We start from the raw sequence: 72,089 nt of genomic DNA on the forward strand, positions 1-72,089 counted from the left end.
TAGATACACTTCTACATATACATCGAGGACGGTGATTAATTGTAAGGAGGTGCGCTTTGTCGGGAGGTCCCCTGCCTACCAAAAGGTTAGGAGGGACACTACCTTGCCAGGCTTGGAGGGTGGCCGGTGGCATTGAGAGTGGTGGTGGCAGTTTGAGGAGGGGTCCGGTGAGGGGGTTAGGGGCTGAAGGAAGTATTTTGTAGGCAAATGTGCAGTTATGAGAATGTGCTGAAGAATGAAATGAATAAAAAGAAACTTTTTTTTACACTGTCACTGCCAAAGTAAGATGGAGCGTCATATTAATTCCGTGTCTTGGGCTGCCGGGCTGGGCGGAGGCGGGTTGATTCATATGTATTTAAAATAAACTCGGTGGCCAGCCAGCTCCCTGTATTGTTCTGGGAGTGAGCTACAAATACGCAGCCTTTACCGCTTGCTGTTGGCTTAAATTTTGTTGTAGGGAGGTTAAAATGCTACCAAACTTCTCCCCTCAAATTCAAGAGAACCCCCAAACTACCCAGAAGAGTTTGGGAGTCTCCTCCACACTTCACCTCACCAATCCGGGGTTTTGACTGTGATAGCGGCAGAAAAAAGGTTTAGGATTTCTGGACTAAATCATGTATTGGTTCCCATACCCCATCTATCCTTTTGTTTATTCGCTCCCCGTGGCTCCTGGCTGGGAGAGGAGAGGACAACCCATCCCGGGTCTTTCCCGGGCCAAGGGCAGAGTGAGCGGCTCCATGAGCTCCACACTCATGGGAATGCGACAGGGCCTGATAAGACGACTCCATGGAGAGAGAACCCCCAAAGCAAGGAGCACTCTCTTAGCTTAGAGATGGGCTAAGAGATGGGATGGGTCCCAGCAGGAGAGTACAGACTTCCAGGGGTGTTGCCATCAAATGAGAGGAGTAATGCTGTTTTATCAATCGCCTGCGTTTGCTTCCATCAGAACTTAAAGTCGCTGGACATTTTTCTTTGCTCGCTGCCTTGGAGCTGCGCGCCTGCCAGCTTAGTCAGCTGAATCCAATTACTGAGAGCAGCATTTCATTTGGCCCCATGGAGCACTCACTTATAACTTCCCCGAAAATTTCAATAATCCTCACCAAGGCTCCGCGCTGGCCCTTTCCTAAAGAGTTTTCCCGGGGTGCTGCTGGGGGGTGGGGTGTAGGGCCGGGGCTGCCTGGTGCCAGCTCTTCGTTGACAGCTCCCGGAAGGGGCTTTCCCCCATCGCCCCCAGTTTCTACCTGCGGAAAGGATACTAGAGCTGGTGGCCCAGAGCCAGCGGGGTTAAGCCTGTGATTCTGGGCAAGCAGGAGGACAGAGTTGGGCCCGTACTGGATGGTGGGTGGGCTGCGTGGGAGAAGGGGCTGGGGCTCTTCTGGTGACCCAACTTTCGCCAGCTAGGAGTTCTCTTTCCTTTCCCCTTCCCAAGCCTCTTGCACGCAGAGCTCAGAGCGCACTGCGCACTTCGGAGTGCCCAGGCGCTAACTTACCCTCTTTCTGCGCGGCTGGAAAGCAAAATCTAGCTAGAGGCGTCGGAGGATCACGGCCCTACGTGGCCTCCCAACTTAGCTTTTCTTCTGAGGGGACTTTCCTACTTCTAAAGAATCCCTTTTCAAAAAATAAAAAATAATCAAGCGGCGAAAGTTGACGTCCGCCCACGTGAATATATTATATAAAGCGGCATCGGGACCTGCCGGCTTAAGAGGCCCGCGGTACCTCGTGCCTTCGCCGCCCCGCCCTCAGGGCCTGGCCCAGCCGAGCAGGCTGAAGAGGGGAAGCGCAAATGGCGTGCCCCACCCTGGGCCCGGCCTGGCTGGGAAGCTGATGCTGGGATGCGAAGTTAGGAGTCCTACCGGGCTGGGATCTCTCCGCGGCGCTTCCGTTGGGTGTTCATTAAGGGGTGAGTTATTGCGGCGCGAGCCAAAGGTCACTTCAAAGGCTTATGGCTTTGCGCTCTGGTCTTTAGAAGCGCCTGGAACGCTTTGTGTGGGGCTTTCCCGGGCGCGGTTTAGTGTTTGCAAACTACTGAGTCGACAAATTGCACAAGGGCAGATACAAGAGGTGGACTGTGTCTCTCTCATTTCACCTGACCGGATTGGGCACTGGCTGAGCGGTGGCAGTAGTGGGCAGCTTGGTCTGTGTTTGGGGGTGAGGGTGGAAAGGATGTTTGTTTCTTAGCCGGTTTTCAGGCTGATCCTGACCCAGGAGTGGGCAGCCCGGGCCAAGAGTGTGGTGGGTTCTTACTGGTATAAACTCAAGGAAACCGCCCGAGATAGAGATACAATGTACAAGCCAGGAAATAGCACACAGCTCCCTTTTCACTGGGGCTCTGTGGGGGCAACCCCTGACTAGGATCTTCCCAAGTCAGCCTGTGTAGGCTTCTTTCCACCTCAATTCCGCACAGTCCCTCTCTTCTGCTCCTTGGAGGGCGGGCTCAGCCTCCAGGATTGGGACTTGGAGTATTTAGAGCTTGGTGGCGGCAGGAGAAGAGTGGACTGGTTTCCCTGAACCTCTGACCCACTTGGCTCACCCCCTGGCCAGAGTGTCTGGGCTTCCCTCAGGTCTGAAGCTCTCCCCTCCCCCATCCTGCCAAGGATTTTTGTGTTAAAGGCCTCCCTCCTCTTGCTCCCCAGGAGCCAACTGAATCTCCTTTCTGCTAGGGAGAAGGCATCTGGATGGCTGCGGGCACCATATACAATAGTCACATTGATTATGAAACCCTTAAATAGGGTAAAGCCTCTCGACATTAAGTGTTTGTAAGAAAGAACCAGCTGCAACTCAGAGTTTTCCGTTTTGTTCTAGATCCACCTCCACAGAATATCAAAAGAAACCCGAGGAGCCTACAAAAAGAGAGACAAAATTCAAGAAAACACACACATACATAACTGTGGTGAGTGGGTGTGATTTAAAAAAGAAAAAAAAAAATTCCACTGTATTCTGTCCTGCAACTCAAGGTAGCCATCTCAGTATTCATACACCAAGACATAAAACAAAAGGCAGCTTTGAAGTGGATCACCTCAGTGTGAACTGCCGCCCGTTACATGATAACCGATCATCGGCCTTAGAATTTATGGCGCTTTAATGGGGTGAGCCCAGTGCCTTACAGTATTGAGTTATCTGGGCTAAATAAGAGTGATTTAGAAGACGCGTCCAGAGCTTCCCCTAGGGCCTTAGAAGCTCAGGTTGGGAGATCAGGAGAACTTGGGTAGAACGTAAATAAATCCCCTTCCGAGCAAACCCGAAAAGAAGTGGCTTCAAAATCCCCAAGTAGCAAAACCACAGGGAAGGGAGAATCGTTGCTCCGTTCCAGCAATAGTCTTGGCCAGCAAAAGCCTTGGCCACCAGAAGGAGATCACCGGGCTTCTGAGGCTCTGGTTTAGGCAAACCAAGGAGAGGAGCCGCAGCCAACCCGAACATTAGAGAATTTTGAGAGAAACTGACGCAACGAGATTCCATCGCCTCCCCCTTCTCTTTCAACTTGCACGGACTGACTACCGTCCGTGATTTACTAGGATTGCAGCTCTAGTCACAGCCCGGCGACTGTTGCCCCCTCCCTCCCCAAGCCCCCGGACTTTCCACAGCCACAGTGGGCGAGCGAGCGCCAGGCGGGCCTCCGAGCGTCCGGGCGAGTCTTCCGGCGTCTGTGGCCACGGCGGGCAGCAGGTCTTTGGTCCCCGGCGAGGCTGAGCGCGTCCCGTCCGGCCTCCTGCTGCCGAACAGAGCTGCTCGCAGAGGCGAGTGCCTGCCACTTTATATCATCTCCGTTGCTTGCCGGGTGCGCAAGCGGGAAAAGTGCGGAGTAGGGAATTCTTTTGCTGCGCTGCCTCCTACGCGGTGCCTGCTTTCCACTTCTGAAAAGTGCCGGGCCTTGGGAAGTGTTTTTCTTTTCATTCCTTACTGAAGCGTTTACTGCCACCGTGGTCGCAGTCATAAATTTTGTTACAAACCACAATGACAGGTGCATTGATATGCACCGTGAGAGCTCCAGCTGCTTAATAACCCCGTCCCTTGGCCGCTATGTGCGCCTTTTATTTATTCGGTATCATATTAGGTATTGATCCTGGGCAGAATTAAGTGCAGTGAGCTATCCGGGCTCGGCTGCTTCGGAGGCGTGGCGGGCCGGTGCGGCCTGCAAGCAGGCGATGGTCGCTTCCAGGGCGCCTTCCTCCAGGCTGGAGACTTATTCCCAGTCTGTGGATGGGTCTCGGAGCTGAGTCGGTCAGCTTCCCGGGACCATGAGAAAGGAGAAGCCAGACCCCAGTTAGTGCCCCTTCCCCAGGAAGGGCAGGGGTGGCGCTAGCGGGGTTTGGGGAGGCTGCTCTGGCCGGTTCACCGAGCTGGAGGGCGGAGGGGAGATATTGGGAGAGAAAAGGGAGGCTGAGGACTTCGAAGAAATGCCGAGCCCTGCAGGACTGCCCCTCCCCCTACACGGCTTGGTCTATGCCCCAAGGCATTTGGGTCTTGGAACCCAAATGAGCAAAGGTACCAAAGGGCGAGAAAAGAAAGCTTTAAAAAAGAGGGGGGGGGGGTGGTGATCGAAAAGATGAGCCACTGAACAGTTGACCATTGTCCAAGTGATTTATGACCTGTTCCAGCTTTTTAGGTTCAAGCAGAGTTCACAAGGAGTGGGGATTTCTGGAAAAAAATAAGCCTTCTTACCAGTTTTGTAACAATATTCTCAGGGTTTTTTTTGTTTTGTTTTTTGTTTTTAGGAGAGGTGGCTTCTTTGGGATGCTGTATTGGGAAGGGGGGGGGGCTGCAAAGTCCTTCACAGTGAGGACAGCACCACTGCCCTTACTTTTGAGGAAATAGACATTAAGATAGTGAATCATCATTGAGGGGGCCTGGAAATTCCTTAAGACAATGTAAGCAGGCAGGAGACCAGATTCTGTGGTTACTCAAGAAGCTGCCCAGTATTTGTACTTTTGAGGTGTGTACACAGAGCTCTTTCTAGAAATATGCTATAGGAATAAATATGTAAAGCCATCTGTCCCAAAGACCTGGTCAGTTCCTAAAGAAGCTATTTTCATGTGACTGTTCCACCTATCAAGATAAACTTTGTCAAACTGGGAGGCAGGAAGGGGCTGTTTTGCTTCCACAGTTGTAAATGGAGTGACAGAAGCAACAGCAAGTTCTGCTGGTCTGAGCATCTGATGTGACCGTTTAGACATCCAGAGAGTTAAGACTGGAAGCAGGATCCCAGAAAAGCCCTGAAACTTAACCAAACCCAGAGTGCCTGATACTTTGGCCTGGGGACAAACGTATGTAAATATTAGACACAGGATGAGGATTAAGCTGTTCATTTGATAGTTAGTAGCTTTAACAGTCAGAATGACATAGAAAAGTTATGGAAAGAAATATCAAGTCCAGTTTTGTTAGGAAGATACTTTAACTGCATACATTTAAAAACACTAATAGAAGTAATTTCTACAACATAACATCTTAGTTTTATAATACCTTATTGAGAATGGCTTGTCTCTCATCAAGATAAATGGTGTATTTACTTATATTCTTTTAAAAAGTGGGCAACAATACTACCAAAAAAAGGCGAATGTGAATAATTTTTAAAATTGGGTTAGGCTCTTTGGTGAAAGTAGAGGGAAAATGAATGAGGGGGGAGAAGTGGTTTTGGGCCACATAAACTGTCTAGATAATGTGGTCCATCATGATGACCAGGATGGAAGGCTGGGAGTTTGCCTGAAAGACAAAATCAAGAATTAAGACCAGGGAGCTGACCTATGAGTTTTCTTTATCAAACAGACAACAGTGATTGAATGGTATTAGTTATATTTTAACTCCTTAGGAGCCTTTCAGAAAGGGGGGTGGGAGGGTGAGAAGGGAAACCCCCATCAAGAGTCAGAGGATACAAAAGGAGTAGAATTTTTTAGTGTTTTTTTTTTTTCTTCTTCTTCTAATTCTGGGTCCATTCATCATGTCATGAGAGATTCTCTCATTGGTTATGGGTTGGGTGGGAGGTGGGGTGGAAAAGATGATCCAGAGCAGAGGTCAATAATAACATCTATTTATACAATAGATCTAGGGTAAAAATAATAAAGTTATAATACAAAGTATTCTCCATTCACCCATGATATATGTATTTCAAATCCTAAATCTCCTCACACATTTCTAGTGGTGTCTATTTAAAAGTAGTGGGAGGACAAATTAAAGGGTCTAGAAAAACATAAATAAAAGAGAAGATATTTTCTAGTTTCAAAATAAGTCTGGGAGTCTCTAAGTTCTCTTCTTGGTTTTTAACTCCTAGTTTTCTACATTGTAGATTTCACAGTGCTGACCCACAGAGATAACTGGGCTGATTCTCACCTGGTCATTTCAAATTGGACTATCTAGGTCTTCATGAAAGATGCTGTGATTTTGTAACCAGGTACCTTTTTTTTTTTTTTTTTTTTTTTTTTTTGAGAATTCTGGCTCTTCTCAGTGTGTTAGAGGGCTTTCTTTTAAAAGCCCATCAAAACGCTAGGATGACCTTATGATTGGCTGATTGATCCATTCATTCACTTACTTATTCAATAAGCATTTGTTGCAATTATTACACACAGGACACTGCACTGGATGTTAGGAATATATAGATAAATAAGACACAGTTCCTGCCAAGGAGCTCACAGTTCAGTGAGAGAACCAGCCAGTAAAATATATGAGACCATAGTGTTTTTCCATGAAGTTTCAAAGGCTAAATTGACAATCTTGGAGAAAGAAAATTGTATCTGGGGATGGGAGGAAGCCCTTTCCCTTGGCTAGAGTTGAGCTAAAGATAAGGAAAGGTGTTTTCTTACATTTAGGAGAAATTTCTTCTGACTTTTTAAAGAATTCAAATAAGTCAAACTTCATCAAATCCCAGATCCAGCATCTTGCCCATCCCCACCCCCCACCACGAAGTGGGTAAGAAGCAGAGAGCCTTGGCTAGTCCTTCTATACTGACTGGTCTTGCCAATGACAGCCCTTCTGGGGCCTCTCACTTTTCTTCTCTGCAGGTCACCTGGAGCCTGGAGGCTGGCCCACCTCTCAGAATTCAGCAGATATTGGAAGCAATGGTGAAGGAGACAGTGGTAGTCAATGTTATTTGAGCAGGGTCAGCAGGCCTTGGAGCTTCCTGAGTGCAAGATGCAGAAGGCTACTTACTATGAAAACCCAGGACTCTTCGGAGGCTATGGCTACAGCAAAGCCACTGACACTTATGGCTATAGCACCCCCCATCAGCCCTACCCACCCCCTGCAGCTGCCAACTCCCTGGACACCGATTACCCAGGTTCGGCCTGCTCCATCCAGAGCTCTACACCTCTTCGAGCCCCAGCCCACAAAGGAGCCGAACTCAATGGCAGCTGCATGCGATCGGGTACTGGGAACAGCCAGGGTGGGGGTGGTGGCAGCCAGCCTCCTGGTCTGAACTCAGAGCAACAGCCACCACAACCCCCTCCTCCACCACCGACCCTTCCCCCATCCTCACCAACCAATCCTGGAGGTGGAATGCCTGCAAAGAAGGCCAAGGGTGGGTCCAATACTTCTAGCTCCTCAGCCACCATCAGCAAGCAGATCTTCCCCTGGATGAAAGAGTCCCGACAGAACTCCAAGCAGAAAAACAGCTGTGCCACTGCAGGTAGCTCTCTGAGGGGGCTCACCCCTGGATCACATCCCCTCCAGACTGACCCAGGAAGCCTCAATTACCTAGGAACCAAGAGACTCTGGGCTGGAAGTACAACCATGGAGGCCATATGTCTAAACTACTCATGCCAAAATGTCCTTCCATTTTAGTGTCCCTGATGGGGGTCATACCGTTGCAGTGACAGGGTGCTCACTTCTACTTCAGGCTATGGTGCTTTTGTTGGACAGGTCTCATAGTTATTAATAGAGAGCTCTTTCTTACAATGACATAATATCTGTTTTTCTGGGCTCTTTGTCATAACTCAGCTCTCTCTTCCACCCAACAAATCTTCAAGATTTAAAGACAGGTATTATAATCCCCAAGCCCAAGTGGTTATATAACCAATATCACATGAATCCCACTTTCTTAAATTAATAAGAACTAGGGGCTGGCCAGTTAGCTCAGTTGGTTAGAGCATGGTGCTGATAACACCAAGGTCTACGGTTCAATCCCTGTAGTGGCTAGCCACCAAAACAAACAAACAAACAAACAAAAAATCCTATAGTCTAATGAGTCTTATGTTAAAAAACCATGCTAAGTACTTTATAGGCATTATCTAATTTAATTTTCCAAAGACCCCTTTGAGGTAGGTATAAGATAACATCCCCATTTTACAGATAAGGAAACTGTTAGAAATGATAAGCAACTTGCCTGAGATCACAAAACTGCAAAGTGGTGGATCTGAACCCAAGTAGTGTGACTCCAGGGCCTGCAAAGGCATAAGCATGGGACTCTACTTGGCCCACCTCAGCCCAGTTCTCCCCACTCCAGCAAACCCATAATTGGGAGGTACATGTCCCGGGGGGAGAGGATGTTCTGGGAGACAGAAGCAACCTTGGATTTCTGTCCTTGGAAGGGAAGACCTTAGAGCTAAGACATCTTCTCTAGATCAATCCAGGATGTATGAAAGAAGATGGGTATGGCCAGGGGCTCTGAGGCCTGCTCCTTTTCTCTGCTCAGACTGCTTGGTTCCTGAAATTTTCTGGCCTTGTGTTCTCTGATGTGGTTTATCTTAGGTAGATGAAATTGTTTTCAGGTCCAGGGCTAGTTTGAGGCCTGGAATGTGGTTTGTTATCAGGTCTCTGGTTTGTCTGATGCTCTCTGGGGCTGCTGCTCCAAGGGGGAAAGTGTCTTCCTGCCTGCAAGCTCCTTCTCTTGCCCCTCCCTCCTCTGCTGCAAGCTCAGGCCCTCCCTCCCAGGAGAAATCCATTTGTCTTCCCAGGGAGGGAGTGGACAAGCAGCTGAGAGGTGGCAGGGGTGGTGGAAGCCAGTGTTGAGGCTGCTGCTCCTAGCACTGCAATACTCAAAATGCTTCCAACCTGGTCTTGGTCCCCCTAAAACTCCAGGGCAGTATTTTTTTTTTTTTTTTTTTTTTTTTGGCTTATCACCTTCTCGCTTTGGGTGCAGTTGGGCTGGAGTAAGGTGCCAAGATCCCCACTTCCATTCTTTGTTCACTGGGGGTGTTTTGCCCAGAAGCCAGTCCCCTAAGCAAGGCAGGCTGGAGCTTCCTTCTCCCTCCCTCTCTCCTCCAACAGAGGCTGGGAGGAGTGTTCAAAGAAGTCTGACCCTTCTTGGAGGGTGCGGGGAAAGACTTACCAGTTGATCCTAGTCTCATTAAACTTCTTCATCGCTTTTGAGTCGAGATGAGATGATGGGCTAGGCTGGAGGAGAGAGGGTAGGCAGAGTAAATTGAATCTCAGAAGGCAGATGGAGGTTTCAGGTGCGACTTATAGGTAGGCCTGGGGCCGATGTGAGTTCCCCTTTGGAATTTCACCTCTCAAACGCCCCTTCCCTACCCCAGCCGGGACTGAAGGTGGAGGGAGGGATGGAGGAAAACGGAACCAGGGAAGCACCCCTCTCCGGTCCTGGGGATCCTCACCCCGTTCACTCAGCCCTCCTTTTCTCTCCCTCCCTGCCCAGGAGAGAGCTGCGAGGACAAGAGCCCGCCGGGCCCGGCGTCCAAGCGGGTGCGCACCGCGTACACCAGTGCGCAGCTGGTGGAGCTGGAAAAGGAGTTCCACTTCAACCGCTACCTGTGCCGGCCGCGCCGCGTGGAGATGGCCAACCTGCTGAACCTCACCGAGCGCCAGATCAAGATCTGGTTCCAGAACCGGCGCATGAAGTACAAGAAGGACCAGAAGGCCAAGGGCATCCTACACTCGCCGGCCGGCCAGTCCCCTGAGCGCAGCCCACCCCTCGGCGGCGCCGCCGGCCACGTGGCCTACTCCGGCCAGCTGCCGCCGGTGCCGGGTCTGGCCTACGACGCGCCCTCGCCGCCCGCTTTCGCCAAGTCGCAGCCCAACATGTACGGGCTGGCCGCCTACACGGCGCCGCTCAGCAGCTGCCTGCCACAGCAGAAGCGCTACGCGGCGCCGGAGTTCGAGCCCCACCCCATGGCGAGCAACGGCGGGGGCTTCGCCAGCGCCAACCTGCAGGGCAGCCCCGTGTACGTGGGCGGCAACTTCGTCGACTCCATGGCTCCCGCCTCCGGGCCGGTCTTCAACCTGGGCCACCTCTCGCACCCGTCGTCGGCCAGCGTGGACTACAGTTGCGCCGCGCAGATTCCCGGCAACCACCATCATGGACCGTGCGACCCTCATCCCACCTACACAGACCTCTCGGCCCACCACTCGTCTCAGGGACGCCTGCCCGAGGCCCCCAAACTGACACATCTGTAGCCGCCGCCGGCCCGGACTCGCGGCGCAATTACCTCTCTTGCTTTGGTGATGAGGGTGGCGGGCGGGGCCTGCGGGGCAGCCCGGGGACCCCTTCCCCCGCTCTGGCCGAGCTGCTGTCTTCAGGGTCTCGGGCCTCCAGCGGCGGAGGCGCAGGCGACCCGGCCTCCCCTCCAGGCGCGTCCTCCTTTGGGTGACTCGCCATAAATCAGCAGCAAGGATCCTCCCCTGTAAGCCTGACAGTGCCATGTACTGCGGACGAGGGACTCAGATAATCTGGTAATGATGTCCCGAAGGTAAGTCCGAGACCCATCGGCGGCGCGCCCTGCAGAGGGACGGGAGCCTGGAGAGTCCCGGGCCTGGCCCGCGTCTAGCTTAGTTTCTGAGACCTTAATTTATATGCTCCTTCCTGCCCCGTAAGGATTGCATCGGACTAAACGATCTGTATTTATTATTTGAAGCGAGTCATTTCGTTTCCCTGATTATTTATCCTCGTCTTAATGTATTTATATGTATATTTGTAGAATTCTCCAGCCGAGCTTAGGAACGCGCTCCCAGGCCATGGGGGCCACATTTCACCTCTTTAGTCCCCTTGGTCTGAACTAGTTGAGAGAGTAGTTTTGAACAGTTGTAACCGTGGCTGGTGTTTGTAGTTGATGTTAAGGATTAAGACCGCAAATTGTCCTTCATGGGTAGAGTCAGGCAGCCCAGTGGCGTGGCACGACACACTTTAGTCATTTCTCAACGGCCGCAGCCCTCGCCACTCCACACAGTTTATTGATTTCAAATTGTCTGGTACTATTTGAACAAATATTTAGAATAAAAAAATTTCTCAGTCGGAAATGTATCTGTGTTAATCACGCACACTTGCAAGCAGATCACTCTGCCTTTATCTTTTGCACAATCACGATGGAAGGCCCGAAATAGACTGAACCTTTGGGAAAAAATTATTTTATTTATTTGGAATCTTGCGCACAAATTGGTTCTGGGGATACCTGATTACATTACAGTTATCTAAATGGGGGGGGGGATCTGAGGATGCAAATCTAGGAATGTTCTGGGTGAGATAATTTGGACAGGGCATTGTGAAAGCAGGGCCTGCTTTGCTGTTTCTACAGCCCTCTTTCTAGACACAATCAACTTTCACATTGGGGATGCCAGAGCTTACTTTTCTGCATTCAGTAATAATAAAGAAAAAAAAAAAACTTTAAAAGAAAACTGACAATCAAAAAAAAAAAAAAAAAGACACAAGAGAAGTCATAAAAAGAATTGAGCTATGAAAAAGCTAAGGTGCAAGAAAAAAAAAAAAAAAACCACCTTGATTATTTGGTTGCACACCTAAGCTTTTTCTCTAGGAAATGCTGTCATGAATTTTTCCTTTGTAGTAGTGGGTAGTTCAATTCTCAAGAAAACAAACATTCCCCTGGATGTAAAGTAATAAAGTTTCATTAATGGAACATAAGTATAAACACCTTGTTTACTCCTGTTTCTTTGTACAAAACGGGCAAAAACGTCTTCAAGGATTTATAACCATTTTGTAAATATTAACTGGCTTTACCTGGGGCAGACAACTCACACCCGCTTCTGTGGGAGGGGGCACTTGGAAAACGTCTTCAGATAAGGTTCAATTCTTTTGTATTTCAGCAAAGGCAGCCCACGCATCTCTATTTGGTTTGACAAATAATGCAACTCCTACTACATCCCCAGTGACACGAGGTGAAATTCCTATTGTGTGGAAATAATTTAACTTCTAATATTCTGGTGGAACAACAATTGTTTCTTTTTGGATGTTTGTGTTTCGTTAAGTAATGATGACTCAAAATAATATTTAGTTTCCTTGTTCCTTTGTGCTGTTTTTAAAATGGCATGTTAGATTGGGGGCGGGAGGGAGATATCCTTTTGCTAAATTTCACTCTATCTGAGCAGGTTTAAAGTATATATGTTGTAGAAGTATATCAACAGAATAAATGACTTCAGTCAAAGGCATATTTTACCCACTTTCAAGGCTTAACATCGTTTTCTATGAAATTTGCATCCATAGGCAGAATTTCTAATTGTCTTGTTAAAAAATTATTTTTTAAGCTACTAGGGAAATCAAAGAAGAGCTCACTACCTTGCAGGGATTACAACCACCTTTCTTAACTGGCTAAATATTAAATAGATGAATTGTTAGACTGGTTACATTCGGCCTGGTTTCCCTCATCTCCTCTTCCTATCATAAATAATGATAAAATACATAATGCATCATGGCTCCGGGCGTTTTCCAGCGCGGCGTGTTACCGCAGGAGTATCTGCTGAGTCTGCGGGTGTCTGCAAAGCCCCAAGTGTCATTTGCGGCTTAGGGTTTCATGGATTAGACTTTAAACGGTGTCTAGCTTCCTCTCGCACTCAGGCTTCAAGGAAGTGCGGGGCTGGGGGTCCCCTCTCCAGGCAGCCGCAGCCTCCCCGAGGCCCTCCTCTCCAGCAGGGTGGAGGAGTTGGCTTGGACCAAACCTGCGGCTCTCTCTCTCCTCTGGAGGTTCCTGAGACTTGCGAGAATGGCTCAGATCTGTTCCTGCCACTGGCGTGAGAGTCCTCTGATGGGCAGATCCTGGCGCGGGTGGGGGCGGCGGTTGGTCCTGGGAGGGCGCGTTCCCGCGCGGCCGCCCGCCAGCCCGGGAGAGAGCTGGGGCCCGCGGCACAGCCATTTAAAACTTCATAAATTATAAACAAGCCGCCTTGGCCTTCGCCATAAATTCCGCTCCTCTTGAGCCTGCAATTAGTGTTAGGAAGCACCCGAGTCTAAACACAACCAAATGCCCTCCGAAGGGCCTAAGTGCCTGAGGTTGCAATCCTTTATTTATTCCCCAGTGCCACCCCCCTCCGCACCCGAGGTTTGCACACACAGTTGCCTCCTCCCCCGCCAAAGCCACCGCCGGCGGTACACACTCCGCTGGGTTCCCGCTCTGCGAGGGAAGGTCACAATAGCTGCTCTATCGGCGGAGGCGCCTGCCCCTCCCTCCCGGGTCTCAGAGAAGCAGAGAAAGAAGAGAGTGGGGGAAGGGAGCGTGGCTCCGGCAATGGCGCCGTGGGCCCAGGCCTCCCCTCTCGGGAGGAGCCGCAGCGGGAAGGGGAGTTAGCAGAAGAAAGAAACCTTCACCCTAGCTAGCATCTCAACGGGTGCTGGGTTGAGGGTGCCCGGAGCAGCCGTGCCATTGTGCTTACAGCTTCCTCAAGGGGAGTTCCGTGGCAGGGAGGCCATACAAAGGCAGCGCAGGGCCCACACCTGGAAGTGGGGAAGGACCAGGCCTCGCTTGGGGCATTGGTCTCTGGGAGGTCTACCTCGTTTGCCCAAGGGTAGGAAAGGGCTCTTTAGCTCAGGCCCTGGCCGGCTCTTCCTTTTTCCTATAAAGACTGCTTTGGGGGAGGCGGGGTCAGGGAGGTTGGGAGGTTTGAAGAAAGGGGTCAGGGCCTCCAGCCCAGGCTCACGGAAAGGAATGGCAGTCCTTTGGGCATCCCTGGTTGTTCTTTCCAGGCTATCAAATGTGAGTTAAGGCAGGGTAGCTAAGAGGCAGCTGAAATGGCCTGCTGCAAAATGGGAGGTGGAGGTGGGGAAAGAGATTTAGACAGTGGGATGGCTTTCGTTGCAACAAGGAAAAACTCAGAACACAGCTTGTAGTGGAGTGCTGAGACCCAACTGAGCTAGCCAGGAGAGTGGGGAAGTTGCAGAGGAAAGGCCTGGAGAGGCATCCTGGCCACTGCTAAGGAGGTTAAAAAAGGGCACTAAGTACATATTCTGCCTTCTGGCTTTCAGACCTCAGCCTCATCCAGGGACCTGACAGAGAAAAATCTGCCTCTGAAGGAATCATTAAGTTAACCATCCATTTGTACCATTTCTTTGTACAGGCTATCAAATGAGAGAGGAGAGAATGTAGAGCAAGTGCATTCCTGTTGGTGCAGCCCCAAGCCTAGACACATCAGCCTATCAGAGACAAATCAGCCAAATTGGTTTCTGAGGCTCCAGAGGCTACTAACTTTGCTGAACAAGATTTTTCAAATTTCTATCAGTAAGGAGTGTTAAAAGATAGTGATTACCTATACTAGTTACTTGTCCCTTCCTCCCTTCTCTATTCTGTACCAGTTGACTGGCCCTTGAGTGAAGTACATCTCAGCCAGCAGGCTCTGGAGTCCAGGCTGTCCATCTGTTGAGGTTTTTCATTAGGGATGGTGAAGAGGATGTGTGTGGGTGTATGTTTGAATAACAAAGAAGTAACCCTTCATTCTAATAAAAAGTATTCCTCTGGTTGGCCTGGGGGAACCACAGGCTTGACTACATCTTCAGTATTCAAGGGGCAGTCACAGGCCTGTTTTGACTTTACCCTGGTAATCAGTTGAAACTTCCTTCTGAAGTCAAGAAGTGGTTAATCCCAGTTGCAGGTCTAGGAAGTTCCTCTTCATCTGGGAGTTTTTGATATTACTTTGATCCTTCTCAGAAACTGTTAGAAAAGAACAAAAAAACAAAACAAAACAAAACAAAAAAAAACCAGAAGTGAGTAGGCAAGAAGCAGAAGGCTCCAGTCCCTACAAGCCTATAGCCTCATTACTTCAGGACATTGCAAATTCCCAAAGAGGGTATATTCAGGGCCTGGGTGTGCAGACCTATTCCTAGACAATTTGGACACAGGGAGTTAAGACTGGGTCATCATCAGCCACTTACCACCTTTGAGGGCTGGTTCTTACAGATTTTGCTTGCAGAAAGCCTGGATGGATAGATAAAAAGATTGGGTAGACAAATCTACACTTACTGCATTGGTGGGGCTGAAGAGGATGGTGAATGAAGAGGATCATTACAGAGCATGAAATCTTAGTTCTTATTGTCCCCTTGTTTTCTACTACAGCTACAAATGCCCTTATCTTTGGGGTCCAAGGTTGGTGTCATATGGATTTATATACCTGGCCTAAAGCCCATTCCTAAACACTTCCCTCAGGTCTCACACCCACCTTAGCAAGTTTGCAAAACAAAGAATCCAAAAGCCCATTTTCAGGCAAGTGTGAAGAGCAGTGAACAAAAGATTTCCACACGTGAAGGAAGAGCTAAGATGGATGTGTGTCCAATACTTGCAGTAGCAGAGGCAAGGTGAAGGATCCCCAAGAGATCTGAAAGGTAGGAGCGATTGTGTGAGCCTTCTTGTCCTAGATCTTGAGCTAAATACCTTGACTGGTTCCTACAGCTAGTCTGGATCATTTTCAAGGAAGAAGAATACCTTGAAAAGTAGAGTTTTAGCATTAGTAAGGACCAGAGGAGGAGAAATCTGGGAAGCGGGGCTTAAAACCAGGTCTGGAGGGCCTGTTGGGCCAGGACCTTTCCGAAGGAAGGGAGAAGAGTGTCTCTGACTTGTGAGGAGACCGGGAGAAGGCCTTCTGATGGCTCTATTGTTCACGGCGCTGCCCGACAAATACCACACTCCTCCCCGCCTCCTCCGCAAGGGCCAAGCAGGAAAGTGGGTCGGGTGAGCTGAGCTCTAGGAAGCTGGCACCAGCGTTCCTTACCCCTGTCTGCTACCCTTGGGGTAGCAAGGACGCCATCCCCTCCTCCGGCAGAGAACACACAAAGGAAGCCCTGCCCCGCCCTCGGACCTGGGGACACTCAGGGGAGGGGTCTGGCGTGCACCCCGAGTCTGAGCGCCTCTGTCTCCAGTGGGGGACAATAGTCGCCGCCCCCGGGGCGGCCAGGCGGGCGCGCCGCACAAAGGCCGGCTCGGGTCCGCGCCGCCACGTGACGCGCGCGCTGGCCGGAGGCTCTGGGCGCCCGCGGGAGCGGCCAGGCTGCGGGCGGAGGTGGGTGCATGTTCCTGACTCCACCTGGGACACTTTCGGAAAGACAAACGGTGAGTTAATCACCCTACCGGCTGGCGGCCGCGTCCCCTCTCGCCCGCGAGGAGGCCTGGGGAGGGGACGAGGGTGGGGGGTTTCTCTGTGTGTGTCTAGGGTGGGGGGCGGGAGAGGTTAGTCCTATTAAGAGTTCATCAATCACCCGGTATGCACTTTTCGCTCGACAGCAGTTCCTCCTACTTCGGAGCATGTCTGGGCCAGCTGGGATCCGACCAGAAACCGCAAGCCGAGGAGACGCAGGCGCGAGGGCTGAGCGCTAACGGAGGGCGCGACCCGCAGCCCTGCGCCCGCTGGAGAGCGGCGCAGCCGGGGCAGCACGAGGCCCGTCGCCAGCACTGCCGCCTGCCAGCCCCGCCCTCGGACTACCCAGGGCGCCAGGGCCTTCCCACCAGGCCTGCACCCACGCCCGCCCCTGACCCACAGTGACCCTGCAATCCCCAGTCCCCCCCCCCACATGACCCTGCTTGCCCAAGTGACACCCTGAAACGCTGCTTTACCCCGAGAAAGGGACGAATCCATCTCTGAAGGCAAGGCAAGAAAAATCCCAATGGGTCGGAAGATTTTTACAGACAGTTTTATTTGAGTCTCTGTTTACCTGCATGAGTATTTGTGTGGGAGAAAGCAGGGTAAGACGCTGTTGAGGGCTGGCCGGTTAGCTCGGTTGATTAGAGCATAGTGCTGATAACACCAAGGTCCAGGGTTCCATCCCTGCACTGGCCAGCTGCCAAAAACAAAACAAAAAAAGCCAAAACTACTGTTGAACTTGGAACTAAACTTGGTGCCATTTAAAATAACAATAAAAACAGAACACCAACCACAAAGATATACCTCTCTTCTCTTTTCTAGTGTGAGGGAAAGGCTTGAGTATTTTTACTTCAGCTCTTTTGGGTTCATTTTAGAAACACCATAAGGGAGAGACTGCAAGTTTCTGGGGGCAGTCATTAGCTTAGAACTGTTTACAGCAGGAGGGTTTGGGTGGGGTGAGTGGTGAAGCGTTTTTAAGTGGTATGTGCTGTTCTCTTTGTAAATCCTAAGGAAGTTCTGGCCTAGTTCCCCTTTTACCTTTTGGTAGGGTGACATCAGCTGACATGTTTCTGAAGTTAAAGTGTTGCCTCAGCCCTTAGGAAAGGGCACCTGAAGGATGCAAAGTCCCAGCTTTGTCTCCTCTCCCCTCAGCCACCTTCTCTTTCCTCATCTTCCTGGGTGGAAATAAACTTGCTTTGGAGAACTGTTCTATTATAATTTTGCTTCAGATAGATATTAGCTGAAGCATTAAGCCTCATACTGTCCTGAATTCACTGAGCAAATGAAAATACCAGACCTGTTGTCCTTGGTTCAGTCTGTTCCTCCCTCCTTGCCTTTCACCAATACCTGCTGAACAGCTCCCGTGTGCACTGTGCTGGGCTCTGGGATACAAAGATGAGTCACTAATGGCTTGTGCCCTTCAATCTAGTATGGGAGAGAAGTAATTAATCCTAAAACAATGTGACAGAAGTGTTGTCAAACTGTTCCTGGAAAAAAGAGAAGGAGCCACGAACAGTACTAATGTCAAGAAAGGATTCTCAGAGAAGGTGAACTTGGATTCCTGAAGTATGAGTTTTTCAGGCCAAGGAGGGAAAGACCAAGCAGACAGAGAAAGCACATCACACAAAAGCAAGGAGGGAAGGAAGAGCAAGGTCTGGACATCTGGACTTGGACCAGGGACAGTAGGTTGGACTGGGACATCCTGGCTGGAAAGAGAGGTTATACGGGGTTCATGAAAGGGAGCCTGGACCTACTCTCTAGGCAGTGGGGAGCCACTGAAGGTTTTAAGCTGGAATGTGAGGTTATCTATTTCGAAAGCTAAGTTTGGGGGGTATTGTGTCTGATTGGAGAAAGGAGAAATAGGAAGGAGGACAGAAAAGAAGGCTGTTGCAATACTCTATCATAGAGAGGAACTAACATAATAAGGATGAAGAGAAAAGACATTTAGGAGGTAGAATTCACATAACTTGTGATCAACTGGATGAGTGAAAGAGGAGTTGTGTATATAAATCCCTAGGTTTCTATTTTGAGGGCCTGATTGGGTAGTTAGGCTATTCACCAAAATGAATAGAGAAGGGGGATGAGAAGACTTTGCAGAGGAATCTAATGAGTTCAGTTACAGGTCTATATTGTATTTTCTGCTTTACTAATGATACATTGTGTGACCCTAAGCAATCCACTTCATCTTTCTGGGCTTCAGTTTCATCAGTGAAAGAGTCAATAAAGATATCTACCTCATAGGTTTATCATTAGAGCTGTGTGTGTGTGTAGGTGTGCACGTGTGTACATGTGTGTTAGGTATTATTTTCACCAGATCCAAGTGAGTGTCCTATATAAAGCTAAAACCTAGGAAAAACATACCCCCACCCCCACCATGCTCATCAATACTTAGAACCTGGGTGGCCCTGAGAAATAAATCTCAGGGAAATTGAAAACAACACCTTACTGCTTTCCAGATACTGAAGCCAAGCTAATGCTTAGGAGTAGGTCAAATTGGATTGCTAATCACAGTCCCTCTGCTTCCAGAGTGGTACTCTCTGGAGGATTCATGCAGAAATGCGGTCTTGGTATCAGACCACTATAGAGGAAGTCCCCCTAGCAGATGTCAGAAAGCTTCTGTGCTTTCTTATATCGTGTGTCTTTCAGGGCATGCTTGAAACCATCTGCTCTCTTTTGAACCTCCTTAAGCCCTGCGTGGAACAGTGTAGTATAGCAAAGAGGGTTGGAAATCCAGCCTTGGCCATTTACGTAGGGTATGACTACAGCAAGTTGTTTATCTTTTCTGTGTCGGTATTATCATTTGTAAAGTAGAATTATAAAAGGATCAAATATGATAAGAAGAGTGACATGTTGGGAGATGCTATAAGTGTGAGTAAAAGGTATTATTTTTCACTCATCATCTTGGCAAAAATCAAAAAGTTTAATCTCACCAACTTGGCAAGAGTGAGAAGAAACTGGAACTCTCATGTTTCTGGTAGAAGTGTGAATTGACTCACTTCTATGGAGAAGAGTTTGGCAATATGACCTGAAACTACCAGTGCTCATACCTTTTGACTAAGTAATTTTACTTCTAGAAATTTTTCTAATAGGTAAAATCTTGAACATGTGTTTGTAATAGCAAGAGGTTGAAAACAAGCTAAATGCCCATCAATAGGGACTAGCTAAATAAACAGTTGCAGTAAAACAGTATGAAGTAAAAATAAATCAGGAAGTTCTGTGTGCATTTATATGGAATGATCTTCAAGATACAACAGGGGGGAAAGCATGGTGCAACAGAGTTTGTCTAGTATGCTACCATTTGTGTAAAAAACTGTGCAGATTATATACATTATATATATTTATTTGTATTGTTCAGGTATAAAGTATCTCTGAAAAGATGTACAAGAAACTGATAAAACTGGTTGCCCATATAAAGGGGAAGTAGGTGCCTGGGGACAAGTGTGGGAGAAAGACTACTGCATACCTCTTTGTACCCTTTGAATCTTGAAATGCAAATTTAAATTTATTGCCTATTTTTAAAATAAAGGAACAAAAAATAAATGGTCAGTGCAAGTGTAACTGACCTGGGTGTGCCTTTGTATGTTCATAAATGTCCTTATTTGTATGTGCTCTAACCAGCAAATTTAATCCAAGGTCACCTCTTGTTTTGTCCCCCTCGGGCCCTGATGCTGATCAACCTTAACAAGAAGTGAGGGGATCCTTTACCCTTGTTTCTTGGAGGAGGGCTGAGGACCCAGGTCCATCTCATCCTTTCTTGTAAGAGTTGCTCAAGGTGGGGCTACACAAGTCTTGGACACAGGTTTAGCAAACATCCCAGAAGGAAGGCAGCAGTCAGGAAAGCCTTTCAGTCAGCCCCACTGATTGTGTGGTCTCCCAGAAATGAGGGTGCCTCCTTGAACCCTGCTCTGCTTGCTCAGGATTGAGCCTGCCACAGTGCAGAGGAGTGGATGCCTTACTTTTCTTTCTTTGCAGACTGTGGAGAGGCAATGGACTGTGGAGAGTCAGGAGACCTGAGTTGGTTCCCTCATTTTTTGCAGGATGGCCTTGCCTTTTAACCTCTGAGTAAAGTGGTTTCCTCTCTAAAATTAGGGGTTTGCTGTAACTTATCTCTAAAATGCCTTCTAGCTTTCACATCTTAGGCTGTGAAAGGTCAGCCTTAGCCAGAGGAAGAATTATAGCTTAGGCCAAGGGACATTTCATCCCATCTGGATCCCTGGGGCTTAAATGCACATTCCAGACAATTTGGGAGAGATGGAAGGAAAAGAGAGTTGAATCCTCTCTCTTGAGACCCCCATTCCCATTCCTTCCCTTCTCCCTTTGTCTCAGAACCACTCTAAGTTTTCTCCGAAGAGACAGGAAGAGACAAATCTTTTTCACTTCTCACCCCACTGGCATCATCAAAGTCAAACTAGGAAAGTGGCAGGGAGCAGCAGTGAGCCCAGTCTCTGCAAAGCACTAATTGGTCAGTGAAACTTAGGAAACTCCCACTGACCACTTCTTAAGGACATTTCCTGGAACTTCAGTGCAACTGGACTTAAGTTTGACCTTGACATTGACCTCTCCATCCTGCCACCCAACAGACTTCTGGACACTTTTCAGTTATACTCATGTGCCAGCTAGCCATGGTTTCTAATCATTCGTGGTCCCTCTGACAGAAACATCTCCTTTCTCCCCCACACTGCAGAAATTTTCAAAGCATGGTTCTGAAGAACCTTGCTTTAGGATCACCCAAGAGGCTTACTAAAAATAAAAATTCTTGAGACAGACCTATTGGATTAAAATCTCTTGGGGTGGGCCAAGGAACCTGGACTTTTCTTTTTTTATTTTATTTCTTATTTTTATTTTTATTTTTTTCTAAAAGATGACCGGTAAGGGGATCTTAACCATTGGCTTGGTGTTGTCAGCACCACGCTCAGCCAGTGAGCCAACCAGCCATCCCTACATAGAATCCGAACCCAAGGCCTTGGTGTTATCAGCACCACACTCTCCCGAGTGAACCACGGGCCGGCCCGGAACCTGGACTTTTAAACAAGCTTCTATGGTGATTCCTAACCTCATGAAGTGGTTTTACATGCCAATAATCTAAGGATTCCTTTAGACAATATTGGTCATAGTAAAGACACACCATTCTGTCCATTCTTTCTTTCTGTCCAACAAACATTTATTGAATGCCTACCATGTACCAAGCACTGGCTTGACCTGTGAGACTTGCATCCCTAAAGCTCCCAGGGAAAGGCACAGCACTATAAACTGCTTTCCTTAGAGAGGGCCATATTATCAGACTTCCAACAGGTTTAGAATTCCTGTCCTTGGGACCCCTTTCATCCCCACCTCCATCCTGGGATGACTGAAGGATGCTACTGAGAACTGCATCATAATCTGCACTTTCCCTTAATCTGGTTTAAGAGAAAAGACCCCCCCCCCCGCACCCCCAACAGGCAGGAGACTTTCTATGCTTCAGGGTTATGGAGCCAAGAGTATGAACGTACTCAAGTGTCTCCAAGGGGCGACACAGTCAGATTTGTGAAGGGGGGTTGCCAGGGGCTGCTTAGGAACAACTTTAAACACACAGAAGAGTAGACCCTCCATTACTTCTGTCTGCAGAAAAGAAGCTTGTTATTAGAATGGGAGGGAAAGGTAGTTGTCAGGGCTAGGGTGTGGGTCAGGGGTGGCTACTGTGGTGAGCAGGATGGGAGAGATTTCAAAGCATTCCTACATCAAACACAACCTGGCAAATCAGGCCCCTCTGCTGTTACCTCCCATGGAGAACTCACAGCACCAGAACCCAGCAGGGCAAGTGACCCTTGGGAATTCATGGCTTGAACAAGTAATAAAAATTAGTAAGACATTTCTTCCATATCCTGTGAACATCTAAGAAACAAACTAAAATTATTCAAAATATCCTATATTCACATCTTTCTACACACATTTTCCCCAGAATATCTTCTAATCTCTCCCTAGAGAATTACGTATTAAGAATCTTCTGGAGTAGATTTATAGTATAGCTAAGACCTGTCACGAATTAATCTTTTGTTTCTTTGGTTTGAGATGGTTTTTTCCCCAACCTAAGCTTCCCCTAAGAAAATGTCCTTACACAGTAGGTGGTTGGCAAATGTCTGTGACTCTGAGATAACCAGAGTCTTGACTTTCAACATGAGTAAATCAAAAATTAGCCCAGGAGTAAAGATGGCAACTCTGAGTCCCAAAGTGTGGGATATGCTAAGGACTTGGAGATTAAAAGAAGTGGACAGAGCATGAATAGAATGTAGCTCTCTGTATGCAATTATCAGGGAACTGCTATTGGATCTGAACAAATATTGGACCCCCCAACCCCTCAAACAGTTGTAAAAACAAAACAAAAATATTTTTAAAAAAACTCATTCTCTTCTGGTACATTTCCTTCTCTCAGCAAAGGTTAAATCTCCAAAATTTTGCTTCAGGGAAAGAGTGTGGATAGCTCATGGGTGCATCAAAGTCAAGGTTTAATTGTGTCAGGAAGGACCCAACCTTTGCCCCAAATGGTTGGCAGCAACAACCTAGCCTTTGTTGCCATGAAAACTGCTAAAGCACCTAGGTTGCCTGTTTTTCCTGAAACCTTAGAGAAAGGGCCTTAATTTGATAGGTTTTGGTCAGACTTACTAGACATCAACCTGGGTTTTCTGTCTTAAATCCTGGTTTGCAGCTAGCTGGGATGTCTTTCTCAAAATGGTTTACAAGGCCAACCTTCCTTTGGCCCTAGGAGTTGTGATAGGACAAGTACCATTTGAGAGAGGATTGTAAGAGCTGGGACAACTTGCAGGTAAAAACTGGTTATTAAAGTCTAGTCAGGGGTGGAGAGGGGAGTATTGTGAACTCAGCAGCTTCTTATTTGCTGATACTGTTGTACTGAAGTCACAGAAGGAGGGCAGTAAACAAACGTGTCACATTTTAAGGTTGAACTAGCTCTGAAGAGCTCTAACATTTCCTAACCAGGTTGAACCTTTGTTTTCTCTTCTTAAAAACTATCTAGGACCTTTGTCATATGATTGGCTACAGGACAAAACTGAAGTAGCAAAATCAAGGGTGAAGGGCCTTTCAGCACCATATTCCATTTCCCAATCAAATCCAAGAATTCCAGCAGTACAAGAATCCCAGACCCCCTTAGCTGGGTGCTCATTCCTAGGGGTACACATTCTACTGCCCCTCACCCCCACTCCATCTTGGCTCAACTTCAGTCTCACCAGCAGTCTACGGTTTCGGTGTGACTTTGTTTATTCACAAGTCCACAACCCTGTAAGGAACTGGCTCCCGGACTGTGATGGATCCAGACTTCCTCAGAGTGGAATTTTAGGCAAGGACTCAATCGCTCTTTCATGACAAGTGGATCAGTAAAACAATAATAAAACCTCGGTCACCATAACTCAGAGGCTGTAATAGATCAAGTTTTCAAGGGCACTTGAATAAACTAAAAGTAGACTCTCTAGAGTCTTCATTCACACAGGTTTTTAGGAAAAAGAAACGACCCTCCTTCATTACTACTGTGTGTAAATAACCTAATTATTTACTTATTTCATTTGTTACTTTCCTACAGCCCCAAAGAGGGAAACATTAAAAGAAATGCTTAAGGAAGTTGGAAAGTTTGTCAATGTAAAGCTTGTCTTTGTAACTCATACTCTTCATTTCCTGTGCCAATTGCACTTTTATTTCCCGTCTCTCTACACTCAGTAAACAAAACCGTATTATCAAGGGAAAGATGTGAGCCCATTAACATTGTGAGCCCTCAGATTTCACTCACAAGAGACGAAGCAGCACTTATCTGATGGAAAAGAAGCTTTAATTGCTTCGAGGTACAAGCCCGTCCAAGCCTCTGAGATCTGACTTGTCCCTGGGAAGCCTTTGCGCCCTCGAGCCAAGAGCCAAGCGCCTCGTCGAAAACGTGCGCAGCGCGGGTGCATGTGCCAGCCTCCCAAACAGGAGCACAACCAACGTTCCTCCACAAGAGTGGATTCTTTACTCTGACACCCTAGCCAGAGGGGGAAATCTGCTCAACTTCCCCACAAGGCAGAGACTTTAATTTCTGGGCAAATTAAAACACGGCACAAACACTTGCCCTCATCATACCGCAACAAATTGGAAAGGGTAGAAGAAACTAAAGGGAATGCTGCGAAGTAACATGAAAAGAAAACCTAGTGAAAAAGTGAAAATTCGTCCCGTCTTAGGTACACAGGCTTTACAGCGTAAAATGTAGTGCCGTTAAGTGCTAGGGAAGGGGGAAAGAGAGAAAACCAAACGTCTCCGGGTTTAGAAAAGGGATAACACCAGTGTCAAGAAAACCGAAAGCAGGTCTCAGAAAAAGGGAAGAGGAGTTAACTTTGCCTTCCCTGGAAAAGGGCTGGGAACAGTCCCCACAGGTCGAGTTCCGTGCTCCCATTTAACCCCTTCCGCCCTGCGGCGCCTACAATCCGCACCCGAAGGACTAGCCACCCGCGATCCAGAAGACACCCTCACCCGAGCGGCCAGTCCTGCCTTTCTCCCCCACCCACCTTGCCCAGTACCTGCCCGGGGTGCAGGCGTCCTGCGCTCTGGCCGCGCCCCTTCCCAGGCAGCCCCAGGGCCGTGCCGGCTGTTCCCGGGGTCGGGGGAAGCTGGGCGGCGGCCCCTGGCTGGTCTGACTAAGTTGGCGGCGGGGCAGGCGCGAGGAGCCGCGCGCCAGTCGGGACCCGGGCGTGGGGGGAAGGCGCCCATTGGGCGGTCTGCGCCACGTGGCCGCCCCCGCCGGTATATTAGGCCACTATTTACCTCCGTCCGGCTCGCTCGCCATGGCTCGGCGAGGGCAGCTCGGGTAGAGGCAAGGCGAGCGGCGCAGACGGCGGCGGTCCTACCCAGCCCCTGCCTGGTCCCGCACCCCGGCCCCGGCCTGCGCCCTCAGGAGCGTGCTCCGGAACCATGAGCTCCTACCTGGAGTACGTGTCCGGCGGCGGCGGCGGCGGAGGGGCCGGTGGCGACGTGGTCAGCTTCGCATCCAAGTTCTGTCGTGCGGACGCCCGACCTGTGGCCCTGCAGCCCGCCTTCCCTGTGGGTCGTGGCGACGGCGCCTTCCTCAGCTGCTTGCCCCTGGCCGCCGTCCGACCCGCGCCTTCGCCGCCGGCCACCCCCGCGCAGCCGCCGGCCGCGCCCCGGTACGCGCCGTGCACTCTGGAGGGGGCCTGCGAGTCGGGCGCCGCACCTGCGGTAGCGGCGGCGGCGGCGGCGGGGGGCGCGGACTACAGCTTCCTGGGGCCCGGGCCCGCGTACGACTTTCCGGGCGCTCTCGCGCGGCCGGCCGACGACAGTGGGGCGCACGTCCACTATGCCACCTCGGCCGTCTTCTCGGGCGGCGGCTCCTTCCTCCTCAGAGGCCAGGTGGATTACGCGGCCTTCGGCGAGCCCGGCCCCTTCCCGGCGTGTCTCAAAGAGCCAGCCGACAGCCACCCTGGGGCCTTCCAGACCGCGTCGCCGGCCCCGGGCGCCTACCCCGAATCCACGTCTCCCGCCTCCGGCCTCCCTGCCGCCTTCAGCACGTTCGAGTGGATGAAAGTGAAGAGGAACGCCCCTAAGAAAAGTAAGTACTTGGGCCGTGGATGGAGGCACCTGGGGATGGGGACGGGGCCTCCTCCGCGGATTCACGCTGGGAGCGCGTGTAGCTGTCCCTTTAGACAGCGGTTTAGGTTTTACGGAGGAGACGTCTGGTGGCGTTATTACAGCAGGCGAATTCCACTGAGCGTGCTCCGAGTTCAGGCTCTGAAAATGTGCCAGGCACTGAGAAAACTGCAGGGAGGAGCTCTCTGTGGAGCATTTCTCCTGTCCCTACTGTGTTCCTAGAGCAGGGAGGCCTCGCTGTAACTTCGAGTCCAACTCTAGCGCCACGACTCGCCCGCGTCTGCCTCTGCGTCCTCTCGCCCAGCTGATGCTCTCTGTCGTTATGTTGCAGGCAAGCTCGCTGAGTATGGAGCCGCTAGCCCCTCCAATGCCATTCGCACGAATTTCAGCACCAAGCAACTGACAGAACTGGAGAAAGAGTTCCATTTCAATAAGTACTTAACTCGAGCCCGGCGCATCGAGATAGCCAACTGCTTGCAGCTGAATGACACCCAAGTCAAAATCTGGTTCCAGAACCGCAGAATGAAACAGAAGAAAAGGGAACGAGAAGGGCTTCTGGCCACAGCCACCCCTGTGGCCCCCCTCCAACTTCCTCTCTCAGGAACAAGCCCCACCAAATCTGGCAAGAACATGGGATGCCCTTCTCAGGCCCAGGACCCTTCATGAAGTTCAGTCTTGAGGCTGAGGAACCTTGGCCTGCAGAAGACATAGGCCACCCCCACGCCTATCTAGATTTAGGAGCTTAGCCTGGGATGGAGGCCGGCATGGGCAGAAATTAATACGAATTTCACTTGGGAAAGGAAGTATCTTAGTTGGCTTCTGAGTTCCAGGCTGTGTGTGTACAGATTTTTGATTCGATGTCTCACTTGTTTACATATTATCTGTATCTTATCAGGGAAAGGAAAGGTCCCCAGCTGCCAGCCCAGCTCTGCTGCTATGTTGCCTAACAGTCATATGCAATTCTTGGGTGCAGAGTGTAAACCATTAGTTGCTGAGTTCTGCCAACCCTCTGATGTGCTGAGAAGCACACCTGCCCAAAGTTTTTTTATGGTTTTAATTTAAAGAACAAGGCTACAATGTATTCAACTTCTTAAGATGACCAAGGCTAATAAGGGTCTTACTTGATGTGGCTAAACTGCTTCAATGATGATCTTCACATTTGCACTCCAGTTTTGCTTTTGTCTTTTCTTTAAAAAACAGTTTCTACCTCTCCACGTGCCTGAGTGAAGATACAATCACTGTTTAGTTTGTAGCTGAACAAATCCACAGGGTGGGTAAAGTTTAGAACTGCAACTACACCTTGACCTCAGTTATTCAAACTTGAATGTAGATATATACAGTATGTTTATTTTTTAAGAGTTTTGCTTGCAATGAACTTATATATGACATTTAATGTCATAGCATGTAAAGGGTTTGAACTTTTTTGTAATAAAAATTACAGAATCTGCTACTCTCTGCTTTTCCTTACACTCTTTCATCTTGATTCTTTCTTTAAAGTTCATTCAGTTTCCTCTATTTGGAATTTCTTGATTCTGCTACGGGGATTTATGTTGATAACTTTTAAAAAATAACACTTCTTACAGGTTGCGTACCCACACGGCAAGTTAGGGACAATTATCTGAACTTAAGGGAGAAAACTACTCTGCCAAATATCCAAGTTGCTAAGGAAATACTTTTCTTACCTTAAGTGTCCTAGTTTTATCGCCAGTATGTAGACTGCACATTAATTCAGGGGTTAGGTGCTCACTGTGGGAATGTTGTAAAGCCAAGGAGGAAACACTTCAGGGAGATCTCATTCTCCTGTCTCCTATTCTCACAAAAAGAAGAGGAAAGGTGACCTGAAGACTGTTTCTTGCTTAGTGTTCTTTGAGAAGGGCAGTTACACATCAAAAAGTTCTCAGTGCCTGAATTCCCATCTCCAAAGTCAAGAATTACTAAGGAGGCTGGGAGAAAGCCAGTGGGCAGAGCTTTCCAAGGCTCCTAACCCAGGCTGAGCATCTGTCTGACAGAGAACACAGAGGGTGTCTTTCTGTTTTCAAAAATGAAGTATTTTCAAATGAATTCTTTGGAAGAGGTATAAGCACAAAATTTGAAAGTTGGCAAGGGCCAACTGCCACCCGCAGAAACCCTCTATCTTATTTCCACCCAGCCCCCTAATTCTCATCCCTGGAGTCACCCAGAGTTGACCAGGCTTTTGTATTTAAAAAATGCAATATAAGTACACAAAATCAAGTAGATACTTGAGACAATTGTTGAGAAAGGTCATTTTTCTTACTTTATGGCTATATCTTAAAATTCTCTGTATAGTTCCACAGCAAGAAATAATCCAGATAAGAAATCCGGCTTTCCTATTAGTTAGATTCCTAGATTCCAGTGTAATGCTTCAAATCTGATATTTCAGAAGTCTAAACAATTATGGAGGATTACCTTTCCTATAAAACAATGTGATTACTTGTTTTAGAAGATTGAAATTATGCTTAAATTCTTGTCCTATTCACCCCTGGTTTAATGGTGTTGAAGAAATAAAATTATCAGCTCTAACAAACTTAGCTTACTAGAGGGAAAAGATATCACTTAAAAAGCAGGTCTGTCAATATTATTCTTATGTTTCACCATCTGCCCTTCAAGAACTTGATGCTAATTGGATCTGGTTGGAAACAACAGCCCCCCCCCCCCCTTTGAGCTCTGCAGCTATTTGAAAGGACTTGTTAAAGGACCTGTGATCTGCTCCTTTGCAGCCACCTCTGGGCTTCCCCTGCAGTGATCTTTGACATGACAATGTTTCCTTTTTGATAAGCATTCAAATGTACACCTAAACAACAATAACAAAAAAATACCAACACAGTTGGTCATTTCCTTAATCTTCCACCCTTTTCTCTGAGAAAATAAAGCTTTTCCTTTTGAAGCTAGTACTAACACTTAACAGCTCTGATGGATGTCTTCCTTGATGAAGGTAGCTATTTTGACATATGTATAATGCTGTTCTATGAATCAGGCCAATATTAGCTATTTTTTGACCAACCCCAGGGATCCTTAAAAGCTTTCTTAATGCAGATCACTACACAGCTATATTCAATAATATATTCCTAATATCTTCCTAATATATTCCTATATTAGAAAGAGTGCTGGCTGGAAATTGGGGTGAACTAGGTGACCTCTGGAGGTCCCTTCCAGCAATGAAAATGCTACAGAAACAACTCAATGACTTCTGCATATTTTATTTTAGGCCTATCACTAGAAGAGTGTTTGGTTCTAAGACATCAGATGTAGTCTATAGGGTTACAATGATAATTTACAGGAAAAGTGGATTTTTAGCATTATCAAATACATCTTGTCAGTGGAGGTGCCTAGCCCAGGAGGAACAGTAATGGAACATCCCCTTCCCATTATTCAGAGCCTTTTGTAATTTTGAGTCAGATCTCCATGAAGTATGAGGTTACTACACAAATTCTGAAACTGCTAAAACAATCCCATTTCTATTTTACAAGATTTCAAACTAAATATGCTAATTCACTCTCCAGCGATCTGTTACAAGAATGAATACACAATGGACAGTTTTGGCAGTTGTATGTAATTAACTATTCAATGTTCCTTTGTCTTCACATAATGACTATGTGTCTACTTTTCTGGATTCAGGATAATTGGGAGTGAGAAAGAAGAAAGAATTTAGTAACATATAAATTTTCCATAATTCGAGTACTAGCAAATGAAGGCCTTTCTGATACAAAAACCTAAAGTAATGTCACCTAGATTTTTGAGAGATTAATTTCACATAATTTATTCTGCCTCAATCTCAAATATGGTTAGGCCCAACACTGGAAGAGATTATGTCTGATTATCATGTCATCAGAAAAAAGAAGCAGGCTCAGGAGAGTTGCATTCTCTCTGAAGTTTTTAATTGTTTCTTATAGCTAAATAAATGCTCTATATTTACCGAATATTGAATTTGAAAACCTCAGAGTCTAATCAGGTTCAGAGAGATGTTTAGTCTGACCACAGATCTCTCAACAAGAAAAATGCCCATTGTTAAAACTGTATTTGTGGTTTTAAAGTGAAACCATAGTGGACATATCTCACAGATAACGATAAATCTCCACCTAAATAGAAATCAAGATTTTCATGGTTTTTACCTCTATATTATGTTTCTGAGATACAAATATGTAAAATAGTTATATTTCAACATCTCATTTATAATTGTTTCTTAAGTCATACCTGTTATTTGGAAATATAATTTCAATAGAAACTGCTTAACTAGGTTTAATAATGAACCAAGAGGAAAAAAAATCCTAAATATTGAAATAAAAGGAAGTTCTGTACTTAGCTTGAAAGGTTTCAACATTATCTCTGGTACTTGTAATAATCTTATTGATATAATTTGGAAAGGAGGGCCAATGAGTGGTCATTTAGACTACTAACAGCTTATAGGGCAGGTCGCTGACAATTTTGAGGCATTTTTAGAGGGCAGTAGACTATTTCGAATATCCCATTCTTAGGGGTTTTACAAGTCTAAGCTTACACAATTTGGGGACCTCTACAAAATCATTAGCACAAAATTGCTAAGCCATCTCCCAGGACCAGGAGAACCCACATTAATGAGGCTTTAGTTCTGCTGGGTTCATGGTAAATTTATCTCTGCTCCTTCCTTGAAACCATTGCTTTACCCCCATTGCCCAATCACTGCCTATAAGATGATAGTAATGATTACTCTTCTCCAACATCCTGGAGTGTGAGTCACTATTTGCTTCTCTTCAACTGCATCAAATGGCAGATAATGGGGACAAGGGCAGGATGGCACCCTGTTCCACTCACCGAACATCTCATTCCCACTCAGCTCTTCTGAGCTACTGGCTGGCTGACTTCAGCCAGTGGGCTTACTTCGCTGTCTTAGAATGGGAGCTTTATCTCATCCTGGAGTTCCTCTTCTGTTGCGCTTCCTTCTCAAAGATACAGAGAGGAAGATATAGCTGTAGACAATACAGCTACACTGTTAGCTTCTAAGCATTTCCCAGAAGGATGAAATCAGTAAGGCTGAGGTAAAGGATCTTGAAACAATATCATACTTAATGGAAGAGACTTGGATTGGAAGAGAGCTGGATTTTAGCACAGTTGTGTTTTCTGATTAAAAGGAAAAATAATTGCCCTGGTCTCAGTTTCTCCTGTGAAATAAAGGATGATCTGGATGATCATTAGTGTCCTTATTATCTTAGTATCCTTCCATAATCCTTTACTCTGTTGGTTCTTACTGAAAAGATTATTTAACAAAACCATAGCCCTGTAAGATTAGTGTCAACAAGAGGCTGTTATTTGAGTAATATCTGAGTTCTTAAACATTAATCTACCTGGCTTTAGAACCTGTGTGTGCATGTGGGTATGTGAACTAGGTAATGTTTCTTGTTGGTCTTGACTTGATAAACAAAAAGCTAACAATGGTGATAGCCTCCCCACATTTACCACTTTGAACAGATAAACTAGGGTCTGATAGGAGACTTTTCAAATGGGTGTCAGCATTTCACATTCAGATTCTTAGTCTTCTTTTCCTTAATTCCATACTTTAATTTGACATCTTTCGGAATAGAGAAATAATTTTGAATCCTTTCTCTTCTTTTAAGACATATGAGATTCCAAAATGAATACTCTGTTCTGTTGAAGAAAAGAAATATGAATAGTCAAATTTCTACTTTTATCCATTAGTCACCACATCCTATTTTCCCTTCAAAATATCTGGCGCCATTTTTCCTCCTCCATTGGCTCAGACTTTATGATCTCTCACTCAGCAATGCAATTGATGCCTCACTGTTCCCCGTGCCTCTAGTCTTCTTTCCAGTCAACCCATTTGAAAGCCCTGCCATCGTCATGTTGTGCTACTTTAAATGCTCTAGCTCCTTATTGCCAGTGGGAGAAACTCAAATTTCTTCAGCTTGGGACTTAAGGTCATCAGCATCTGTGTCCAACCATCCTTTGACTGTTAATCTTACGCCACTGCCTGACCCAAAAACTTCACCCCAGTCAGTGTGGTCTGTTTATTCTCTCCCAAAGGAAACGTGTGTTTTTCTGCCTCTGAAACTTTTCTCATGCCATTCCTCTCTCTCATAATTACTCCCACCTTTTCTCTGCCTATCTAAAGTCATCCTTTTTGGCACAGCTCAAGTCACACCACCTCTGTGAAATCTTTTTGCACCATTTAAAGTTAAAGTGAACTCCTCTGAGCTTCTATAGGCAGCATTTGTTGTTTGTATTACTTGCTCAGCCCTAACAATCTCCTACCATATTATGAGATCTCTCTCCTTCTTCCTTCCCTTCTCATTAGTTCTCTCTCCATGGGTATACATTTTATCCCTCATAATATAACTATTCTGTATAGGCTATTCTTGAAACCTATACACAATAATGGCCCATACTATTTGACAAATGTTGGATGTGGTTTTATTAAATCAAAGACAGTGCTATTCATCAAGTGCCTCTTCTACCGGGTAAAGAAAACTATAACAACCTATTTGCGAAGTATTCTTGATATTTTATTATTTACCACAGAATATAAGTGATTCTTGACCACACAATAAAATACAAATAGGAGGCTAGGAGGTTGAAGGAGAGAACTATAAACTTCCCTCTTTACGTTTAAGGCACATACTTTTGACTGAATATCTTGTAAACCACAAAGAGTGTGAATGTTATCTAAAACAATCCCTTTTATCCTTTTAGAATATAATTTATAGTGCACTTTGGCTGTTGTTTGAGACTTTTTAATACATTACATTTGTTACTTGCTACAGTCACTACAGTACCTAATGAGAACAGAACTGCTGGAGCAGGACTGTTGAGACCAAATGAGGTCTAGTATAGGATTTCTCAAGAGAGGTCTGGAGACAATTAAATGTAGTGGTTACAAGAGTAAACCTTGGAAGCAGACAGGGTTGGGCTCAAGTCCTGGGACAGATGACTCAATGTCATTCAGCTCTACATTTCTCCCTTAAAAATGGAAATAGTGACATCCCTACTTCATTGATTTGTGAAGATGAACAGAGATAATGCATACAAATTGCTTAGCACAATGTTTGATGCTTAATAAACATTTGCTAATTATTAAGACAGGATGGCTTATGAGCATTGTAACAGGCGGCTAGGATGAAAAGACAGGAGCTGAGGGAAAGAAATATTTATACGTGAGACAAAGTTCCCAGGTGCCATGCACAGACTATTAACAATTAGGATTGAAGAGATATTAAGAAGGATACAAGAACTGCAGGGAATGAGGCTGGAGAGAATAAGTAGAGGTCTAAGGTTATTGATAAATTTAGGAAAATATTGGTGGTACATGATAACGGAGAAAAGTCAAATGGAAATTAATGTATATTTGATGAGTGCAATGGCTGAGCACTCACTAAGCTAAGTCAGAGTCCAAGACCTTGGAAGATGCCTGGGGAAACAAAGGACAAAAGGAACATCAGATCATTAAATGTTGCTTCTAGCTTACTTGGATCATTCCGGGCAACACAGAAAACTTAAATCTATCACACTCTCTTCAATTTTTTTCTATCCAAAAGGACATGTGAATTCACATACATGGTATTTTGGGGGTCAGGTGTCACAAATTATAATGCAGTGATGATTTACATGAGTTTCCTACTTCGTGACAATTCCCCAGAGTTGAATTGATCATCTTTAAAAATAGAGAGACTCGGGTTGCTCTGTTCTGTGAACATCAAAGTTAAAACAGGAACAATCAACGACATTCTTGACTCTGTTTCTGTAGAAGGAAGAAATTCCTCCCTCTACCCTACTCTGGCAGTGGAGAATGATGAATTTCCTCAACTGTGCATAAAACTGTAACTATTTCCATTGCTGGTTTATAAAAGCCTGCCCTTAAACTGAAATAAATAAATGAATAAAAGCTTGCTGCAAAAAGAACACATCGAGGTCTACTTAATGGGTAATGGACAGTTTTATGTAAATAGCAAGTATTTTACCTTTCCTAATTGCCTATGACTTAATTGTCAAAATACTGTTAGTATTCAATTGCTTTTATGAGTGATTATTCTATCATATGTAAATGTTTACATCTCCTCTTACATTTGAAACCTAAGACACATTTCAAATATATAAAGTATGTTGGCTTTATATAGGAGTCAAGAAATGAAACTACTAGCTTATGGAAGACTTGTAGAAAAGATAGACTTAATGTAAATAAATAAAATTAGCTCCAAAGGATAAATTAAAACTATAATATTTGTCATCCAGACAAGGATAGTGTACTATTTGTCCCTATACATCTTAAATTGACTTTAAAAGCAATTTAAACTTCCTTGGGTTAACCTGCCAGAAAGCCCAATTTATCCTTCTGTTTTGACTGCAGATAAAAGCACACATGCAACCAGAGTAATCTATTTTTCTAGCAGCAGATGGTTCCTTAGCAAACTTTAAAAACAGCTGTGTTTGTATCTCTGAAGATGTTTCGGAATTTGTCACATGGAGAAGCTATCTGAGAATTGTCAAAGTCTGCTTTTATTGAAGATTTGTAAATTTTGGCTTGGCCCTTGATTTTGAAACATTTATAGTTTTATAAGAAAATGTTATAGGTTTCTTAATTTGTCCCATATAAACACAAACAATTGCAACTTACATATTTTATCACACCATTAAACTGAATAAACTTTGTTCTGAATGAATAAAATTAAAAAAGGTATTGCTTTATACCTGTCCCTAACTCAATAAGCATCACAATGACACAGGTAGATTAGCTCCAGGTCATATGTAAATAAAGATTAAAGGTTTCAGATTTTCCAGTTCTGCCCCCTTCCAATTTTAGTTATAAGACACAATTATCATTTGGAACTCAAGACAATTAGAGATATTTAGCTTAAAGCTTTCTTGATTAAGATTATGTAGAATTAGGGACAGTTTAACAAAATTCAAAACTACATTTGGGTTCCTAAAAAATTCAAACTTTTAAATATTTTCCGCCTTAATCTTAGAAAGCTCTTTTAGAGGCCGTTCTCTTAGTGAAGAAGTAACGGTTATCTGTTAGTTTCACCTGTTTTCTCTCCCTCTTGTTAAATTTATGTAAGTGTAAAGTTAACATTTTTATTTTTCAAAAAGCATGCATGGTATATACCCAGTTTTATAAAATTACTTCTGTGTACTAGCCTTTCTCTCTATGTGTTCATCTATCACTCCTCATATCTGAGTGTCTACATAGAGAGAGATGTCAAGAAAGATGTTAACCTAATGTTAATGATGGTTACTTTTATATAGTAGAGTTTTGATGATATTTTTTCTTTGTCCTGCTCTTTGGTATCGCTTAAAATTTTAAAATAATGAATCATTAAATGTAGAGATAGTAAAGTCATTACTTTTGAATATAAGAAAAAAGAGAAAAAGGCATTTGCTAGCCACAGTCTTTGCATTTATTTTTGCCTGTGGAAGGCCCCAGAGGAATTAGATAATGCATCTCATGTGCCAATTCTTGAATAATTAAATAAAAATGTCTGTAATATACATGGGTTTACACATGAGTCAAACAAATGATAGATAAGGTCTATCATTTATTTCTTCAACAGGGGATTCAGCATTTGGGTGTCACATATGTTCTCTTTTCATCCTACTGGTTGGAAACAAGTTCTGAATTGTGCTGATAAAAGCAGAATTTATGATTAGTAAAGGAATAAGAAAAGAATACCTTTAGCTTAAGTAAAATGGAGAAATCAAGAAACATAGAAAACTATATTTCTAATTATCATTTTTCCATACCTATAAAACAAAACTAAAGAAATGTTACTTTAAATGTTAAAAGCAAGTTTATAAAAACATAGGCCAATTTTTTATAAGAGTGCATATTCTTAAAAAGCTTCACACTTTTCTAGAGAGCAACATTAAAATATTCTTTAATTTCTGTTGTAGGAAAACTTAGAAAATCTGATAGTGGTGCGTAAAATAAACACACACACAAAAACAGGTGTAGTTAAACCTCAAGGAGGCTAGCAAGGGCTAGCTAACTATGATGAGAAAATTTCACTAGCAACTCGATACCTCTAGGTATGTGTGGGAAGACTTAAAGTAGATATATAGTTTTTCTAACTGTATGAGGTGTCTTCGCTTGGTTGAAATTACTTAAATTCTGTGGAGCATCTACTCCATGGCTGCCATTGTTTGGCTTGTTCAGCATCCATTACCTATTCCTCTAACAGCCCCTCACTTTTTCTCTGGGAAAAGGAACAACTGATTCACATGCCCGTAGTGGTGATACCACTGGGGTCTGCGCCAGGGTTACATTCAGGGTGTTGTTGCTTGCTGCCTGTGGGTCTCCTCCAAGCCTAGTTCGCTGGTCCTCCTGGAGATAACCAAAGTTTGTAATTTTCCCCTCTGTTTAAACTAGCTTTAGTGGGTCCATTGTTTGCCACTGAGAACCCGGTATGATGCACTGCCCTCAAGGAACTTAGAAACTCAGGAGTAAGGGAGACCGCACAAGTCCAAAAATAACATTAAGTGTTTAACGGGAGCTTCACGTGCTTGGGACTGTGTCTGCATAGCACAAAATGAATTGGCAGTCTGGCAAGCAACCAGTCGCTTTAACAAATTTGGCAGCCCATTGAATACATAAGGCTTTAAATCTGATCACAGGATCTCTGGAGAAGGGAATTCTATAACTTCCACGGGTAACCCACTGTTAGTTGCTTCATCAAGTGGCAATGGAGAAGGAGAGTGGGTTTTTCCCTCTATCTCTTTTGATTCCCAGAACTTCCTCTCTCAGCTCAGAGTGGGAATTTTGGTCTAAATGATAACAAAGATTCCAATACCAATTGCTTCATTGTTTGGTTAATTTTAATTCTTTCTGTTTCTAAACCCGTCTGTGCTCCATGCTGGACTTTGTACACATCTTTATTATAGAACGATTGCTGTTTATTGCAATTATCTGCATCCATGTTTATCTCCTCCAGGGCATGAGCTGTAATATATTCATCTTCCTAACTCCGGATTCTCTGCCATATTCATTTTTGCTATGTTAGTATTATGCTGGTTTTATATATCACAATTACTGAAGAATTTTTTTTTTAAAAAAAGAATTGTCAATGTGCCCCACTCTCGTCCTGCTAGAAGGTCTGCATCCCATGCTTGGGTTAAAATGATAAAATAAGAAAGTCTGCCTCTATCTCTTCTTTTTCTGAAGCTCTTTTTTTTTTTTTTAAACTGCTCCCACGTGGACTTACCCATACCTTCCAATCAGTAGTGGATTAAGTCAGCTCTAAGCACTAACTAGCAATGTTCTATCTTAACCTGGTTACACAAGTGGTAGCTTATGGTTATTTTTTCAACTATACATAAACATTCAGTGTATTATTCTGCATGTATGCTATATTTCACAACAAGAGAAGTGAAATAACACACATTTTAAAAATATGTCCACCTCTAAATATATTGGGTTTCGCTGTGAATGAGAATATGACTGTTTTAACATGTTTTAAGCTTCTTCTGGAGAGATGCAAGAGCAAGACATTGAGAGTGTTAAACCAGGATGACATAGAAAGCAGTGTTGTAAGATGGATTAGAGGGGAAGAGGCAGAAGTCAGCGAGGCCATTGAGGGATTCATTTCAATAGCCTTAATGAGAGATGATGAAGGCTTGAGGTGATGAAGACAGAAAAACAAAACAGGCACTTTAGAGGAAAAATGAGAAGGAGTGAGTGACTGATGTAAGAGGAGGGGATAAGACCAGATACAGACTTTGGGCCCTAAGAACGGAAAAGATTTAAATTTTTTTTTTTATCCTGGGACCACATAAAATAAAACTTACCACTTAAAATGTACAATTTAGTGGCATTAAGTACATTCTCATTGTTGTGCAATGATAATCACGACCCAACACCAAAACTTTTTCATCATCCCAAACTGAAACTCTGTACCGACTAGGCAATAACCCCACTACCTCCTCCCCCAGGCCCTGGTAACCACTGCACTACTTTTGGCCTCTGAATTTTACTTCTCTAGGTGCCTCACATAAGTGGAATCATACAATATTTGTCCCTTTCTGTCTGGCTTTTTTCACTTAATAAAACGTTTTAAAACAGAAATGATTTTGCTGTGCCACAGCTCCATCACAAGTCATTTAAAATAAAATTGTATTTTTCAAAATGACATGAAATCACATGCTTAAATTAAAATAGCATATTTCTGGGTTTCTGGGTTTTCTGGTTGCAGACTTCTGGATTGTTGAAGTCAAACTTTTCTCTTTTCCTGCATCTAGGGTGTGCATGTGCGTGTGCGTGTGTGTGTGTGTAGGAGGGACCCCTCCACTCACCTATCGGGTACTCCTCCACTGCTCAAGTGGCCTTTCCACACACAGAAGTGCTGTATTTTCAGATCTTTTTCAAATTCCCCCCAGATTCAAATGTATCTGCCCAGTCTCCTATTCTTTTGGGGCTCTTTTCTCTGCTGATGGTGACAAGGAGTTGATGTGCGTTTCCCAGATTTATATTTTAAGCAGAGATTGAAAAAACAAAACAAAACAGACCCTAGTGAGTCCTAGAGACAATGTGGAAATGGAAACTTCAGGAGATCTGCAGGCTGATGGAGGAAGGGGTAAGACACTTATGGCTGGGGCTGGCTTGGGGTTCCCCCAGACCTGTGCAGATGAGCACCCAGTGTGACTGTCTGGCCCCAGCATACCCTGCTAAAGATGGCTTGAGTGTGGCAGGAGGCAAGGAATAGAAGAGGAACTTGTCTTAGCCCAGAATCCTGTTTGGGCTGGAAAGAGTGTTAGTGATTTTCTAGTCCAGCCATGGAACGTGGGCTTGGAAGTCAGGGGGCCTGGGTTCGAATTACTGTTTGACCTTGGCCAAGCCATTTGACTTCTTCTGTGTTTCAGTTTCCTTATGGGGAAATGGACAAAATGCTATCCACCTCGTAGAGTTGTTATGAAGATTAAATAAAACAATATGTAAAAAGTATTTAAGAATAGTTTTTGGCATATATTAAGCATTAAATCTATGTAAGTCATCCTTCATTTTAGTCTTGGAAAAAATGAGGTCCAGGGATGTTGCACTCACTGATGGATCAAAGTAGAGCTGGGATTGCAGTTACAATAACCAGAACTTTTACATGCCCGTTAGCATTCTGGGTTTCTTGAAGCCAGGAGGAGGGGAGGACAGCAGGTTATAATCAAGGATCTCTCAGTCCAGGTCTGTAGTGGATTGAATTATGTCCTCCTATAACTCACTGAAGCTTGAATTGTGTCCTCCAAGTTTTATGTGTTAGAAACTGGCTCCCACCGTGACTGTTAAGAGGGTGGGAAATCCTCTTATGGTAATTGAAAGGTGGAGCCTTGAAGAGATGATTAGATTGTAGGACCATGCCATAGTGAATGGATTAAAAATGGTGGTCGTGGTTCTGAGGGCTTTAAAGAAGAGAGAGTCTGTCTTTTTCTCTCTCTCTCTGCTCTCACTGCTCTGCCATTTTCACAGTGTGATATCCTGCCATCACTGAAGTCAACACCAAAGAAAGCCTTCGCCTGATGTGTTCCCTGGGCTTTGGACTTCCTAGCCTCTGAAACTATAAGCAATATATTTCATTTTCTTAGAAATCACCCAACTTCAGGTATTTTGTTATAAGGGACAGAAATAGACCATACAAGGTCTGATGTAGAAAATGTCACCTGTTGCCAAAAGCACTGGGTTTAATTTCTCCACAATAGAAAAAGGCTGGACTTAATGAGAAAGCGGAGCAGGGAAGGGCTGTCTGGTGGTGAAGGGCAGACTGCCAGTGGGGCCCCTTCCCTACACCCACACTCTACCATCATTTTACCATTTTTTTGTTTTGGTTTAGTAAAAGGCTCTGGTTAAAGTAGAAATGTCCTCAAGAGGGGTTATATATAACCTCCCTTATTAGTTATCCATTGCCTTGTAACAAATCACCTCCCAATTTTAAACTTATTGGCTTAAAACAATAATAACCATTTGTTAAGCCTCACAGTTTCTATGGGTCAGGAATTCTGGGGTGGCTTGGCCGGGGGGTTTTGGCTCAGAAGCTCTCACAAGGTTAGTCAGATGTCAGCTGCACTGCAGTAATCTGACAGCTTGACGGGGCCTGGAGGATTCACTCTCAAGGTGATTTACTCACATGGCCGGCAGGTCAGTTCTCTTCATGTGGGCCTCTCCAAGGGACTACATGAGTGTCCTCACAACATGGCTATTGGCTTCGTCCAAAATGAGCAATCTAAGATACCAAGGTGGACACTGTAATGCCTTTATAACCAAGTCTTTGAACTCACATGCAATGGCTTTGGAATGTTCTATCAGTTACACAAGTCAGCTCTGACTCAGTGTGGGAAGGATCTAAACAGGGGGGTGAAGACCAGGAATTGAGGATCACTAGGAGCCATCCTGGAGGCTGGCTACTACATCCACCTTCACTTCCACTCTTGCACTCTTATTCTTCCCCAGGAATAAGAGAAACATGGGGTGGGTGGGGTCTGGAGGCAGACTTCATAGTAGCTTTGATGGAGAAGGCAGGAAGACCAGAAAGTGAGCTTCATCAACCCCACCCTGCCCTAAGAGAGGGTCTGAAAGGCAGCTTGAATCAGGAAAAAGCAGCCCCTGAAGGAAGGAAGCTACGAACATCACAGACACAACATTGCCTAAAATATATAGATAACATGATTCCTCTATTAAGCAAATTGTGTCCAACTTTTAAACTCTTGACAAATTTCCTGATAATCACTGTCACCTGGCTAGGCCAGCACTTTTAGATAGTGGCTGCTGCTGTTCCTACCAATTTACTGTGTACAATAGTAAGTTAGTCTCTTCGTGCCTTACTATTTCTGTCTTCAAAATGGGTTGAACCATATTAGTTCATTGGTGGTTGTTTTGAAAAACAAGTTTATCACATATACAGCATATTTATTTTCATGTTATTATTTTACCTTAAAATGTTCATTAGTCTGTTTAAAGGATAGTGTAAGATCCTGATAGATGCATTAATCAACACATTTGCTCATTTTTCCTTTTAATTTTAGTTTTCAAAAATACCTAAAGTCTACATCTATTACAGGATAATGGACTGAAAAAATCTTCTTTAATTGCAATGAACATATTTACTGGAGTTACAGAAAAGAAAAAATATAAAATTCTATGAACTTCTACCAATTTAGAAAATCAACATGGGGCTGGCCCCGTGGCGCACTCGGGAGAGTGTGGCGCTGGGAGCGCAGCAACGCTCCCGCCGCAGGTTCGGATCCTATATAGGACTGGCCGGTGCGCTCACTGGCTGAGCGCGGTGCGGGCGACATCACACCAAGGGTTGCGATCCCCTTACCGGTCACGAAAAAAGACAAAAAAAAAAAAAAAAAAAATCAACATGACCTCTAGTAATGGGCAAGAGGGCGCTTCCTTCCCTTCTCTCCTCATTCTAGGTCTGCAAATCTTGAGAAAGCAGGAGACCCCGGGCCAAAGCATGTACTGTACCAGCAGGCCTTGGAGAGCTGTGTTCAGAACTTGTGTCTCGGAACTCTTGGGAGATAGATGTATCTAACATGATCCTAGTTTGATTCTGATACAGGGCTTTAGGGTGGCTCACCAACGGCAATTTCCAGAGCCTCCTCTGCAGACTGAGAATGCTTAGCAGCTAGATTGCTCAAGCTATGAGCAATCCCACTGGCTATGAGTTATTCTTTTTTTTTTCTTTTTCCACAAACATTAATTTTATTAGTTATATTATCATCTATTTTCTCACAATTATTAAATGTATGATAATAACGATCTATTTTAACTTCAAAAATATATGTTTGTTTTTTTAAAATATTTTATTTTATTTTATTTTGTCAATATACAATGTGGTTGATTATTGTGACCAATAACTGAAACCTCCCTCCCCCCTCCCTCTCCCCTGGCTATGAGTTATTCTGGTGAATTCTCTACTCATCTCTAAGGTGGTGTGAGCTTTTTTTGAGGTGACTAACTATGGCCTTGCTCAAACCAATGGTCTTAATTGTGATTCTTGAATTATAAAATAGTTGAATGCATTATTTTCCCCTTAAATTGAAAAATAATTATAAATAAATAAAACACACAAATTCGGGAATACTTAATACATCCAAATTTTCCTAGCAAATCCTGATACCATTAAAGATATAACTATATTTAACTCAATTTAAGAGAGTTGCTTCAAACTGAATTCTCCTGCTGTCTATTTCTGGTTCTTGAGGGATCCCATGAAAAATCCAAGGAAATTCCTTGCTGATTGGGAAGATATTAGACTGCAACATATGGCCCACACATGTCATTAGTATTCCTCTAAGGAAAAATGCAAAGGATTATATTTAGAATAAAGCGTATGTGCTCAGTGGTTTGAGATGACCCAGGGGATTATTAGATTCTTCTTGTGGAATTTTCTATAGTTAAAAGATGAATCTAGAATTCTGTCTGGTGTGGACGTTGGGGCCCATCTATAAGTTTTTGCAGGTGTGAGGCCTGTCAAATTTTCACTATTGCATAGTATCTTGAAAATTATTCCTACTGCTCTTCAGAGAAGATTTTCTGAGTTTCAGGGTCTCTCAGATATATTTTTGAGAAATCTTTTGACACAGGTACCTTCTGAAATAAAAAATTAATTATTCATGTATAATATGTCATTGCCCCTGTATTAGTCCTTTTTTGTGTCGCTATAGAAGAATAGCCGAAACTGGGTAATTTATAAAGAAAAGAAGTTTATTTCGCTCATGATTCTGGGACAGCTTCATCTGGCGTGGGCCTCAGGCTGCTTCTGCTCAAGGCAGAAAAGAGCAGGGCAGCGAGGGGGTGCAAGCAGATCACATGGTGAGAGGAAGCAAGGGGACGAGGAGGTGCCAAGTTCATTTTAACAACCAGCTCTTGTGGGAACTAACAGAGTGAGAATTCACTCACATACATCTTCCCCCTCCCCCCCCAGGGATAACATTAATCTATTCATGAGGGATCTGCCCCCATGACTCAAACACCTCCCAGCATTACCACATTAGGGATCAGATTTCAGCATGAGCTTTGGGTGGAAAAACATATCCAAATTATATTGTTCCACCTCTGGTCCCCCAAAACTCATGTCCATTTCACATACAAAATACAATTATCCCATCCCAATAGTCCCAAAAGTCTTAGCTTGTTCCCGCATCAACTTAAAAGTTCTAAGACCAAAGTCTCCTCTGAGAGCAAAGGCAAAATTCCTTACAGCTGTGAACCTGTAAAAATCAAACACAAATTGTCTATTTCCAAAATACAATGATGGAATTGACATTGGGTACACATTCCCATTCCAAAAGGGAGGAATAGGCCAGAAGAAAGGAGAAAGAGGCCCCAAAGAGGTCCAAAACCCAGCAGGGCAAACATTAAATCTCAAAGCTCCAAAATAATCTCCTTTGACTCCAAGATCTGCATCCTGGACACAGTGGGGGATTTGAGCCCCCAGAACCTAGAGCAGCTTCACCCCCATGGCTCTGCTGGGAACAGCTCACTGGGCTGCACTGGTGCCTGCAGCTTTTGCAGGTGGGCATTGCATGTTGCCAGTGGCCCTACAGTTCTAGGGTTCTGGCACTGGTCCCTTTCCCATGGCTATACTAGACATTGTCCTGGTGGGGCCTCTCTGTGAGGGATCCAGCCCCACATTTCTGCTTGGCATTGCTCTAGTAGATGCCCTTTATGGTGGCTTCACCCCTGCAGCATGTCTCTGCCTGGGCCTTCAGGCTTTACCATATGTCCTCTGAAATCTGAGTGGAAGCTGCTACACCTCCAATGCTTTGTGTTCTGCAGACTTAATACCAAGTGGATGCCACCAAGTTTTCTGGCTTGTGCTCTCCAGAGCTGTGGCAGGAACCACACATGGGGCACTTGAGGCAAGGCTGTTTCAGCCAAAGTGGCTGGGATGCAGGGAACAGCTTCCTGAATCGGAGCAGGGCAGTCTGTCCCCTGGAACAATTTGGAACAATTTGGTCCTCCTAGGCGTCAGAGCCTGTAATGGGAGGAATGCTCCCCACCCCTTAGACTTCTGAAATGCATTCAGGGTCTTTCTTTCATTGTCTTGGCTATTGGCACCTGGCTGCCTTATAGCCATGCTAATTAATGTCTTTAGCAATGAGTATATCTGCTGCACCCTTGAATTTTTCTACTGAAAATGCTATCATTCTCTACATGTTCAGGCTGCAAACTTTCCAAATCTTTACACTCTGTTTCCTTTTTAATTATAAATTCTGGCTTTATGTCATGCCTTTGCTGCCATAACTGAGCGTCGGCTGTTACAAGTGGCCAAGCAGCTGTCTGAATGCTTTGCTGCTTAGAAATTTCTTCTGCCAAATATCCTGGTTCATAACTCTCAAGTCCCACCTTCCACAAAGCCCTAGGGCATGGACACAATGCAGCCAAGTTACTTGCTGTGGTGTGGTAGGGATGACCTTTTGTCCAATTCCCAATTAGTTCCTCATTTCTATCTGAGATCTTATCAACAAGACATTTACTGTCCACATTTCTGTCAGCATTCTGGTCACAACCATTTAACCAATCTCTAAGAAGTTCCAAACTTTCCCTCTATGTTTTATCTTGCGTCCAGCAATCTCTTCCAGCTTTTGTTCGTTACCCTGTTCCAAAGCTGCTTCCACATTTTCAGGTAACAGTATAGCAACACCCCACTCCTCGGTAACAATTTTCTGTATTAGTCCATTTTTGTATTGCTATAACAGAATAGCTGAAACTGGGTAATTTACAAATAAAATAGGTTTATTTGGCTTATAATTCTGGGACATCTGCATCTGGCACAGGCCTCAGGCTGCTTCAACTCATGGCAGAAAAGGGCAAGGCAGCCAGCGAGTGCAAGGAGATCTCACGGCAAGAGGAAGCAAGACAGAGAAGGGAGGTGCCAGGCTCCTTTTAATAACCAGCTCATATAGGAACTAATAGAGTGAAAATTCACTCACATACACACACATCCTCAGGGATAACATTAATTTATTCATGAGGTATCCACCCCCATGACCCACAAATATACCTCCCAACACTGCCACATTAGGGATCAGACTTCAACATGAGCGTTGGGGTCACAAACATATCCAAACTATATCAGCTCCTGAATAAAATGAGTTGAACCTGTAATAGCATTGCCAGTTTTGCACCTACCTTAAATAATTCTAAGTTTCATGCCTTCTTGTTTTGATGTTTCACTGCAACTGTGTTTTACCACATATTTGATGGTAGAACTGGAAAATTGGTGTTTTAGTCCATTTAGGCTGCTATAACAAACATACCATAAACTGGATAGCTTACAGAAGCTTTTTGCTCACAGTTCTGGAGGCTGGGGAGTCTGAGATTAAGATGCTGGCAGATTCGGTGTCTGGTGAGGGTCTGTTCCTCATAGATGGTGGCTTCTGCTGTGTCCTTAACAGTGAAAAGAGAAAACAAGTTGCCTTTGGCCTCTTCTATAAGAGCACTAATCCCATACACAAGGGCTTCTGCCCTCGTGACTTAATTATCTCCCAAAGGCTCTACCTCTTACTACTATTACACTGGGGATTAGGTTTCAACATATGAATTTGGGGGGGACACAAACATTCAGACCACAGCAATATGACATGATTTCTGATGAAATTCTGATACTCATGTATTGGTCTTGGGAGGCCATAGGCTGATAAGACAGGATCACTTGCTGCCTTGGTCCAAGGCCTTAGCTAACTTATCTCAGAAGCTCCACAGTCCCTTCCCTATCTTCTGATAAAATGTCCTGTGCTGCAATATGACCCCCTTGTTTTGTATGTATCTGACTTAAGCCATTAAAGTCCTGAGTAATATATGGGTATTACAACAACATATACTTGGTCTTTCGTCCTGAATATCCTACTTTCACCTCAAAATCAATATCCCCTGCCCATCTCACCCCTCCAGTAAACTAGCTGTCCTCCCCAGTTACCTGACTGCTGTCACCTGAGTGACTCCTGCTTCTCTTCACTTCTAGTCACTCAGGTGAGAAATGTTGGGAATTAACCTTTCTCTTCATTCTCTTACACTAACTTCATTTTAAGTCCCTTTATTTTTCTCTCAAGTGTCTGGCTTTGCTTTCCATTTTCTTCTTCTTTGACATCACATGTGAAGCTTTGATTATAGCTATTTTCCATGACAATGTCCTCTCATGCAATTCAGCTTCAATCCTGCTACCTCTGGTTTTTCATGAACCATCTCCTTCCCTCCATTGCGCTACTGCCCTGGGCTCCTGACATACCACAGCAACCTTTAATTCTTTTATTTCACACTCAATTTTCCCCTCTAATAAGAATCAACTCAACCCATTGAGCCTGATTTCCTACTATTGCCAAAATAAAACTACTTCAGTCAGGTTAATTTCCTATTGCCTTTTATTCATAGTAAGATATTACTTGGTTCTGTTTCTTTCATCAGGCATTATTTTCTTCGTGAAATATTCCTTTCTCTACCTTCCAATTCCCCAAATTCAGACCTCTGATTATCCTACCTCACAGTAGCTTCTTCTTTCCTTGCACTTAAAATCAACAAAACAGATAAAAACCTTAAAAATGTGTTCATATCCTTTGATCTAGTAATTCCATTTCTGAAACTGTATCCTAAGAAATTAACAAATTAGAAAAAGCTTTTGTACACAAAGTTTCTCCTTCCATTAAATATTAATGATGATAATATTGAAGAATTGAAAACAAATTACATGTCCAACAATGAAAGAAATAGTTACCATACATCTCTCTATAAAAATTTTGAATGCACAAAATAAATATGATAAAGACTATGTAGCTATACAAATATTCATGTTTATTTTCTTTTTTTGAAAATTAAAAAAAAGGTAACTCAAAAGTAGAAACAGAATGTGATATGGTATTTATATAAACATTCTAAATCAATCCTTAATATGCAAGTTTTACACAAGCTTGATTACTCTCCTTTTTAAAATGGTGAATAAAGATAATTTAACACTGAAGACATTCCTGACAAAAGAAAAACATCTATTCACAAGTTTTTATGTAAGTAAATTTGAATTTTTGTTTAAAAAAATCTAACATTTCTTGTGTGTCTATGACATTCTAGTTACTTTATATGTGATTTAACCCTCATAATATACCCAGTGAGGCAAGTATTTATTAGGTACATTTTACTGGTGAAAATACAGGCCCAGAGAAGTTAAATAATTTCCCCAGTATCCCAAAGCTAGGACATGATAGGTTCTGAATGTTCACCTGATTCTGTTACATGATAATCTGAATCTGAAACCAATTTAAATATGTCTTTATTCCTAATAAAATGTTCATTGTTGAAAACTTGACTAAATAGTGTGACTATTAAACCTTAAAAAGTAGGGGACAAGAGAAAGAGAGAAAGAGTTTTGGAATTATTTACCTGGACTTCTTCCTAAGGATTATCCAGAAACATCTGAGAAGTTAATGACAAAGACCACATTGGTAGACAGGGTGTCTTCTGAGAGTTCTGGTTCACCATTTTTAGCTGACAGTTTATGATTCAGAGATGATAATGAAAAAACTGTTCAAACACTTGAATGATTCAATTAGGAGGCCACATATCCTCAGTATCAGACAGAAGATTTGATGCCACCATCTTTCTGTACACCGGCAACACGGATTGGTGCTTCATGACACTTTGGTTTCAGCTCCAAAGGTAGTTGGCTCTCCAGACTCAGGTCTATTTCTGGAATGGCAGAGAATCTTACACTTATCTCTCACATATGGATCATAAGAAGCTATGAAATTTTGGCAATCTTGGGCTGCAAGTAACACTTTGATCTGCAGAGAATCTTGTAAAAATAGTGTTGGCAATAAGCTAATTTTACTGAATTCATAGAATTAGTACCCACTCGGGGAAAGAGTACTACAGAGAGCCATGTGTTTTCCTCTGGGATTTAAAAGCATGAATTCTTGATTGAAGAGAACAGGTGAGATGTCATTAAACTTCTTCCATGCATTTCAAGCAGTAAGGGATTGCCTAGGCACCATGACTGAAGTGCTAATGAGAATTTGAATCTCATAGGAATTCAGTTATTAGGTTAGCCTTTCTCTCCACCCAAACTGTCCTGTATTTCTCAGAGCCTACTAATAAATAATGCTATTAATCAAAAAGATAAGTTCGTTCATGCCTAAGAGAACTCAAAATTTATTTCACATTTCTGAGGGCAGAAAAAAGTTTGGTGGTCAATTTGCTTAACCATTAAGCACCAGCACATACTTCTCCGAATGGTCCGTGGGGATAGAACTAATTGGGGCAACAGTTCTTGAAGAGCCCTTTGTTGCCGGATTAACCAAGACGAGCAAGGAAAGAGGGGGGATCTGTTGTGTGGGAGAAAGGTCGAGGTAAGAAGATAGCACTGAAGCTTACCTATGGCAACTCTTATCAATGTAAAGGGGAAGGGAACTGCCTCTCCCTGCTCCCATGCACACAATTCAGGTATTATGTAGCATTGTTTTGACTTGTTTTTGCTCTCAAGTCTGCCTGTACTGTGCATTTTTACTTGAAATTCACTGTGGAAAAAGTCTGGGGTGGGGAGGTAGTGGGAAAACTTTAACTTCCCCAGACATGGTCCTAGATTTTGTATCACCCTTCGCGGGACAATACACCCTTTAAAATCGCTAGTTTTGTGAAATCTTTTCCTTGGTACAGCGTGAGAAGTTCAAGGTTTGAGAGTGCCTGATGTCCACCAGGACATCTTAACACTGTTGCCAGTACCTTGTTAAATAATTCAGTTGTGTGGCAATTGCTAATATGTTACTAAGATCCCAGATAATTTAAAAAATTAAAGTTCTTAATGTGAGTAGCTTCAGGGAAACGGGAACCAAAGGTGCATGGGATGACTAAGAACATCCACCAACCCTTTTATCTGAAAAACTCCATAGTAGAAAAGAGAGGACCACTAGATTTCTTTCTTGTTTTATTTTATTTTACTTTATTTTATTCTTTTTTTTTTCCATGCAGCAGGCTGGTGCTGGAATCCGAACCCGTGACCTTGGTGTTATAAAGTTACACTCTAACCAAATGAGCTAATTGATCAGCTCTGGATCTCTTTCTTGTTTCTTTAAAAAAATAGTTTTAAAGAACCATGGTTACTAGAGGTGGGAAGGGGGGGGGTAATGAGGAATTTGTTAATGGACACAAAGAATGATTGCATATTGTAATGATGAATAAGGTAACTATCCTAATCTGACCATCACCCATTGTACACAACTAATTGATAATCAAACGTTGTACCCCACATGTATATATAATAAATTACCTTAAAAAATACTTTTAAGACTACCTAAAGTCACTTGTTTCTAAGGAAGTTTAAAAACAAATATAGATCCTAAATTTATTTTGAGAATTCTTCTTATTTGGATGATTTTCAAGCTAGATAATTAATGATTCAATTCGGATATTTTCTCAAAAATAATTCAATACTTTATTTTTGATGTATATCAGATGAGCAAAGTATAGGTTATATGGCTACATATGCTATTTAGGGACTTCGTTATGGAGAAATTTTGGTTTGTAATGTCATATTGATTGTAACATTGAATAGTGTTATTTTTAATAAAAGGATGATTTTGGGCCATCATTTTATTTCCCTCTCACTGGGATATAAACAGCATCAGATGACTTTCTTAAGACTGTGAAGAAAAAACCCTATTATTCCATCAGTGACCTTTGGCAAGCAACTGCTCTCTTGGACTGCTCTTGTCTCTGGAGTGTTTGACTAAGGTTCCTTCTGGTCAAGCCATCGACAATCCAAATGTCAAACAACAGTGTGGTCATTTTTCATCTCAAGATAAGTGCTTCTCCAATAAGATGATCAATTAGTCTTATTCACATTACAACACACCTCCCCATGTATTTTTATGCTTTATAAAGATCTCCATGGTCCTATTACCTTCTTATTAAAAAACCTCTTCATTTATATCTCAGGTTATTAGAACACTTAATTAATTCAAGCATACCTCATTTATGACCCATGCATATTGACATTTTCATTATCCAAATACATACTACAAAGGTGGTATTATGAAAAAAAAATCTTTATTCTCAAGAATATAACCTGAAGTCTTTCATAGAAAATGTCAAACACTTGATGAGAATAAAATTCTGAAAATGCTCTTTTTACTGAAGCAAAACATATTTCATTACAATTCCTTAGATTTTTTTTTCACTTAGAAAAAGGGCATTTCATGGAATGCTATATAAGAAAAATTCTAAAATTTGTTTTGTTTTTGCTGGAAAGGCACTTATGATTCTGTACTTTCCTTTAAAGAAAAGCCTAATGTGGAAAACATTGGGTGTACATTTTGAGAAGAATTCTCAGAGCACCACTGCATATCACTTTTGAAATTTTTTTGACTGCTCTCTGGAGTTGTATAGATACAGCTATAACCATGGCTTCAAACAAAGCCAGATTTAAAACGTGAACTACTGTTTTTGAAAAATTTCTTGTTAATGTTAACATCATCCACATTTACCCAAGTTTTTGAAGTTATTTTCCATTGCAGTTTGACACTTTATGAATCCTACCTAAGAGGGACCTGCATTTTAGAGAGACCTTTAAATGCTATCATTTTAGATATCTCTTTATTTTAACTTCATGGAATTTAAAGAGTCCCTTTCTGAGAATGTTATTTGGGAGCTCAGAGTGCTTACGCCTCTGAATTTAAATAGTTTCAAAACATTTTTGGAAGCACAAGAAAAATATAGAACTAAATATATATGCATATGTGTGTCCATGGATAGGGAGAGATAAAAAGAGCCCATGTCTTTCATAACACAAGTTGAAATTTTGAAATATTCAACATATTCAAAGCAGCTGGCTTAAAATAATAACAAAATACTTTCTTACATTTCAAAGTGAAACAGCGGTTCCAATAAGCATTATAAATAGAACAATCTTCATTAATTCATTATTTTATTAATTCATTCTTTCTTTCATAAGAGGAGCCAGTGACAAGCACCTATTCTGGGCCAGGTATTGTACAAGGCACTGGAGATACAAAGATAAATGACAATCTGTGCCCTCCTGGGGATTTTTTTTCTCCTGGAGTTTTAAAGTTTAATTTCATCAGTGCTTTTATTAGGAAGGAAAGGCAAGGGAGGAGAGAAGGAAAATGATTGTCCAAAAATTGGATGGAAGCTTGAGTCAGAAGCTATTCAGCTTTTTGGGGGAGGTTCTGAACCCGTACCATTTATCATAATGGTCTCATCTTTATACTTTCCCAACTGAAGTGAAGCATACACACTCCTTTTCTCTCACACCAAGATAGTGTTAATAGTAAAAAGATAAATGCGTGGGATCTGGAGTCATGTAGGTAGGGGCAAAATGTTGATTTTGATACCAACTTGATTGTACCTTTTCATAGTTTCCTTGACTAGCTCTCTGTGTATTGGTTTCCTTACCATAGAATGGGAATAATAATATTAGTTGGTCCTTGCTAAAGAATCAGCCTTGCTGAAGGCTGATTCTTTCTCCTTCTAGTCCCTTCATTTCCCTTCAAGCACTGAATATCATTGATCAAAAAATGAGGCTCCAAACAAAAAATTTAAAATAATTGAAATCTGGGAATGGTATCTTTCAAATGATGTAGCAGAATTGCTGCTAACCTTTTGTTTTATAAGATACTGGAGTAAAAATGATGTCAGGGCCCCCTGATCCCTTGGTCTGGCTATGCATTTCTGGCACTGATCCCAGACTAAATATAGCAAGTCTTGCTCTTTGGGTCAATATAATTTCTAAGCCTTAGGTTGAATAAGCAAACCATCCCAGACAGGATTTAATTCACCAATGCATTTAGGTAGACATTGGAAATATCTAACAGTGCATCATCAAGTGAAAACAGGTCATCAGCATTAGCTCAGCTAACTGAAAAGAGACTTGCATTAGGATGCCACTGATCTCGCTAACAAATCCTGTTGGGAATTGACTAAACATAAATGTTAGTTGAAAAAAAAATTAAAAATAGAGTATTAGGGATATATTCTCCCACTGATAGTTGCACATAATTCCCCTAAGTGTTAATGGAAGCTCGGCAAGTGCATCATCGGAAGAATGTACCTCTTAGCATTCTTGTTCCTGTGTCAGTCTTCCATTTCACAGACTGTTGAAGGGGGGTGGAAAATGAAAGACAATCCCATGGAATTTTTAAGGCCTTCTAAGTAAGAGTTCATCTCTTTACACTTACCAGTTCACCACACCACAGTCTTAGCTTTAAAATGGCTAAACTGTTTGGAATCACAGGCTCCCATCCCTGGAGATGGAATTTGCTTTTTATTTTTCTAGAATAGATTAACAGGATTTCATCTAATATCCTTTGAAAGACAAGCTTTAAAAAGCCAGGCCTCTCTGATTTACATGAACATTAAAAACTTTTTTTTGGCCCTGGCCAATATGTCTCTGAATTCTTGGATTTAAACAAAGCTGAGAACAGGCTTTGTGCTCTCAGAGTATCACTAAAAGTTAAAAGTCTTTATTTTTCCATTCATTTTGATTTAAATAAACAAGACTGAATTTTCCACTTTCTACACTAACTGAAATCAATTTCTGCAGTAGATGAAAGTTACTATCCCAACTCAGTGTGAAAAGTCAATAAGAAATTTACGACTGCTGTTTCTACGACCACTTCTAATGATCAGAATGGCAGGCTTAGACTGCTTTCACAGTATTCCTATAAGCCAGCCTAAACCAATCCTTATATTTCTGTGCAACCTCTCCTAATAAAACAGCCATTCAATATGAGAGTGAATAAGCTATACCTTAGCAATTTGTTTGGCTTGTGGCTTCTATTAGTTTTCTATGACTGTCTTAGCAAATCACCAGAAACAGTTGTATAGAACAACTCAAATTTATCTTAAAATTCTGGTGGTCAGAAGTCTGATTTGGGTCTCACTGGGCTTAAAATCAAGGTGTTGGCAGGGTTGCATTCTTGTCTAGAGGCTCTAGGGAGAACATGTTTCTTTGCCTTCCCAGCTTCTAGATGCATTACGTTCCTTGGCTCATGGTCCCCTTCACCTTCAAGGCCAGCAACATTCAGGTGAGTCTTTCTCACATCACATCATTAGGGCACTGATTCTTCTTCTGCCTCCTGCTTCCACTTTTAAGGATCTTGTGATTACTGTATAATCCAGGATAATCCCCTTATTTTAAGGTCAGCTGGTCAGCAACCATAATTCTAGCTGCAACCTGAATTCCTCTTTGCCCTGTGACATAATGCATTCACAAATTCTGGGGATTAGGACATGTTTATCTTTGCCTACCACAAGATGAAAAAAATCTTCCAATGTTCCCATTAAATGAAACAAAACAAAACAAACAACATCAACCACAAAGACTATAAATTTCTCATTTTCAGGACAGTAAAATTAAAACGCTCTCGGTCGGAGAGATTTGTCATTTGGTTTGAGGATTGGGTGCGACTGTTTCTGAATCACAAACTCTGAGCCTTGTCCAGGAAAGGGTGAGTTCCAAGATTTACGACAGTTACAGAAGCATCTAGAAGAGAGTTCTGAGTCCTCAGGGGGCTCATCTCATGTTTCCAGTAGTAAACTGGGGTAACCAATTACTGTCTTGCAGGTATCTGCAGGAAACATTTTAAAGACTTATCATTCCAGTCTGACTTGGGCTGAAGGAAGCTGGATGAGTTTCCGCTTTCTTCAAAGCTTACATTGCAATTCCCTGTTCTAAATTTGAGACATTGACTACAGCACTGGCAAACCCAGGGAGCAACTTTGCAAGCAGTGGCTTTTGTTGGTAGCTGGGGCAAAATTAAATACTATCACCCCATAATCAATGCATCTTTTTCTTTCTCTTTCTGATCATTTGGTGGGAGGGGGACACTTTTATTTCCCCTTCCTCCTCCCTCCTTTCCCCTGCTTATGATTTTGGTCTGCCAGGGATACTCAGTACCTCCCAATGGAAAGGTGTTATAAGTTACCATTGTGTAAAATGTGTGCAGCTTTTATAGTAGAATCTTATGTAGCTGTGACAAACTACCAGATTGGGCTTGGCTAGGGTTGTTTTTCTCTATTGTCTTTTCACTCTCCCTCTTACCCTTTAAAAAATATCAAGGGTCTTTCTCAAGCCAAAAGATTCAAAAACATGTTGGTCAAGGACAAAAATGTAATGAAATCCTTCAGAATTTGGAGGTTAAGAGGAGGAAATCCTTCTGTTCTTAGCCATCAGCAGCAGCACGTTTGTGCACGCCTCCACCCCCAGCCTCCACTTCCATTCCAGCTCTTGCAGAAACAGCCCCAGTGGGCTCTCTACATGCCTGGAAGCATAAACTTGTCAATATTCTTGGCTGCTTCTGATTTGTTCCTGCTGATACTTGTGCTAAAAGGAGTTGCTAAATCCTGTTCCCAGAGAATAATGGGTCATGGGCTGATTTTAGACCCTGCTGGATGATGAAAAGAAAAGAAGAGCTCTTATTTCATAAGCCTTTTATTTAAATGACAATTGTGGTAGGCAGCCTTTAAGATGGCCCCAGTGAACCCTGATTACTTGAGTGTGGCTGGACCTAGCGACTTGCTTCTAATGAAGAGAATAAGGCCAAAGTAATGAGATTTTGATTCAGAGAGCAGGCTACAAAGGACGCTGGCTTCCATCATGCTTGCCCTCATGTGCTTCCCATGTGTTTGTTCTTTTTTTTTTTTTTTTGTCATTTTTTTGTGACCGGCACTCAGCCAGTGAGTGCACTGGTCATTCCTATATAGGATCCGAACCCGCGGCGGGAGCGTCGCCGCGCTCCCAGCGCAGCACTCTACCAAGTGCGCCACAGGCTCGGCCCCCATGTGTTTGTTCTGATGAACATCAGCTGCCAGGTTTTGAGCTGCCCCACTGAGAGGCCATGTGAGAAAGGAGCCACAGCCAGGGAGGAACCCAGGCCCTCGAGGTGACAACTGAGGAGGAACTGAATCCTGTCAACAACCATTAGAATGAACTTGGAAGTGGATCTTCCCTTGGTCAAGCCTCAAGGTGATCAGTCTTGAGTCTCAAGCTGTGCCTGAATTCCATCCACAAAAACTATGAGAAAATAAATGCTTGGCATCTTAAGCCTCTTAGGTTTTGGGGTAACTTGTTCCATAACAATATATAACTAATACAATACTGAAAAAAATCACCCATAATTCTACTGCGCAATCACAACCACTGCTTTAGTTTTTGCATGTTTTATTTCAGTCTGCACACATATTCACACATGTAATTATACTGCCAGTGAGCATAATGTGAATAAAATTTTGCATCCTATTTTCTTTTCTTTTTTTTTTTTTGTCTTTTTCGTGACTGGCACTCAGCCAGTGAGTGCACCGGCCATTCCTATATAGGATCCGAACCCGCCGTGAGAGCATCGCTGTGCTGCCAGCACCGCACTCTCCTGAGTGCGCCACGGGCTCGGCCTGCATCCTATTTTCTTATTTAACATTAAGCCATAAGTATTTTCTTGTTGCTATAAGTCTTCATAATTATCATTTTTAATGGCTACATAATATTCTTTCAAGTGAAGTTACTATAAAATAGCCAATTTCCTCATTCTCTTTGGGCATTTCAATTACTTCCTATTTTATTTGCAATTAAAAATAACGTGGCAACCAGCATCTTTGTTTATATAGTATTGTTTCTTTTTTTCTTACCATTTTCATTTTTCCCATGTCATTTCTGTTCCTTGGGTACATTTCTCAATTGCTGAATAACTCCTCAGATAATCCTCAGTGGTCGATGGATGGAAAAATTTGAGTCACTTTATGTCCAAAATTATCTTTGTTTTCCTGTTCATTAAATATTCATTTAGATGGCTATTCATTTTTGATTGGAAATTGCCATGCCCAAATATATGGCAACATCAAACTTAGAAAAATTCCATTCTCCAACAAGATAATTTAAAGGTTGAACAATTTTACACATGGAAACAAAATAGATAGTGTAGATTTATAATATTTAATTTTGTCATTAATTTTGTAACATAAGCATTTAAAGCAACATATTACAAAAATCACTTTTTCGGTTTGAAAAATATTGCTTTCTTTTTTGTTTTTTTGAATTCTTGTTTCTTTTTTATTGTTGTAAAATATACATAACATTACCTTTGCCATTTTTAACCATTTTTAAATAAACAGTTCAATGGCATTAAGTACACTTAAATTATCATGCAACCATTTCCACCATCTAAATCCAGAATGGTACTGTCTTTCTTTTGGAGTAGGAAATATTCTCATAAGTGTGATTACTGGGCCAGAGGGTTTAAATTATGTGCAATTTTAACTCTTGAGATTCAATAACACTGTAGCATCTATGAGCATGGGCTATAGATTTAGACAAACCTGTATTTGAGTCCTGAATCTGAGCAATATTTTTCAGTCTTGGGGAAATTATCTAACTGCTTTAAGCTTCATATTCCTCCTCTACAAAGTGGGGATGATAATGGCACTAAATAGTATCTAATAATAATGGTATAAAATTAACATGTGCAAAGTACTTAGTATGGTGCCTGGCACATAGCAGACACCCATTATTCGTTTAATAATATGTAAACATATGTAATTTGCAAAAACCTATTATTTTTATCATCTTCATCACAGTCACAATCCTATAGAACAGTTTGTTCTTTGAATAATGTGGCTTCTGGCATTTTACTGTCTCTGTCATATACTGCACTGCAAGGAGATTTTGAATAATATTTGTGTTTTGAACAAGTGGGGATTAAATTGTAGAAGATGTCATTGGGATGATTCACCTTAAACTAGAAGGATCAGCTTTTTTCCAGAGCTGAGCAACAGATATAGCAAACATGGAATTAAAACACAACAGTGTTCAGAGTACACCACAAGGCAGATTTCAATATCAGATGAAGTACAGTGGGAAAGAACATAAAACAAAGAAGGTGGGGGGAGGGGAGGGAGGGAAAGAGGGGCAGAGGGAGAGGGGGTGGGGGGGGAGGGAGAGAGAGAGAGAGAGAAGAAATGAATAGGAAGAGAACCAGGGAAGCTCCTGGTTATTAAGCTATTAAGGAAAGCGATTGTAGGGGGGTGGAAAAAGGCAGTCAACATATAATTAAATGCTGCAAATATCCTCACAATACTTTCAAAAGATAATCAAAAGGAGACAAACAAGAAAGCTTAAATGCAGGAAACACTTCCCAGCATCACACAGCCAATCACTGGCAGAAGTAGAATTAGAATTTAAAACCTCAATTCCATGATTCTATTTGCTTGTGACTTGCTGTGTTAGTTTGATTAAGGACTAATTCTAGAAGAAGGTCCTTTTTGTTTGAAATGAGTGGGTCTTTACACAGACACAGACTCGTGGAGAATGGACAGAGCATGGCTGTGTGAAGAGCTCCCACCTGCCCCTGAGATCCACTCCCACCATTCTCCATCTTGCTCTCACCTGTAGGGACTGTTTAAAAGGGCTCCCTGGCCCTGCAGCTTCCTGTTGGTATTGGCAAAGGACACTGGAGGGAGGACAGTGAGTATTTACTCCTCTCTGAGGGGTTTCATCAGCCTGGCTGTGCCCTGGCTTCCATCTTGCAGTCCTCTGCATACAGCCTCTCTATCTTCAGGTTCCAGTAACTTCTCTATACTCTTGCTTGTATTGCAAGGTGGTAGCAGTCCCAGGGCACTACAGTACTGTTCTTTGTTGATTCCCTATAACCTGCTCACAGCTTTGTTAAGTAGTCCCCTTAGCAAACTCTCCTCAAATTATCCCATTTTGAGTGTGCCATCTGTTTTCTGCTGGGACTCCAACTGACACTCAAGGTTTATTGCCACTAACCATAAGTTTTGTGGAGGAAAGAGGAGTCACCCTGGCCAAAGAGGGATGTAGTTCCTCCCCAGTCCAGAGTGGGTTTGGCATATGCTTATGGTAAAGGAAGATGAGTGGAGTTATTCGAACAGCTGTGAGACTTCAAGAAAACTGGACTCTTCCTCTTCCAGTCAAGGTGAGATGACATCTCCATTAGTCTCACCAGATCATGAAGAGAGGCCTGGACTGTGTGGGCTGCCAAGGGTGGTCTTCCTGGGGAGAAGGCTGTCAGGTCCCTTCTCTGGGAGTAGCTTGGACTCTTGTCAAGAGTGGTGAGGCAATCTGGGGCTGGACCGCCCAGACATCTACTGATTCTTAAAAATAATAGAGCTAAAAGCCAAGAAAATCCTCACATTTCAAACCTATCATTGGCACCTAAATTACAATATTATTAACAGACTTTGTAGCTAAGGCTTTCAGGCTTTGAATACTTTAAGTAACAGTCTATGACTAAAGAAGGTCTCATTACACAGTATCATTTATTTGGAGGTCCTTAAAATCCAGAGAAGAGACTGTCCTGGGAACCCTTACCAAGATACCTCTTTTGTCTTATATGGGGAAGACAGCCTTGACATTGGAGTTGGGGCATTTCCTGTTGTATATCATCACTTGAGAATGCTTGACACATTTGATAGGTCACAGTTAAGGCCCCAAAGTTAGGCTCCAACCAGCAGCGAGAACTTTAATTTGTGAGCAATGGGAAGGTCCAACTCTAACCTTATCTCCAAACCCACTAACTGTCCACTTACCTATCTTCACTTCTATAACTGCTTCTACCTTTAATTCTCCACCCCTCTTTTTGGCAACTGACTATGTAGAGGCTGTCTTTTATTACTTCAATGGTTCATGTTCATTCATTCATCTATTCACTTATCTTTGGAGTTGGCAAGGACTGGATTATAATGGGCAGCTGTGAATATGGTGAATGAAAACCCTACTGTGATGGAGCTTACGTCTAGTAGAGGATACAGATACACAAAAAGATCATTACCCACGTTTGTCCCTTGTTTTGCCAACTTTGTAAGCAGAGGGCAGAATTCGTATCTATTGTTTCATATCCATTGAGTAACAAGTACTTAGGTAACATTTGGTAAATATTTTTTAGGTTTTCTGCTAACAGGTCAAAGTTTGTTACTCTGCCTTTCTTGGTGTTAAAGGCATTAGGTCTGGCCTTGAGGCCAAGAGGAAATCAGATTGGGAACTGATGTCTGCTTAGCTCTCTCTATACACTCAGGGACAGCCATCAAATCAGACTAGATAGCTCCAGATGTCTAATAGATTGAGCAAGCTCCTGCATTCTAGTCCTTCTTCCCAGAGACTCAGGTGCTCTCCTTACTGATGAGCCTCCCTAGACAGCTGCAAAGACCTCTTTTCCAGTAAGGAAAAGACCAAAGAGGAAAGAACAGGGAGCTCTGTGGCTAACCCAGCTTCAGCTCTCAGCGTTAAGAAACTTCTCCAAACCACCTCACTGAAGGGAACAGGAAAAGACTCTACCTGAGGCTGACTGGGGTTCAGTCACAATCCATTAATTTAGTTTTCTTGCTAAATTCTGGATATTTATTGCCACTGGCTGATATATTTAGCTATTGCTTTTTTAGGAACTAAAGTGCCCAGTTATTCAAGCCAATATATTGTGAGGTTGTTTGGGAACTGTTCACTTCAATTATTAATTTAATTTCCAGTGTTCTTGGTCTTTTTTACTTTTAGTTAAGATGAATTTTATTTATTGAATGCATCAAATTTTTATGATGAAAATGATTCTCTGCAAGAAAACAGAAGTTTAAAATGGCCAGTGACCCTTGTATTTGGCCACCATCACTTGGTATTAATACCACCCCTTCCATCTAGATCCCCCAAAATTCAAATTAAGCAGTTATTTTAATTAAAGAATGATAATTACATTCATAATCTTTTCCAAAACTTTTATTTTGATGTAATTATCTATTTATGTACCTTAACTTTTATTCCTGCCAGCATGCCCATCCCATATTTGCAGTAATTTGCTCATGATCTTAAGTCTTTTTTAAATTTTTAGGCTATTGGAACTTCTTTCTTCACATGCGTCTGCAAAGCACTAGGTAGAGAGAGCCCCTGATGCTTACTCTGATGCTAGACTGAGTCTTACTGCTCTTCTAGACCCAGTCAGATGTTCCCCCATCCCATTGAGACTTTCTCCTGGTGACTCTGGAACTTATTTGTCCATCTAGTTCTCACCTTGTCCTTCAGACTAAAAGTACACCAGTTGTCTTCTGGCTTATAACTTTGTCATCTCCTGACTCCTCCATTCCAGAAATTCCTTCAATGGTTGCTTCAGGAAATGCTCTCCCAAGTTCCACTTAAGAAGGAAAATGAAGCATACATTAGACTTGTTCCAGGCTTGAGGTAGAATCCAGATGCCCTGTTCCTTGGAAAAATTGTTTTTGCTAATTAACTGTTGTATAAGTTGGTGTGATGGATAGGATCAGAAACCAACCTAGAAGTGGGTTTAGTGCTGAATGCATCAGATAAGTCAAAGTCTTAGCAGAATTAAAATATGCATTGATGGAAAACCAGTAACTGATATTTACAGCTATTACTTTATATTTGAAGCTATTATACTATTTAAATCATTTTTATAATTAAAATAAATTAAATGGAACTGTGAAAAATATAACTTTCCTTAAGGACTTGCTAGCAGAAGGAGCAGTAATTTCCAAGGTAGAGAAAAAAGTTTAAGTATTAAGATTTGATCTAATTAAGAATTAGGTCTAGCTGCAATTAACAGAGACATAAAATAATAGTGGCTTTAACAAGATAGAGCTTTATTTTTCTTTCATGTAAATGTCTAGAAGTAGACAGTCCTTAAAGTCATCACAGATTCGGGCTCCTCTTGTCTTTTTGTTTTACTACATTTAGTGTTCTATCTCATGGTCCAAAGTGGCTGCTGAAGTTCCAGCCATCACATTTGCATTTCAGCCAATAGGAAAAAATGATATTATACGCATAGTTTTTGCTTATATCACATTAGATAAAACTTAGTCATATGACCATACGGTAGGGAAGCTGGGAAATGTCTTTATACCAGGTGGTTGTATGCCCAGCTGAGAATCGGGAATACTACTGAAAAGAAGAAGGAAAAAATAGATGTTGGGGGCCGACACTGTGGCTCACTCGGGAGAGTGCGGCGCTGGGAGCGCAGCGGCACTGGGGAGTGCCGAGGCCGCAGGTTCGGATCCTATGTAGGGATGGCGGTGCACTCACTGGCTGAGCGCAATGCCGGCGACACCACGCCAAGGGTGGTGATCCCCTTACCGGTCCCCCCCCCCCAAAAAAAAATAGATGTTGGGGAATAAACAAATATGATTCAACTGGGAGCTATCAGGGGCAAAGTATCCAAAGCATTTTATGGAAACAAGTCCCTAAAATTTCTGTCTTCCAACATTACATAAATAACTTAAACTATATATTAAATAATTTTCAGGAAAATTTTTATAATCAAGCCACAAGTACAACTCTCCCGAGTACCGGTAAGCGGAACGTAACCCGCGGAACATAACCCTTGGCTTGGTGTCGTCTGCACCGCGCTCAGCCAGTGAGCGCACCGACCATCTCTATATAGGATCCGAACCCGCGGCGGCAGCGCCGCACTCTCCCGAGTGAGCCACGGGGTCGGCCCGTTATTACTCTTAATGTAGGTGCCGAGGATGAAGAAGAATGTGAGTGAATGTTGAAAACAAAGGACCTCAGAGACTTATGAATAAATGGACTCTGGAGGAGTAACAGCACAACTTGAGGAATGATTTTGATGATTGCCAGTGGAATTGCTCTGAATCGCAGATTTGGGACTTGGAGAGTTTTGTTTTGGTCAGATTCTCATAAACAGCACTTCTGTACCTGGCTTCACAAATCAGGGAAACTGACATTTCAGCTCAAAAGGATGACAACACTTTTTTTAAAGGTGCATTTTTTCCCTCCAAACAAGTCAGTTCCAATCCCTTTTTTGTCATTTCCTGCAACAATAATATATTTACCAAGTGTTGCTCTAAGTTAACTTAATGTATTTAACTTGCTATTATGAAGTTATTTATGTACCATAAAAAATAGAGTTCAGTAGGTTGTGCGAAAAAAAAAAAAAAGAACTTTCCCCATTAGCCACCAGATCACTGAACATCACGTTTTGGTCTCACTATTCCCTCTGGTGGACCATTAGACCTAAACCCCTTGAGAGTGGGGATTCTTTCAATTTCACTCAGTACCCCAAGTGCCTAGCACAGCATTTCTAATCTGAAGATTGTTCATCAGAGAAAATGAGAGAAAAGCACATTATAAAAATTAATAACACAGCTTTTGATTAGTCTTGGGTCATTTCTAGTAGTTCTAAGGGAAAAGAAAATTCACAGTAAGACGGCACAGGGAAGTCCTGAGCTTTTGTAAAGAAGTGATGAAGAAATAATATTTATTTGACATTTGCTCTTCAGTGTGAAAAATCCACAGCTGTAAACCACAGTGAAGTAAAGAAAACCTAATCTGTAAGAGCCTAAGCATTTTACCATACTAGGTTTCAGGACACCTGATCATTCCTTTTGCTACTTCTGTTTGCCAGTTCTGCCCATTTGCCAAAATAAAGATATTCTTTCTCCAGCCAAATCTCAGATGTGAGGGTGAACTAATGACTTCAAAATGGAAGACAGATGCTTCCTACAGGAGGATTCCTGGGGCAGACAAAGAACTTGTAACCAGTACTTGTTACAGAATTTGTGAGACCCAGTGCAAAATGAAAATTTGGGGCCTCTTGTTTAAAAATCAGGGGGAAAAGTGACATTAAAGGAACTAAAATATAAAGCTTTTTTCTTTCTTCCACAGTCTCTATCCTGACCTGTCATTTTTTAAATTTGTTATTTGTTGATGCTTTAAGTAAAGAAAAATTAAAAATTTAAATTATTGGCATATTTTTTTATTTTACCATTTATGTTTATATTGTGGAATGCCGGTTTTATATGCAAACATGGGAACATTTAACTTGTAAGCAGAATCATTGATATCACACAGTTTGCAGTGTGTTGCTTGTAAATGCATATGTATTTTATTCTTACCAGAACACTGGAAATGCTACAAAAAAACCTAACAATTGTTTTTTATTTCACTTCTCAATACAAGCACATTCTACCAACACTCTGTGGAAGCCGATGGCTCCCATAAAATGTTTACCTTGTAGTTGTGTTGAGTCTTGCTGATATCCCATGATTGGTCCAGTGGAATTCTGTGCTTATGCAGAATCAGGAATGCTATATGCAAATGGAGTGGCAAGGACTGATGGACACACATATTGTGTGTGACTGTTCATGTACATCCACCATTGTCTCTTTGGACTTCACTTACAAAACACAAGTTCTAGATAAAATTATTATGAATTTCAAGGTGGTGAATGGAGAACATTAAACCAAGCGTGGGTCCCTTCTGAACACAGGCCCTGTGTGACTGAACAGATCATGCACCTGTGAAGTCAGCCCTGCGCATAACCAAAGAGTTACCTTTCTTACTCTTTTTTTTTTTTCTTCTCCAGTAATTTAAAAAATTGGTAATCATTGCAATAGCGCAAACAAAACAAGTGCATGCAGGTAGGGGCAGCATTAAAAAACATCGTAATTGGTAACTCAAGCCTCAGATAAATCTTGAAATGTAGTTAAAGAGTTAACAGAGAAAAGGAACTTGCAGTCAACATTCAAATGAGAGTCATCTTAAAAGAGTGCAGTAATTGCATTATCATGTGGATTAATTTATTTTTTGAATTTAAAAGTTTATCATGTCAGAAAGTGATAAAGAAAACAACTTAGCAGAAATAATAGTAAAACTGCATAATACCAAGAGTAGAAAAAAGTGAAAATAACTTAAAAGCAATGTGAAAAAGGTAAACTACAAAGCTAAGTGCAAAATCTCCACATCTTTAATAGAAGCCAGAGGACAGAAATACATACAAAAAGTAACAAAAGTATTTAGACCTATTAAAGTAAGGATGAAATATTTTTGTTCATTGCTGCAACCCTTGCAACTTTTAAAAAATAAAGGTTAAAAATTATGGTGGTAATATAAAAAAATCTACTCTTATAACCTCAACATATTTTGAAAAATTGTTGCATATTACTATAACATAACCATTTTTACTGCTAATTCAGGCAGATGATGTAAGAATAAACAAAGATACAAAGATACCAATCTTGTTTTTACCTTTTCATGTTCTAAAATTTTGTATTACTTTGTTGATATCAGACAGCATCATAATAAGCCCCCAAAGAAAATCTATCTAAACAATTTCATTTTGAAGTGTTTGAAGAAACAATGATAAATAAGCCCTTAATTTGTTTTCATTTTAATGTATCTTCTTTTATATTAAGGTGAAAAATCAGCTATATTTTCAAATGATCAATAAACATATAAATAACTATTTTAGAATGATATGAAAAATAATATGACAAAAGGACTGTGATTAAGCTGTATGCTTTCCTTGGGAATATAAAAATGTTGCTGCAAAATAAAGATGTATTATATATTCACTAATAATTGTTTATAACAAAGTTAACCGAAAGCCAGATCACTCCATTCTTAATCAAATACTCCTTAAAATAACTTTTCTAAGTGCACACACATACACATACACACACACACACTTGATTATCCATTGAAGGTTTCTGAAAGGACACTCAAGTATGTTAATTAAGTGGTTCCACACCTCTGGGAGTAAGACTGGCTGTTCAGAGGGAAACATTTTACTTTTTGTCTTCCCCATGTTCTGTACTATTTGGATATTTTGCCATTAATATGATTTTTACTTTGATAATTAATAAATCTGGCTAATTAAAAAGGTAATCATTCAGTGAGTATACACTAAAACACATATTATAGTCTACAGCACACATTGTACATATGTGTCTCTACCATGCTTTAATTTCATTTTCTTAAAATTTTTTTTAAAAAATTTAAATTTTTATTGTAAATTGACAAATTATAGTTGTATATATTTATAGGGTACAAAGTGATGTTATGATTTATGAATACCATGTGGAATAATTAAATCAAGCTGATTAAAATATCCATCATCTCAAATGCTTATCCTTTTTGTGGTGAGAACATTTGAAATTTACTCTAAGTGATTTTGAAATGTACAATAATACACTATTATTAACTATATTCACCATGTTGTGCACAGATATGAAAAAAAAACACACAAAAAAAACCTTTTTCTTCCTGTCTCATTGAGGCTTTGTAGTTTTTGACTATCATTTCCCCATTCTCCCTATCTCCCAGCCTCTGGTAACCACCATTCCATTCTCTGATTCTATAAGTTAGAGTGCTTGTGTTATTTAATTATTTATTTTTAATTTTGTAAAATTTATTGGGAGCCAAATGTGAGGATCAACCCAGGAAACACCCTCTGACAGAGTTAGAGAAGTGCCCCAAAGTTTATCACAAATGACAAAGGCTTTTGAGTTTGATTGTTTTAAATTTCACAGATAAATGAAACCATTCAGTATTTGTCATTCTATTGTCTGGCTTATTTCACTTAGCATGATGTTTTCCAACTCCACCCGTGTTGTTGCAAATGACAGAATTTCTTTCTTTTTAAAGGCCGAATAGTATTCCATTGTGTATATATACCATGCTTTCCTTATGCATTCATTTGTTGATGGACACTTAGGTTGATTCCATAACTTAGCTATTGTGAATAACTCTGCAATGAACATGGGAGTACAGATATCTCTTTGACATACTGATTTCAAATCTTTAGGGTAAATACCCAGGAGTGGGATTGTTGGATCTCATTTTATTCTTAAGTTGATTCGAGCCACTCTCTAGCTCAGGGGGATCTTTGCACTAATAACATCATTGGGAGGTCTCCAAAGAACAAACATCTGCAAAGGAAGAAAGGCTTTTTGCAACAGCAGGGCTTGTCAACTATGAGGAAAAGCAGCATCCATAAACCTTTTTCTGTTAGCTGTTGTATGTAAATGATATTCTTCTGTACCTTGAAAACATTTTTTATAAATGGAAAATCTCAGTATGTACATATACTGCACAATGATTCACTTAGGTTAGGTAGCATAGTTTTTGTTTCATACTGTACCCCACAAATATGTACAAATAAATGTTAAAATAAAAAAATAAAATGGAAAAATTCAAACATATACAAGGTAGAGAGAATAACATATTAAACTCCAATGTACCCATCAACCACCTTCAGCAATCATCAATTCATGTTTGATCTTGTTTTGTTTATATCCCTACCAACTCCCCCCTCCTAAATGAATTATTTTGGAGAAAATCCAATTATGTCTTTTTATCCATCAACATTTTAGTAAGTATTTCTATGAGGACTCCAAAAAAAAGTAACCACAATGCCATTATCACATCCTTAGAAAAACAAAACAGTGATTCCTTAATATTGTTAAATATCCAGTCATTGTTCAAATTTCCCTGATTGTTTAATCAATGTATTTTTTACAGCTGATTTTTCTATACACTATTGACTGTCTTTTAGTCTATAGATTACCCCTCCCTGTTTTTTTTTTTTTTTTTCTTACCCTTTATTTGTTGAAGAAACCAGGTAATTCGTCCTGTAGGGTTTACCATAATCTGGATTTTGCTGATTGCAACCCCTGTTATTGTTTAACATGTTTTCTGTCCCTCTTATTTCTTGTAAATTAGTCATTGGATATGAATGCTTAATCAGAGCAGGTTCTATTTTGGGGGAATACTACTTTCTCAGTGGTGTTGTGTACTCCCTGCGTACGACATCAGAAGGCACATAATTCCTGTATGTAACATCACGTAGTAGTAAAAAGGCTGTCAGAATAGCACATTGCTGTAGCCTTCTCATTGGTTTCCACACTTTGCCCTTGTTCCCACCCCATGAGGGATATTCTCTGTGGAGGGACTGAGCTGTGTTTTCACTGGTCAATTCTGCTGATCTTTGCTGAGCTTGCCTGTATGGTTTTTCTGCTCTCAGCTAGGGCTCGCTCACTAGCTGGCCAGCTGTTGTCTGATCCAGGATGACCTCCACTGGGACAGCTCATCTGCTCTTTATGTCTTATCCTACCTCAGGCTAACCCAGGCATGATCTTGTGGCAATCACAGGGGTCCAAGGGTCTTCCATATTTTAAATCATTCAACTCATTAAATGATCGTCCTTTCTTAGCAAGCAAATTCTTCATTAGACTTTCAATTAGTTTTCAGTATGAACATTCAATACAGATACTATATATGATAGATCTAACCTTTCGGAAGTTTTGGCAGTTAATTTTGTCTCTTATGTAATAGGATAAGGTTTATTATTAACATTTTCTAGTCCCTGTACTTACATAGTTTTATAGACTTTCTGATGTGATTAAAGGTCTTTATCATTTTGTTCTTGAGCTTGTCAGTTCAATCCACACCAGAATTCTTTATTTCCTTTAATTTGTCTCATTGACTCTTTTACTTCCTGCACAATTCTTCTTCTTTTCTTCTTTCTCTTGACAGCCCAAGCGGATTTACAGAGTCCTGTTTCAGCTGTGCTGATGTATTTACTCAGTTTATCTCTTGGAGATTCAGGAGAAACCTGCTGAAGTTAATGTTTATAAGCTTTTGTGATATTTACTTAACAAATGTGGCCTTTAGGAGATCAAGGTAGGCATTGACTGAGTTGGGAAATAAGAAAAATAGAAGATGGCCAACTCAGGCACAGGTAGATGAAAGTGTCACTCTGGAAAGTGCTCATGTGAGATATGGAATATTTTTTCCGCAATATCAGAAGTCTTGCCAAATCATTCATTTCATCAATAATTTATGCTATCTTTGGGCTCTTAAAATATGCAACTATATACATATTTCTTTCCCTTTACCTGACCAAATATAACATCATATATTTTATTTATTGTCTCATACTCTACAAATTATTTTTTAAATGTTAATTAATAAAATCTTGTCGGATTTTTCAGAATGTATTAAATTTAATTTTAGACTAAAAAAAGCTAAAACTCAGGAAGATAGCTTTCCTCTAACTATTAGTAGAGCAGAGGACTAGGTGAGAACACACAAGACTAACTCTATACTCAGAGGCAATCCCTTAGTAACATGTAACTTATGTCACATGATAAAGTATTTTATGGAAGTTAAGAAATGAAAGCCTGGGATAAATTTTGCAAAGCAACACAGTGATTTCCAAATGTAAAGGCAGTAGAAAATAAAAAGAAAAATATTTTTTTAAAAACTTAGCCAGCCTTATGTGGGTCACTACAGTCTTCTGTGGGACAAGCTCAACAATAATTACAAATTTAAATGGCTTGAGTATCTCACATTTTACCCGTCCTTACAGTCTATCTTGAAACTACAAAAATGCTCCATGAACACAATTATACCAATCAGTTAAAAATATTATTAGTTTAACAGTGATTATCAGTGAAACATCATCAGTTTAAAAATATTTCTTGCATGTCTAAACACTGTGCTAAGTACTTCCAAGGAATACAGATGAAAATAAAATTTGTCCTAGCATCTTCTGAAAGAGGCAGGAACTTCTTTTGAGTCATAGACCACTGAAGGATCATTTGAAAGCTATGAATTTTCTACTTAGGAAATGCACATTTGAACATATACTCAAAATCTTACATTCAGTTTTTGGGGTTTTATGGGCTTTCCAGAAGCCTGCCCATGCATCCCCTAGGAGTGAGTTATGGACTTCACTTGCCCTGAATGTAATGAGAAGAAACTAAGTATGGAGTCAAATATTATCTTAACTTGCCATCTGACCTTGATGAAGTCACTCAGCATCTTCAGGACTCAGTTTCTTCATCTGTGAAACAAAAAGTGTGGGCTAGATAACCTTTCAGATATAACTGCCTCTGTCCTCTGGAGCTAATAATCAGGCTGGGAAGATAAAAGGAATGGTCACAAAAAAATTTTAAGACAATATTTTTTGAAATATTTATTATGAAAATTTTCAAACAGCAGAATGGAACATTTTTTTTATAGTGACTATCACTTAAATTCTACCATTAAGTTTTATCACATATGAAGGGTCTTCAAAAAGTTCATAGAAAGATGTGTATTAGCTTTTAATTTTTCCATGAACTTTATGATTTTTTATTTTTAACTTTTAAAAAAAATTTCCATGAACTTTACTTTCCCTGGTTTTTATCCATTTACCCATTTTTCTACCTATCCATACATCAATTCCTGTTTTAAAAATGCATTCCAAAGTAAATTACAGACATCACTCCTTTCCCCCTAAATACTTCAGCATGCATAACAACTTCAATATTTGTTCACAGTTTTCTTTTTTTTTTATGTAAAATTTATATACAAAGGAATGTACAAATCTTAAGTTTACGTTTGTTGAATTTTGGCAAGTTATAGAGACACTCTCTGTAAGAGATTCCTTCCTGTACTCTGACTCTTGCTCCTTCTCCCTTTACCATACTCACCTGGAGAAATCAAAACCCTGCTTAAATCCAGCTCTCCATCCAATAAAAATGTATCTGTTTTGTTGAATAAGACAAGACAAAATATGACGACTGTTTTAAAATTATGATTTCTAACATCAACTGAGCCCTTAATGCTTTCCAGCAATTATACTATATTTGCTTCGTCCACTTTTTAAACCAGTATTTCCCAATTTATCAGAGGTAAAGGAACAGCTTCTTATAAGTTTAAATTCATCTTGGAATTATTCTTTTGTAAAATTCAACAAAACTGAGCTACAAGAAAAATAAAATTTAAAAAAAAGACATACAAAATCCGAGTCCCAAAATTTTAATATTAAATTTAATAGTCAAAAAATTACTCTGTCAAATTGCAATAAAAACTTCTAAATGCTTACTCTTAATTTCTGTGCTCATCTTTTCATGGACAGATAAAGAATTTGCAAAAAAGCACTGGTCTACAGACCATCCTTTGAGTAGTGCTGCTCTCAATGACTGAAATATTTCAAACCTCCTCTCTTCTCAACCTCCATTATTTCCTTGCCCTTCCTTACTCTCAGCTGATGACTTTGCTTCACCAAGACACTTGAAGAAACTACAAGAGAACATTCATGAGCTCTCTCTGTCATTTCTACTCATCTACCAGTATCTGTGCCCATTTGGCACTACCCTTCCTCATGTTACTTATGGGTGAACCACCATGCTCCTAGCAAAGGCCAATCCCTTCAGCTATATACTGGTGTCATGCCCTTCAACTCAAGGATGTTGCTCTGGCAATTCTCCCCTTCTCTTTTTCATCATTTCCCTTCTCTCCACTACACCATTCTCATTAGCTTACAATCATGCCTTTATTCCTTCCATTGTAGAAACCTCTCTTGCCCACCACCCCCTCCAATGATCACAGTTATTTCTCTGTTTCTTTCCTGAAAAACCTTTTGAATTAGTTGTTTATATTAGCCATCTCCAATTTCTCTCTCTAACTCTCTTGGACCCATGTTAGGCAGGTTTTCACTCCCACCACTGCATTGAAACTGCTCTTTTTAAAGGTCACCAATGGCATCCAGATTTTCAAATCCAATGGTCATTTCTCTGTTCTCATCTTACTTGACCCATCAGCAACATTTGATAGCTGATGACCCTCTTCCTTGAAACACTTTCTTGTCTTTCAGGATACCATTCTAGTTTGCTTTTCCTACTACTTTTCTGGCCTTTAGTTTTCAGTTTCCTATGGCTGACCTGGAAATGTTGGAGTGCTCAGTCTTTGGACTTCTCTTTCCGGGCTACACTTATTTCCTATATGATCTCACCCAACTTTATGACTTAAATACCACCTATAGGCTGATAGATTTCAAATTACTTGACCTCTCTCCCGATCCCCAGACTGCCTAATTACCATCTCCCATTGGATGAGATGTGGGTTGAACATTTGTCCCCTCCAAAGCTCATATGGAAGATTGATCCCCAATGTGGCAGAGTTGAAAGGCGGGCCTTTAAGAGGCGATTGGATTGTGAGGACTATGCTCTCATAAATGGACTAATCCATTCATGGAGTAATGGGTTGATGTTTTTGTGGGTTATCACAGGAGTGTACTGGTGGCTTTGCAAGGAAAACAAGTGAGCATGTAAGCAAGTGCCCAGTCTCTCACCCTATTTTGCCATGGGACTCTGTGGAGAGTTCCCACCAAGAAGAAGACCCATATCAGATGTGTTCTCTGGACCTTGGTCTTGCTGGCCTCCAAAACTGTAAGAAATAAATTTCATTTTCTTAAAAATTACCCAGTTTCATATATTCTGTTATGAGTGACAAAAAACGGAGTAATACAGATGTCTAATGAACATCTGAGCATCTCAAACTTAACATGTCCGAACATAGCTCCAGGTATTCCCTTCTACCCCAAGCCACATTTTCAGTCCTCTCTATTTTAGTTAATATTAACTCCATCCTTCCAAAGCCTAAAACCTGGGCATCATCACTGACATCTCCCTTTCTCTCATACCCCGAATCCAATTTAGCAAATCTTGTCAGCTAATCTCAGTTTACAAGAGACCTAAAGGATGGAGGGTTTTTGCATAAATATAGAAGAATAATGCTATTTAAAATGGAAATACTAGGAGAATGTCAATATTGCCTCTGGGCCCATTGAATGAGGGAGATGGAAAATGAGCAGCCTCCACTCCACAGGCTGCAGGGGGTTGGTGGGGCACAGAAAGTTCTCAAGCTCTCCACCGGCAAGAAGTGAGGCAGATTTTGTGAAAAGGTGTAAGATAAGAGGACCTTGCTAACAATGGAATTACTGTTTCAGAGGACACAAAAAAGATGGCTGGGGAGATAACAGCAGAAGCATACGTCATTGTTATCATCATCATGTATTCTAATATCCCATTAGAAGGATAGTAAGACACATACATATATAAGTGCATCGGGTTGGGCTCTAACACCTTGAATGCAATATGTATGTGGTAATATTAACTTAATAATTTAATGCTATGAGAAAGTAATCAATACTTAAGTCCTGAATTGTAGCTAGCTTATCAGAATTGAAGAAAAAGGACAAATATTGTGTGATTCCACTTACATGAGGTACCTAGAGTAGTCAAAATCATAGCAACAGTAGGTAGAATGCTGGTTACCAGGGGCCAGGATGAGAGGGGAATGGAGAGTTAGTGTTTAATGGGTACAGAGTTTCAGTTTGGGAAGATGAAAATGTTTTGGAGATGGATGGTGGTGATGGTAGCACAACAGTGTGAATGTGCTTAATGTCACTGAACTAAACGCTTAAAAATGGTGAAATTTTAAATTTTACATTGTGTATATTTTGCATTAAAAAAAAGAATTGAAGCAGTGTGTATTTTAACACTGACTCATCAAAGTGAGTTCAGAGAATGGCAATTGCACACCTTAACAGAGGTGTGACACTGAGGGAGGTGTTCTATACATGCCTCTCATTCAATCCTCACTACATCCTAATCAGGAAGGTATTGCCATCTCCATCAGAGGAAAAGGAAAACTGGGAGTCAGAGAGACTTCTTA

The 72,089-nt window shown here is 42.1% G+C and overlaps 2 protein-coding genes across 2 annotated transcripts; both read left to right on the forward strand.

Moving 5' to 3' along the window:
- The first annotated feature begins 7,071 nt into the window (after positions 1-7,071).
- Positions 7,072-11,263, forward strand: HOXD3 (homeobox D3). Its single transcript, XM_063102149.1, has 2 exons — positions 7,072-7,612; positions 9,578-11,263. Exons 1-2 carry the CDS (start codon positions 7,072-7,074, stop codon positions 10,333-10,335), a joined length of 1,299 nt encoding a protein of 432 aa, XP_062958219.1. The 3' UTR covers positions 10,336-11,263.
- Positions 11,264-25,152: 13,889 nt separating this feature from the next.
- Positions 25,153-26,511, forward strand: HOXD1 (homeobox D1). The gene is made up of 2 exons (XM_063080084.1): positions 25,153-25,807; positions 26,177-26,511. The coding sequence occupies exons 1-2, from the start codon at positions 25,153-25,155 to the stop codon at positions 26,509-26,511; spliced, it is 990 nt and encodes a 329-aa protein (XP_062936154.1).
- The last annotated feature ends 45,578 nt before the right edge of the window (positions 26,512-72,089 follow it).

This window comes from Cynocephalus volans, chromosome 1 (assembly GCF_027409185.1).
Source record: "Cynocephalus volans isolate mCynVol1 chromosome 1, mCynVol1.pri, whole genome shotgun sequence".
NCBI classification, from domain to species: domain Eukaryota; kingdom Metazoa; phylum Chordata; class Mammalia; order Dermoptera; family Cynocephalidae; genus Cynocephalus; species Cynocephalus volans.

Bases quoted from the DNA above. Each gene is read 5' to 3' on its own strand.
- HOXD3 (XM_063102149.1), top strand. From the start codon at position 7,072: ATGTTATTTGAGCAGGGTCAGCAGGCCTTGGAGCTTCCTGAGTGCAAG. The intron at 7,613-9,577 runs GTAGCTCTCTGA...CTCCCTGCCCAG, and splicing joins AAACAGCTGTGCCACTGCAG to GAGAGAGCTGCGAGGACAAG.
- HOXD1 (XM_063080084.1), top strand. From the start codon at position 25,153: ATGAGCTCCTACCTGGAGTACGTGTCCGGCGGCGGCGGCGGCGGAGGG. The intron at 25,808-26,176 runs GTAAGTACTTGG...GTTATGTTGCAG, and splicing joins GAGGAACGCCCCTAAGAAAA to GCAAGCTCGCTGAGTATGGA.